Here is a 55676-nt window from a genome sequence, read left to right as displayed (position 1 = left end):
TATTTTTATTTCATTTCTCAGTGACTCACCATTGTGCATGAAGTCCTCTGCCATATGCCACAAGCTCAGGACAGCACCGCACCCCGTTCCAGGCCTGGAATCCTTCCTCTCCCAAGCTCCTGGGCTGAGCAGAGGTGGTCCCTCCTTGCTGCCCACCACCCTGCTGGGATGCTCTCATCCCTGCTCCCCATATGGCTCCCTGGTTCCCCACTGAGGGGCTGCTGGCAGCAGCTCCATGGGCAGCCAGAGCCTTCCCGTGCCACCTTCCTGCTGGCAGGGGCACCAGCCCAAGGGCTGGGCAGCAAAAGCAGGACCCTCAGCTAGGGCTGCTGAGAGAGAGGAGCAGTGGCTGGCTCTGGGACCTCGGGGGACACAAGGGATAAACTCAGCACCAAACCTGCCCCTCAGCCACTGCCCTCCAGCTGGGAGCACAGCTCAGACATCAGACGCTTCTGCTGCAAGGATTATGTGAAGGTATCGAATTCTCATCTGTGTTTTTAGATGTTTTCTGAATCCTGCCAAGTCTGAATTGTTCCCAGACCTCCCAAGTGCCCTGAATGAGGCAATTTTGGAGTTGATAATCCCATTTGATAATCCCTCGTGCTGCCTGTTTTTACAAATTTCCCAGTCTCTCCCCGGAACTCCAGATCCCAAGCAATGATTTTTTCCCTTCCCCAGCCCTCAAATGAGTTACATATACCCTGGTGGTCACCCAGCAGGAGGCAAAGTAACTGCTGTTTCCAAAGTTTAAAGTTTTGGACTCTTCAGCCTGAAAGAACTCTTCCTCTGGCTTTTCCAGTGATGGGTTTTGCACAACAGCACCGTTCCTCCTCTGCAGCTCAGCTCCTCCAAATTCAGATGTCATCCTGCCTCCCTTCTCCAGGAGCTGTTGGTCTCCTCCACATCTCCCACTGGTTCTCTGAGCCTGGAGAGATGCCAGCCCAGGGCTCTTGCTGAGGGCTGGTGCCTGGAGGGGAGCACAAAGGTGGGAGGTTTCCTGAAGGCTCCCAGTGTGGATAATTAAAATAAAACCCAAACACACAGAACTCTGCTGGGTGACTCAGTCCACGCGCTCCCACCCTACTCCTACTCGCCTTCTGACGCTCAGGGAGAAGTTCAGCATTTAGGGGTTTGTCATGCTCTGTGTTTTCTCTCTCCTTCTGCCCATCTGAGGCCACCTCCAGTCTGCAAACCTGCTGCAGATGCTTTCAGCTATCTGGGCTCACCTGACACCCTTCTGGAGAGAAGACTCACAGCAGCACAGTGACATTTTTAAGACAATTACTTTACCCAGTGGGTACAGGCTTCTTTTAAAAATTGAGAGATCACTTAATTACTGGTGCAGGGTTCAGAGCAGAGCTGAGATTTATTGTGAGCTATGGTCTGCATGGCTTTGATGGACTTCTGTGGAATAACTGTGCATTCTCTGCTCAGCCCTCCTCCCATCTGCCTGGTGAAGTAGCTCACAAATCCCCCAGGTTTGTGTCATCTGGTGCTGAGCAGCTGGGTGGTAGAGCTTCACCAGGAGCCTCCTCTTGGGTCTCCTGGAGAACCTGGGAAGATGACACACAGGGAGGTGTTGCCTGACTCCTCCAACCAGCAAGCAGACCAACCATTCCCTCAACCCCTTGGGACTGCTCTGGGAGAAAAGCCAGGGCACAGAGGAGGAGAAGAAAGAAATGCTCTGAGATACTCCAGTAGAACTTCAGCTCTATTAAACCAATGGCCATGTAGGCAGGCTCTGTGATGGACCTAACACTATATTTAAAGGAAAACTTTTCCAAAGGCAGAAAAGGGAGCCAGGACTCTAAATCATATTGGCTTTAATCAAGGAAGAGTTAAACAAATCTGTTTGAATTGATATAAAAGATCTGCTGTCCCCCCATGCCTTTGTCCCCAGAACTGCTGTGAAGCAAGCTCAGCACCACGACTCTGAATTAGTGGCAGAGGTGTCAGGTTCTAATTATTAATGGACCCGATGGCATCGCCATGGCACTAGATTGTGTTTCAAATGAAGATATGACATGTTAAGTTCAGCTGTGCCTTTAACTTTATTCAGGTGGAAAACAGAGCAAATGCCCATCAGCAAGTCCATCAGTAAGCCACACACCCCCAGCCTTCCCTTTTGGTTTGAAAGCTGAGCATTTTAATGCACGTGTACTCCAGAAAAGCCCCCAGCCCTGCCAGCTGAAATGCTTGGTTTCACTCAAGGTGGTCACTCCACCTGGCTCCTTTCCAACAGATGCAAAGTTGGGAACTTTTAGGAAGCCTGGGGAGGGGACAGAGGCGTGGGGATGTGGCAGCAGATTTGGGATGGTGGGCACATGTGATGGGGCAGCTCCTCACCATGCTCACCAGCCCAAGCACTGGAGGCAACACTAGGAACGCTTGTCCGAGTGAAGTTTTAAGTCACTTATGGGTCAGACCACTCTCAGGTCTTTAAGAAACCTGCCCTGGTAGGACAGGGCTTGCCGAGGGCTGTATGGCTCAGGGCCCTGAACTCTTCTTCCTCTTTCATTGAAACTCGAGCTGTGCTGTCTGTTCATGCTCCGTGCACCCTGCCTTGCAGCAGGTCTCCTGCTCCGAGATCTTTTCAAGCGTCTTTGGAAGTCTCTCCTCGGGGTCATCAACTTCTTCCACGTTGTCGGTCGGTGAAAGGACTCACGTCGCCCCCAGGTCCCCCTCTCTCCCATCGGAGGGGAGATCCGGCGAGCAAAGGCTCCCCCCGGCGGCAGCGGGAAGGGGAAGGGGGAGGAGGAGGGGAAGGGAAAGGGGAAGGGAAAAAGGAAAAAGGAGAAAGGAGAAAGGAAAACGGAGAAAGGAGAAAGGAAAACGGAGAAAAGAAAAAAAAAAACAGGAAAAAGGAAAAGGGAAAGGAAGCTTTCTAAGCAGCAGGGCTGGCAGCCTGCTTCTCCCTACAGGCACCGGTGTGGGATGGGACACCTGGGATTTGATGTTGGACACAGGAACAAGACCGGGAATGCGTTTTTAAATAACCTATGGGCTTTTGAAATCGCTTGGGAAACGATCTGGATTGGCAAGCCCAAAGAGAGTACATTACATATTACTGGTTCCTCTCCCTGGTTTGCAATAGATTACTGATTATTCTTACTTTTTCATGCATGATGCATGGGAACTGCTCAGAGAGGCACTGACAGACTGCCTCGCAGCCAGCCTGATGTCTGTACATGACAGATCATTTCATGGCCATCCAGCTACCAGAACACTGTCACTCATCCTTGAGCACAGTGACTGCCTGGTTACCCTGCATTTCATGGTAGGTTTTTTAGACTAATCCATTTAAAATATTACATAAAGAACATATATTTGCTTTCCCACTTACAGTATTTTTAAAATGTTAGCACATTTCCTGAGCAACTGGGGTTATGGAGCGTGTGCTGCCTGGTGTCTTCCAGGAGAGATGAAGCAGGTAACTCAAAGGGAAGAGTTCAGTCAATCGTTCCAGGGGCTGGAATGGATCACACTCTGACAGATCAGCCCTTCTGCCCCTGTGCAGTGTCCTGCCTGCCCTGCTGCACACACTAGTATGCAGCTGCAGTCCTAACACCCATCTGTGTACTGGAGGAGATGTCCCTCTTCTCTTGGAAGGTCGTGTACAGAAACCAACCCAAGAAGTGATTATATACTTTCCCAGCAGCTTCAGTCCCCAAGCAGTACGCTGGGACTCAGGAGGGAGATTCCTCTGGGATGGGGACACTTCTGTCCCAGCAGGACCACGCACTGGCTGTCCAGCACTTGGCTTTTGTTGCACCTTCCAAACTTTCTTATGTGGCTCCTGGTCAAAAAAAAAAAAAAAAAAAAAAAAAAAAAAAAAAAAAAAAAGGAAAAAATCTCAGGGTTGTGTCAAGAAGAGAAGATGGGGCAGAGCTGAGGTCCAGGGGTGATCCCCACCATGGCAGCAGCTCCAAACATCCCAGTGCTTTGCCGACAACCTGACAAATTTAGTTTAACTATTTTGATGTAATAATGTAATTAGGTAAAAGGGTTCAGCAACCGATTGCATTTCACTAATTTCAACCATCTGCTTCAACATTTGTTCTTATGTGTACCAGATTTCAGAGTGTCTTTCTCTAATAGTAATTAATGAAACTGTTAATAAGCTACATATATCATATTATGCTGCAATAATTTATCAAAGGATAATGTTATGAGACAAATTATATATAACAATTATAGAAAATGGCTTGCATAACTAAATGTTGCACACTGCTAACTAGTTTCTTTACTCTCCTCCTTTTCTTAATGAATTCTCTAATTAATTTAATGCATACTTTATGCATAATTTGAAATTTAAAAACATCGCTGGGTCAGGTTTTAACCATCCTCTTTTACATGCTGTCTGCTTCTACAAGACACATATTAGCAAAACATGACCTCTATGCAAATCACCCAGCCCTGCTGCTATTTCCATTCCCAGTCCTCCAGCCCACTCCCCCCTCCCGTGGGTACCCCGGCCACCCGTGCAGGCACCCTCCCACCCTCCGTGGCACAGCACACGGGTGTCACCACTGCCGTGGTGAATCTGGGTCACTGTTTATAACAAAAAATAAACACAACCGGCTACTCTAATCCTGTGTTACATAACCAGACGGGGTTTGGGGGGGAGCTGCTCTCGACGTGCAGGCAGCCATCTAAAAATAGAGCTTTGTCGACGTCTTACACCAAAAACCACCCCACCCCCACTAGGACGAGGTCAGCCTGAAACCCAGAAAACTTCCAAAATAGAAAGGTACACTGCAGTTTCTTGATCTTTGAATTCTCAAGCGTCCAACACACAACTGCCCAACACTCCCCAGCTTTCCAACCCTACAGCTCTGCGGTTTTCCTGTGGAACGGGGCCATAAACTTCCTCCAAAGCCCAAGTTTCCATCCTCATCTGGCTGCGTATTTGCTGTGTGTGGAGGCTTCAGGAAAGTCTCCTCATATGCCAGCATCCCAGATGAATTATCGGGGGATTCAAAGTTCTGTGTGTGCCAAGTTTTTACTGACTGACTTTCCACAGAAAGGGAAATAAGATATCCCACCACGGAGACACAGTTAGCAACCCTGAAGGCTCAGCTGGGACCTGCCAGCATGTTGTGGGACACATCTGTGTTTCTGTGGTGCACATACCCACTCCTTCACTGTGTTAACAACATTTATCTGGAAAATCATTTAATGGAGAGTTGTGGATTGCACTGAGGAGCAGGTCTGGTACTTGCTCTTCTCGTTTACATTATTTTCTGCTATTTTCTGCCCAAAGAGCCCTTGTATTCAGCCTGGCTAGATCAGCCACAGGGGTCAGATCTTGCCCTCAGTGGGCCATGGTGTTATCGTTGGCTCTGGACAGCCTCTTAAGCTCCAGAGAAACAAAACTTATCAAGCTAGACGGACTTCAGCAAGAGATCACTCCTTCGTGATATCTCTTTGGATTATATTCTTTTTACATTACTAAAACATGTGGGGACCTAGAGTGACTTATTGTAATGTTACCCCATCATCTGGGACACTTCTGGCTGGGAAAAGGGTTGGGTTTTCATCTTCAAGTCATCTTCCTTCTGTGCTTTTCCATCTGACACTTCAGATGATTTTAATGACGGAGTAGCCTTGATTAAATTAATTCCTCCCTACAAAAGCAGCTGTCTTGTGTCAAAGAATCTGTTCAACTATCTGGAACATTTATACTTGCCAAGGAGGAGAGCCAAGGCACAGAGTTAGAGGGAATGCCTGACCACCCCAAAACAGCAATGCCTTTCTCTGAACACATCTGGGGTCCCTCTGCCTGCCCTGCTGGGAAGGGTGCTGGAGCAGCCCCTCAGGTGCTCTCACTGCTGGGGCAGACAGTCGGGAATGGCTGGGGAAGAAACCAAACTAAAACCGGATAAAACAGAGCCCGTGTGGTGAATGAACCCACCATTCGCCGTTTCTCTGCAAGTTTTAGCTCCAAAGCAAGGATATTATTTCACTTAAGTTTAATCTTGACTCCAAGATGCCCTATCTCAAACAGCTGCTCATTTTTGCCCTTTTCACAGCCCTTTTGCACCCTATCCTTTGCTCCCTCTCACTGGCAGTCCTGAAGCGAGCACCGCGCACACATGCAAACCTCTCTGAAATCAGAGCCGCCTGCCACGTCTGCGGGGAGTTTCCTTTACAAAGAAAGCCTTGGAAAAACAACAGAACTGCCATTTATTTTAAAAAGACATGCTTTCAATCTCACAACATAACCATAGGCTGGGCTTTGAAATTACCATCCTTTTAAAAGAACAAATGCGAATGCAACTTCTTTCCACGCATCTCTTTTCCTTTTAAAAGCCCCCGGTGACCAGGTCTCTGCTGAAGGGCACTGGTGGGATGGCGGAGGGAACAGCTTCTGATGACCATTAACTGCGTTTGTCCCTCTCACAGCCTTCCACCCCTACACCGGGGGACACTCGGGGGGTCACTGCACCCACGTTAACCCACAGCCACAGCCAAACAGACCTGGCCAGGCACAGTGGGGCTGCACCGGGATGCCCGGGCCATATCCTGGTCCCTGCAGGTAGCCCTGGCTCTCACCTGCCAGATGCCCAGGACAGCCCGGACAGCCCGCAAATCCGCCACGTCCCAGCGGCCACCCAGCCCCGGAGCGGGGGTTAACCCGGGATGGCCCGGCTGCCGCCAGCCTGCGGTGCTTGCCGCTTGCCCATGGCCGTCCCGCCGTGTCTCCCGTGCCCCCACCGAAGTGTGGAGGTGAGGAGCATCCCCGCACCCCGCGGAGGCTTCGCCCAGCGGCATCCGCCGGGTACAGCACCCACCGGGGCACTGCTGGGGTTCCCTTAACCCGATCTCCCGGGCTTCCCCGACACCCGCATCTTCCGAACCAGCCCACGCAGGCACTCGGCACTCTCTTCGTGCACCCCTCCCAGCCCCTCCGCGGTGTTCCGGGGTCCATGCCGGCGGGGTGGCGGCCCGGCGAGCGGGAGGTGGTACCACCGCCCCAAGGGTTAAAGGCAGGGCGGGGCGGGGGTGCGGATCGGGCCGAGGCCTCCTCCGGTGTTGGGTTTCAGGGCGGGTGGGGCCAGAGCAGCCCCGGCCCGGCTGGGCCCGCCTGTTGCTGCTGCGGGCAGGTCGTGCGGCCGCCGGGGATGAGCGGGCTGCGGCGGCTGCTGGGCGGCAGCGGCCGGGCCCTGGCCTTCGTCTTCGCCGCCTCCGTCGTCTGGCTGCTCTTCGACATGGCCGCGCTCCGCCTCTCCCTCGGCGAGGCCGGCGGGCGGCTGCTGCGGGAGGCGGCGGAGGGCGGGCAGGAGCGGGCAGGGCTGCGGGCAGGGCTAAGGCGCGGACCCCAGCCCCCCGCCGGCAGCCCCCGGCCCGATCTCCCCGGGCTCCGCCGCGGCCGGCGCAGGGGGGCAGGGGGACGCCGGGAGCCCCCCCGGCCGCCGGGACCCCCGCCCTCCATCCCCGCGGGCTGGGGGAGGCGGGCAGGGCAGGGCGGGCAGTCCCCGGGGTGGCGGGGGGCCCCGACAATGGTCACCGCTGCGGGGGCTGCGGCAGCAGCGAGCGGAGCCCCGTCGAAGGTAGCGGGGGAGCTTGTGAGAAAGCCAGCGGGCAGCAGGAGGGCATCGCCGCCCCGGACCTTTCACCACCGGCCCCCCTCTCCAGCCCCGGCGGCTGCCGGGCTCTCCGGACCGGCACAGTGGGCCGGGGGCGGGGGGACGGGGCGGGGGGCACCCGGGTTCCCCACCGCCGAGGAAAGCCGACAGCTCACTGCTAGTCTGCCGCCCCGGCGAGCCCTGCCCGGGCAGGAGCGGACAGAGGGGGCAAAGAAAGAAACTTTCTCCCCAGATCACTTCGTCCCAATTAGCAAAGAGGGGACGAAGCCCGGCAGCACCCCGGCCCCACGGCCCGGGCCCGACTCTGCCAGGAACTTCCCGAAGAGCCCAGAAAAGAGCACAGAGCAGCAGCTCCCAGATGGAAAAGGCGACGATGCTGACCAGGTTGCCACCACGGGGGCTGTGGCACCGAGTGGGACACGAGGAGCATCTCCCGGGGGCACCGGCGAGGAGCAGGCGGGTGGCCACAGACTGGGAATGCACAAGGTCCTGTCGGTGGATGTGACACTTGTCCCGAGAGACCCCCAGGCTCCCGGCCAGTTTGGGCACCCTGTTTCAGTCCCTGATGATAAAAAAGAAGAAGCAAAAAGTAGATGGAAAGAAGGAAACTTTAACGTCTACCTCAGCGATTTGATCCCCGTCGACCGAGCCATAGCAGACACCAGGCCTGCCGGGTAAGATCTGCTTCCCCTGCCCAGCACCCTGCTCCGTGCCCCGGGGGTCGTGCTGGGAGGGCTGCTGAGGGCACCCCGGGGCATGCTAGCCCTGAGGCTGCTTTGTCTTCCCAGCTTCTTATGAAACACAAAACTGGGTAAAGTTTGCAGATTGTCTTAACCCGGTGAGCCCAGCTGCCCGTGTCCCTCAGCAGACGGGTGTCACGGCTGCCCCTCTGCTGCAGAGCAGTGACATTGGTGCCCGCTCTGCCAGGGCACTGGGGGGACCCGGACCCCTGGACACACGTGGGGAGGGGTGCAGAGCTTTGGTTTGGAAAAACTTTGTTCAGTTGTAGGTGCACACGTGGAAGGTGTAGCTGGTTCTGCCTGTGTCCCAGTGTTGCACAACCCAGAGCCCCCATGGAGGAGGGCACGGTGTGGTCAGCACCATGCTGATGGAGGGTACAGGGCTGCTTTCTGCTACGGAAGCCACCTATGCACAGAAAAGAGCCATGGTGGCCCAAAGCCAGCACCATGCAGCAAAGCCCTGGAGCTGTGGAGCAGAAACCACCCCCAGGAACACCCTCTGGGCTCTGGGGAGTGAGGTCCTGCCCGGGAACAGACGGCTTTGCCGTCACCAGCAATGCCTTGGCCAAACAGGGGTGTGTCCCTGGGGTGTGTGTGGGCCACCACGTCGGGGCACAGGGCCACTAGAACCTGCTCGGAGCACCCTGGTGCTGGGCTGATCCTGTGCAGGCTCTGCCCCCAGCCTGTTGGCACCACAGAAATCAGGCTGTCGGGTCCAGCCCATGCCAACAGCTGCTGGCAGCTGCTGGGGATCAAGTGGCACATTACCTTTTTGCTGGATCCTTCTGGTCTCTCCCAGCTCAGATCCCAGTTCCTCTCTTGATCCTTGCTGGAGTGCTGGACGAGACCACTGAAATCTGGCCAAGAGGAAGTATGTCCTGTCATATCCTTCAGTCTGTCTGTCACCTGCAGTGCTTGCTGTGCTCTGAGCTTTGCTCATTATGCTGGCTCCTTGCCTCCAGAGGAGTGCTTGCAGGAGCAGTCCCACCGAGGAGGAGATGCTTAAGCTCAGGTGAAGGCAGGAGGATCATCCCTGCATGCCTCTGGCCCCTCCCCAGGCTACTTCCCATTATAGCTTCTCTGGTACAATCAAGTTATTCAGGTTTAGGCAGGGACCCGGATTTCCTGGCCTGCCAAGAACAAAGTCACCTGCTGCATGGCACAGTGTGGGTGAGTGGGCACCTGTGCCAGCAGGGATGGGGAGGGATGGGGCTGCTCTGGAAGGAACAGAGAGAAGAACCTACTGTCAGGCTTCAGCTTAGTAATGAGAGAGAGAAAGAAAGTCCCAGGAATTCCTGAGCCCTCTGGGATAAGCTGGTTGTGGGGACAGGAGATCTGCCAGGTGTCCTGCAGGCCTGGAGATCCACTTGGAAATAGGAGGGCTGCGGGCACTCAGCAAAGTTGTGCTGAAATTGGAGGTGAAAACAGAGAAAAGCTGCTCACTGACCTTCCATTTGAATGCTAAAGGCACAGGCCTGACCTTGCCATTGCATTTTTGGCCATCACAGGAAAAAATTACAAACCAACAGACATGGGAGAAATTGTATCACTCCTCGTTTCAGGTGATGGTGCCACTGGCTGTTTGCAGCCACCCTGTGGGTGGGCTGGGGACGTGGCTGGATGGGATGGGGCCTCCCTGGGGAGGATGAGTGCTCAGGTGGTCAGGGAGCAGACCCAACAGTACCCTCATACATGGAATGTGGATGCCTGAATGTTCTCCTCCACAGTCCCCTGAGAGAGGTGCAGAAGTTGGACTGGGTGACTCTTCCTCTCCACCCGTGTGTCTGTCAGGTTGCTGTGCTGAGCACCCTTTTGTGGGGATGGCCATTTCCCTTCATTATGGACATAATTACAGTGTTTTTGTTTCTTCCCAGCAGGGCCATCTCACACAGCCTGGGATCCCTGCAGGTGCTCAGGGGATCACAGGATCCTTTCCCCACAAGAGCCCTGAGGCCAGTGGTGCAGAGCTGGCAGCAGCCTCCCTCCCTTTGCACTGTTGCCCTGTTTGTTCACAGAAAGGAGAAATCATCACCTGGGGACAGGGAGATAAAAAGAGGTCCTTGTTGGAAAGGAGTGTGTCCTGCCCCTAGAGCTGCCCAGGAGAGGGACCTCAGGGCAGTCTGGGGACCCCTCTGCTCCCTCTCCCAACACAGTCCCACTGCAGAGCTTTGCCCCAGGTCTCACATTCAGTATTTCCCCTCCCTGCACGTTTTCCCAGCAAATTCCCAGCCCGTGTTGCCATTGCAGGTGCTCTGAGCAGCAGGTCCACGACGAGCTCCCAACCACCACCATCATCATGTGCTTTGTGGATGAAGTCTGGTCCACCCTCCTGCGCTCCGTCCACAGCGTCCTGGGCAGATCTCCTCCCCACCTGATTGAAGAAGTCATTTTGGTGGATGACTTTAGCACCAAAGGTAGGTGCAGCTTCTCCTGCCTTTTATGAAACTAATATAGCTCAAGCCCAAAATGTGATTTGTTCTCTGTAATCCAATTCTGCGTGCAGCGGGTTGGGTGATACCAAACCTCTGCTCTCTAATGCTTTGGCTCTCTATGGACTTCAACCTTTAAAAGTTTAGGAATTATATAGTTTTCCAACTAGTTCTTCAGGAAAAGTTCTGTTTCAGATGAGCTTCACAGCTCAGGCCACGCATGCAAAGAGCCTGCGATGGAACAAGACACTAGGTGCAAAAAAAAAAAAAAAAAAAAAAAAAAAACCAAAAAAAAAAACAAAAAAAAAAAAAAAAAAGGAGAAGGACTGAGTTTGCTCATTTTAAAAATAAGCATTAAAACATGTTTATACACCCTGAAAAGCAGCTTTTTGAGTTTCCTCTTTACTTTCTCCCTGTGTCTCCCCTTTGGCACCTGCTGGTGGGCAGGGGCTGGGTTTGCATCAGGAGCCTCCTGAGTGTGGGTGGCTCAGGGAGAGCTCTGCTCAGCTTTGCTCCAGCCCCAGCAGCATCCTGCAAGTGTGTCCACAAGTGCTCCACCTTTGGAGCCTTTCAGAGCTTTTAACTGGCTCCTGGAATGCAACTGTAGTGTTCTCCTAGAGATAATCAGAGTATCAATGAAATTTGTAGAGCAAAAAAAAAAAATTTTAGTCGAAGGAGAACAACTTATAACCAGATTTTAATTGCAATTATAGTGTAATGATGAAAAAAACCCCAACATGTTGGAGTGAACAACACCTGATTTGGGTCATGAACTGCCCCATGTCAGGTTTCTGGGATTTAGCTTGTTGCCTGTCACCAAAAGCCCCACACTTGCTGCTCTCCACTTCCCACACCTCCTGCATGCAGAGGGTCCCTGCCCAGCACCAGGTATGGATCTTTCCTGTGTCCAGGAGGTTTGCATCAATTGCTGCCACCATCATTTGCAGGGGCAGATCCAGGACAGCCCCTGGAGAGACTCTGGGACCAAACCTCCACCCATCACAGAGTAGAGGAGACACAGCAGAGATTTTTTACATTCCTGTGCCTGCCCTTGGCAGGGAGATGGAACGAGATGATCTTTAAGGTCCCTTCCCACCCAAAGCAGCCTAGGGTTCTGTGAACATCATCCTTGACCTGCTGTCCCTCTCTTTCAATGAGAGGAGAGCAGGGCAGAGCAGGCTCAGCCCCAGTGCTGTGCAGCTGTGCCCAGATGTTCAAACACACAGGGTGCATCCTGGAGACACTGCCAGGGAAAATCTTCCTGCTGCTTTTCACCCCTGAAAGAAGGTGTGAAATGTGTAAGTCAGCCTCGCCCTCTCCCTCTCTGCAGAGTACCTGAAGGAGCCTCTGGACAGGTACATGTCCCAGTTCCCAAAGGTGAAGATCCTCCGTCTGCAGGAGCGGCACGGCCTGATCCGCGCCCGCCTGGCAGGAGCAGAGATGGCCAAAGGTAGGACAGAGCCATCCTGCTGCCCTGTCTGCACCCCCAGGTGACCAGCAGACCCTCTCCAGTTTTGTCCTCTGCCCCAGGTGCTGTCCTGACCTTCCTGGACTCACACGTGGAGTGCAACGTGGGCTGGCTGGAGCCGCTGCTGGAGAGGATCCTCCTGAGCCGCACCAAGGTCGCCTGCCCCGTCATCGAGGTCATCAGTGACAAGGACATGAGGTAAGGCAGCTCCTGCCCCCCAAACCCAACGTTTGCTTCAGCAAAAACTCTTCCTGGGGCCACATTGGTCGCAGGGTGCCAGGGGACCAGAGCCCCCGTGGGCCCTCGGCAGCGTTTCCCAAGCTGAGCACCGGAGCTGACATCAGCGATGCCCCTGAGTTTGTTACACACAACTTTCCCCTTTTTTGTGACTTTTAGTACATGAAGAGGATTCCTGATGAAATTTGTTAAAATCTTGGTTTAATTACATACAGATCCTCATCTTCACTCATTAAGGGTGACATTTCAATCAGGAATGTGACTCAGAATTAGTCATCCTCATCTTCTCTCTGTTTAGTTACATGACCGTGGACAACTTTCAGCGTGGGATTTTTACTTGGCCAATGAATTTTGGATGGAGGCAGATTCCACAGGAGGTCATCAAGAAAAATAAAATCAAGGAAACCGATATAATAAGGTAAAAAAAAAAAAAAAAAAAAAAAAAAAAAAAAAAAAGGCAAATATGAGAGCTTTGTAGACCAGCCTGTTCCTTGGTTAATAACTTAGCAACAACAACAAAAGCTCTTTTGAGGGCAGATGTTCCTTTGCCTGCAATGACAGCAAGGGACAGAGTGGTCACTTGCCCACCCAGTGACAGTGCCATGTCATTCTCTGCTCCCAGGTGCCCAGTCATGGCTGGTGGCCTCTTTTCCATTGACAAGAAGTATTTTTTTGAGCTGGGAACATATGACCCAGGACTGGATGTTTGGGGAGGTGAAAATATGGAGCTTTCATTCAAGGTACATTGCTCTCAGCAGCTGCCCCCCACACCAGTGTCCCTGACAGCCTTGGGGACAGTTCCTCCAGCACTTTGCTTACTCTGCTGCTTCTCTTCTGGCTTGCAGAAAGCCATCACCCCACGTTTGCCTGTGCTTGTGTCCAAGTGACCTCTGTTTCTCAGGTCTGGATGTGTGGAGGAGAGGTGGAGATCATCCCATGCTCCAGAGTCGGGCACATTTTCAGGAATGACAATCCCTACTCCTTCCCGAGAGATCGGGTGAGGACAGTGGAGAGGAACCTGGCCCGTGTTGCAGAGGTCTGGCTGGATGAGTACAAGGAGCTCTTCTATGGCCATGCCTACCACCTAGTCCTGAAGAACCTGGACGTGGGTGACCTGACTCAGCAAATCCAACTGCGGGAGAAGCTTCAGTGCAAGAACTTCAAGTGGTACCTGGAGAATGTCTACCCAGACCTGGAAGCACCCCTGGTGAAAGCCAGTGGGCTGGTATGTACCCCAGGGGCTGTAAGGATGCAGGCAGGGGTGTAGGGATGCAGGAGGGGTTGTAGAGATGCAGGAAGGGATGTAGGGATGCAGGCAGGGGCTGTAGGGATGCAGGAGGGGATGTCACGGTGCAGGCAGGGGCTGTAGGGATGCAGGAGGGGATGTAGTGGTGCAGGAGGGGGCTGTAGGGATGCAGGAAGGAATGTAGGGATGCAGAAGGGGCTGTAGGGATGCAGGAGGGGATGTCACGGTGTAGGAGGGGCTGTAGGGATGCAGGAGGGGATGTCACGATGCAGGCAGGGGCTGTCACGGTGCTGTGCCACCAGCAGAGCGCAGCAGCAATCTGCTTCTCCTCCGCGCAGGCTTCACCAACATCCTGGTAAATTAAACCCGGCTAAATCTTGGTTCCGAATCCAGCCCCAGCCTGAGCCTCAGCTGCGGGCTTTGGAGGCTCAGATATTCTGCCCAGGCAAGATACAAGACTGATTGCAATCCAGTTATAGCTGCTATAAGAGATGTAAGATAGCAGGTTTGTCAGAGCCATGGAAGGGGTGCCCAGGCTGAGGCTCTCCTGGCCCCACAGCCACTGTTTTGGGTTAGCCAGAGGGATGCAGTGAATGCAGGGAAACATTTCTTCAAGTTACGGTAAAAAAAAAAAAAAAAAAAAAAAAAAAAAAAAAAAAAAAAAAAAAAAAGGAATTGGCAGAATAATCTGGAGAGCATTAAAAGAAAAAACTGAAATTGCTTGGAAAATAGTTACTTTTTCAGCTCTTTAGTTTCAGTTGGGGTAATGAAGCCTCGTGTCAATTTCAGTGGGGCCATACAGAGAGCTCTTTGTTTCAACTGGACCAAAACCTCAGCTTTTCAGAGGTGTTTGTGAAACTTTTCAAGATGTTGCCTTGCATTTTCCTGATTCAGGCCACCTGAATCACTCATATCTTCATTCTCACCATTCAATGGGGCAGAAAATCTGGGTTTTAGCTAGCTCTGCAAATTCCAGCTGCACTGAACCACCATCCAGAGTTACTTGGGACCTGTTTTCTGAATAGCCTGCTTATTTTCCAGGATTAATTCATAAGTTCTTTAGAAATTCTGGAAGAAGGAGCAGGATCAGCTCTTGCAAGGCTGCAAGTTGTTATTGCTGGGAGCTGCTGGTTGGAGGATTGCAGAACAGGAATATTAGCTATGTCCAGAAAAAGAACCTCTCATCCAGCCTGGAATGGCTCTGGACAGAGCAAGTTTCAGGCTTTTCTCTGTAGGAAAACATTCCCATCAGACCACATGCACGTTTGCACACTCCTCCCAGGAATGAGGGACGTGGTCTCTGCTTTTTAATCTGTGTCCTGAGAGTCCAGCAGCTGCACCACCCTGTGCCAGCCCCCCCTGTCCCGGGAAGGTGTGTCTGAATTGGCTCTTCTGGTGCTGTTTTCTAGCTGGTGAACACAGCCACGTCCAGATGCATCACTGTGGAGAACAGCACCCTAGCTCTGGAGGCCTGTGATGACAGCAAGGAGGTGAGGAGACCCTAACAACAGGTTTAGTGTGTGGTGTAGAGCTCACAGAGCTCCCCACGGGGACACGAATCCCCCAGGAGCTCATGCCCACCAGGGGACGCAGCCAGATGATGCTGGGGGGCAGGAATCACCTCTGTTTGCAAAGCCTGTAGCCAAGCAGCCACCCCAGAACCAGCAAATCCAGCTGGAATCAGAAACTTTGATAAAGCCACGAGCCTGCACATGAAAATGGAAACATTTCAGTACCTGAAAGCCATCCTGGGCTCTGTCCTGCACTGCCTGATGATGGAAGTGTGTGGGGTCACAGCTCCCCTCATCTCCCCACAGCACCAGCAGTTCAACTACACCTGGCTGAGGCTGGTCCAGCACGGAGAGCTCTGCCTGGACCCCAATGGTCCCCACGGAGCCCCAGGCCTGAGCCACTGCCTGGGATGGGGACATGGACAGACCTGGCTGCACCGGTCCCTGGCTGCCCCCCAGACCCAGCTGGTGAGTGGGGGGATGCTGAGGGAGCCCAGGACCCCTGCTCAAGGTTGGGGTCCCTCCTTGGGGTTGGGGTCCCTGCTCGGGGTTGGGGTCCCTCCTTGGGGTTGGGGTCCCTGCTCAGGGTTCCTGCAGACTGGGGGGCAGCTGAGTCTGGCAGGGTGTGGGGTGTACCCCAGCCTGCTGGAATGGGCTCTGCCAAAGCCACCTTGTCACCTCTAATTCAGTGCTGGTCCCTCAGTGCTGCTGCCTTTCCCTGTAGGGATAGAACCACAGAACCATTTGGGCTGGAAAAGACCTTTAAGATCACCCAGTCCAACCATTAACTCAGCACTGCCAGGACCACCCCTGCCCCATGTCCCTCATCCCCACATCTCCAGGGTTCTGAAACCCCTCCAGGGATGATGGGGACTCCAGCCCTGCCCTGGGCAGCCTGGGACAGGCCCTGACAACCCTTTCCAGGGAGAAATTCTTCCCCAGCTCCAACCTAAACCTCCCCTGGCACAACCAGGCAGAGAGCAGACCCTGCTGTTATCTTGAACAGGTCCAGGTGAGGTGCATCCCCATGTCCTGGGGCTGGGGAGATGCTGGCCATGCCAAAGCATCTGCTCCTGCACAGCAATCACAAAACATCTCAGATTTACGTAGAAACCATCAATAGCACTTACACGGAGATTACTTGATATCGACTGGCAATCAGCTCACAGGGCCTTTTTAAAAGAAAGCATTTATGAACAGAAGAGGAACATCTGATTATGTTTATTACCTGCACTGCAGAGAGCAAAGAGTTGTGACTGTACCTCTGTCAGCCTTGTCCAAAATCATCTGAAATAGCATATTTTGTACTCAGGGAAGAAATGCTTATGATTTTAGAAAATATGAAGCAAATTATACACTCATCAGATCAACCAGCTCCCATTCCTTTTTTTAGTCTGAAATAATCAGACTTTGGAAGCTGGAGCACTGGAGCCCCAAGGCTCTCAAAGGGCAGGGTGTTTGGGGGGAAATGCAGGAAAACTGTCATCTGCTTGGGAGTGCAGGCAGCAACTTGAACTTCATTGCTGAATTACAGCACAGTAAATGTGCTCGGATAAACTCCGTAACACTAAATCCTGTGTAGTTGACCCTGCCTTCCCTTGTATTGCAAATACCCTCTGGAGGGATCCCCTGGGCATGGTGATCACCACAAGTCCTTGTAAGTCAGCAAAGAGATCTTACCTGCTAGGGAAACATGAAAAAACAACAAAAACAACAAAAAAAGGGCAGACCACATAGAGAATGGAGCTTTTTCACTGGCACAGCCTGTCTGTCTCCCCTGCAGAGCCACCACCTCATCTCCCAGCATCTCCAGCAGCCAGCGTGCTTGGAAGTGGATCCCTCACACAAAGCCCTGAGGGTAAATGCCTGCCACTCGGGGAATCCTTATCAAAAGTGGCAGTTTGGCAATTACTATGCAGACTGAGCAGAAACGCTGTGTTTTCATCTTGTGGATCCAGCGAGGGCATCTGTGTGACTTGTGGCAGCGATCACAGAACTGGAAGTTCATTTCCAAAGGGTAACTGAAATCCATCATTTAAACCACACATTGAGTGCTCAGAATACCAAGAGCAGCACAACTGGTGGAGCAGCACCTGGACCAGACCAGCCTGCTTCTCCCTCACTGGGGGAGACTTTGGCAAAAACTCAGCTGGTTTTCTGCATTATTAAATGGAAATATTTTCTGAATTTCCCCCCCCCCCCCATTTCCTACCGTGAGTGAACTTTCCCCAGTTGCCCCTGGACAGCAGCCCAAGCTGCAGACAGACTGCCAGGGCACTGCAGTCTGAAAACAGCAAATTGGGCTGCCGATTCTTCCAGAGAAAATGGCAGTTTATTGACCAAAGCATTAAAAAAAAATCCATTGGATGTGCCCGTGCTGGGTCTGGCCGCAGGAGGCTGCCCCCTGGGAGCCTCTGCCTCTGGCAGAGCAGTGTCAGAGCTCCGCTAGGAATTGATTGTTTATTGAAAAACCCTTCTTTGAGTAACGGGAGGCAAAGAGGAGTCAATAAGCTGCCCAGTGGGTGAGTTAAACTAGGGACTGTGAAAGAAGTGAGGAGCAGGCTTGCAGCTCCAGGCAGGGAAAAAAAGGGGGTGCAGAGCAGCACTGTGTGTTTGCACATGTGTGGTGCATGGGGGGCTGCAGGGTGCCCAGACCTGGCTTGGGACCAACATCCCAGGCTGCACAGGAGGGTCAGGCTCTGTGGGAATTTTATCTCCAAAAGCCACTGGCAGGTTTTGAAGGGACAGATTTGACAGGAGAATAAGTTCTGCTGTGACAGAGATCTGGGGTCTGTGACACCAGCCTGTCCCAGGCTGGGTTTCTTCCCCTGTTTCCATTAGGATGTTCCCGCTGCAGGGAGCTGCCAAGATGCTGACTGGCCCAGCAGATTTTCCCAGTTGGCTCCCATTCCAGCTGTCTTCCCGATTTTCTCCCCTCCTTCAGCACAGCTAGCCTGCAGTCACCATCAGGAAAGTGACACAGATGTTGTTTGTGCAGTCATCTTTGATCAGAGCATGGATTTCATCAAATCCTGCTTGCTGACATTCAGCCCCTGTCACGGAGCAGGCACCACATGGTCGCATGTCACGGTCACATCCCATTGCCAGGCTTGTCACTCGCAGGCTGCTCCCTGCCTGGGTAAATGCTCACTTCCACCTCGGTGTCCTTTGCTCAGGCACTGCCTCTCCTGGGGGCTCTGGCCCTGCTGTTGCACCATGGTGAGATGCCTCCAGACTGGACCACTCTACCAGAAACAAGAGCATTTTTTCCCCAGCACACTCTGCAGATGTGGGGGGCATGGGCCAGCCTGTCCCTGGTGCCACCCGCCGTGTGTCCCCTCCCCAGCTGGACACAGCTAGAGCCACCCGCTCCTGTCACCACCTCCACCAGTGGTAACTGGGTGTGCATCCCACCTCGGGGTGCTAGGGGGTCTGGCTCCTGCAGTGGCAGCAGCAGGGAACAGGCACAGCCTGACCAAGGAAGAGCAAATGTCCCCTGTGACGAGAGGGACACGGCGCAGGGTGCTCTGCTCCCACCAGGGAGGACCCTGAACTGAAGTGCCCACGGCTGGAGGCCCCGTTTGGTTTGGTTTAAAAAAAAAATGTTTTAAAAGAAGGGAATAAATGACAGTAGGTGAAGTTTCTTCCTCTGAGCCCCGTGTATTGACAGTTTCTGACCAACCCTGCTCCAAGGTTACTGGGAGCCTGGGGGAGATCCCACTCCCTGCTGGGACCCAAGCCCAGGGGCTGCACACCCAGCATCTCAGCCCTGCTGCCCCAAGGAACAGCTGAAAGTTAAATATACAACAAAGGGAGAAGAAAAGCCCATCTGGGCAGTGCAGAGCCCCGGGGCTGTGTCTCAGAGCAGCACTTTGGTACCCACAGCCATGTGGTGTCACCCCGGGGGGACCCGTGGCGCGGGGCAGCTGGCAGCAGGCAAACAAACCCACAGTATCAGTTCATACAAGCAAAGCTCTGAACTTCCACCAGCCAGGGAGCAAACAAACAATGTCTGAATGGCACAATGAGGGCTGTGTCCGGGCAGTACAATACAGAACTGACATTTATTATTTTCATGTTGCCAATAAATAATTGCCTTTATGTAGAACAAGAAAAGTCAAAGCGATGTTCGGTGCTGCTGGAGATGTAAAACTAATCCTGAAAAAAAAGCCCTTGTGGCAGACCCAGGCCACAGCAGCTGGAGTCAGAGCCTAGTTTCATCCTTACCTCCTCTCCCTTTGTCAGCTGCTCTCAACTTTCCCAGATGCTTTCTGGGATGACATTTGCAAAGCTTAGTCCCAACTCAAGACAAATCTGTCTGTAAAAAGAGTTAAAAGAAAAACTGCATCAACAACACTGTATTTACAACAAAGCCTTTTTAAAAAATGGAGAAAGGTGTTCAGAAAAACAAATTGTGCATGAGACTGACCTGCTTTGGGAAAAGAAAAAAAAAAAAAAAAAAAGACAGCTTTAAGATTTTGCACCTGAACTCATCTGCCAGGCTTGTGCCATGCCGGGTGCCTCCGCTGCCCTCCAGGCCTGACTGTGGCACTGGAGATGGCACCAGGACCTGGTGCCACATCCTGAGAGGGTCCTCAGTGCCCTCTCCTCATTGCTCATCCCTGCACAGCTGCCCACAAATGCCATACAAACAGCCCTGGCCTTTATTGCTCACACTGCTCCAGGCAGTGTCCCTGCCAGCTCATGACCAGCAGGGCTGACAGCATGGGGTCACCTGGTGCCAGCAGCCCCAGCCCCTTCAAGACATCCTGTTGTTTGAATATGGTCACAGAAGTTGGATAGAAAAATGCGAGGATAAACTGTAAGCCAAGTAGCATTATCTTTAGCAAACTGATTATTTATTCTCCTGTGCTATGGGTGCCTCTGCCCGCTGCCAAAGCAAAGGTGTTAAATTTCCACAGTGAATTATGAAATCATACAAAAACAGGGAAGAAAGCAGTGCCCCTGTGCTGTGTGAAGAGACACACAGAGTGTAGAGAGAGGGGACAAAAAAAGAAAAACAAAACCAGAGTGAAGGCTGGGCTGATGACACCCTTGTGCAGCTCAGTTCATAAGTGCATCATGGACTCGAACTCATCGATCCGCTGTTTGGTGTTTCCTTTCCTGATCCTCCTGTAGGAGATTGTGTTGTATCGGGAATAGCTGTGTCTGGAGATATCATTCTTTTTCCCCAGGCTGGGCAGCTCCCCGGGTTTCTCAGGCTGGGTGTCACAGCCTGGGCTGGTGGGGGAAGATGCCTCCTTGCTGCTGTCTTGCTGCTTTAGGTGGGATGCCTCGCTGTTCTCCTTCTTCATTTCGATCACCTGAACTTCATCCTCTTCGGTGTCCTCCTCCTCCTCATCATCATCATCCTCTGCCTCCTCCTGGGCATCACCTGTGCTGTCAGACGTGGGGGTCCCGGCTGCCCCTGGCTCTGGCTGCCCACTGCCCACAGCCCTGCCCAGCCCTGCAGCAACACAGAGGGATGGATGAGGATGGGGACAGCACCCATCCTGCCTGCCCTGCACCAGCTCCTGCCACCAGCCCCAGCCCTAGACACCAAGTGCTTTAGAAAGGCTCCCAACATCCCAAACTCATTCCTTAGGGACACCTGCCTGAGGGGCTCCAGGAAAGCAGGGGAGGGACTTTGGACAGGGGCATGGAGGGATGGGACAAGGAGGGGGAGTTTCCAGCTGGTGGGTCTTGATAAGCTTTTGGATCCCTCCAACCCAAACCCATTTTGGGACTCTCTGATTCAACTGCCTTGGTGGTTGTCACTGCCCATCCCTTTTGCACCCCCTTCCCTACAGAACCCTCCCACTGCCCTTGGGTACCAGGAGAGGGGACACTGGTGCCAGGGGCCCAGCCCAAGGAGAGGCACCATGCCTCCTGCACCCACAGCTCTGCTCCTGCCCTCCCCACCACAGCTGAGGAACACACCATGGCAGAGCCCTGCACAGCACCTGTCCCAGACACTTTCCCAGAGCTCCCTGCCTGTCTCCTGGGGCTCAAACCTGCTGACCCTGCCATGGGACCACAGGGTCTCATCTCCTTGGGGCTAGGATACAGCAGGACCTGGCAGAGCCCTCCTGGGACCTGTCCCTCCATCAGAGGTGGCCAACCAGGCTGAGATGGCCATCTCCTCTGTGTCCTGCTGCCTCCAATGATGCTTCAGTATCCAACAAATGGCCTATTCAACATTTTGCCTGTGGGGTCCTGAGTATTAATTAGAGTAAATTGGTTGGGCACTAAAAAGCTGCCTGCAATTTAGAGATAAAGTGCTTGTGGCTGGGGTGGGGGGGAGCAGGGGGCTGTGCGAGATCGTTTAATAGGTTTTATTGTGCACTCATAAAGCAACACAGCTGGAATATGGATGTCAGCTCTAAGTGGGAAAGCCTCCAGCATGATTCACCTCCTTGCAGCCTCTGCACCTGCTATGAAATATTATTTTGCCTATGACAAAGGTTCATTTTTTTTTCTCCTTTTACAGTTTCTGTTCATAAGGCATGGCCCATACATCTTTTAGAGCTACATTCACCAGCACCAGCTTTGCCAGTGCCACAATGGCTACTCTGAGTTGTTAATTTGCTCTTCTCCAAGGAGGGGTCTCATATTTATGGGGCAGCTGACATATAGAAAATGCCAACTTGCTGCTTCCTGGTGGTGTGTAAATGGCAGGAGGGGTCCAGCACCACAGCAGCAGGTTGCTGGGGAGAGGGGCAGAGCTGCCAGCTCTTCATCAGACTGGGAACATCATCCCCTTAACTGGGGGGAACATCACTAGCCTACAGCTCAGCCATCCCTTGTCCAAAACCAGCCAGGCAAAAGCCTGTGGGAGGGCAGTAACACAACAAGCAAAAGCCCACCCATGGAGAGACATAGCTCCCCCCTTCAGAAATAATAAAATACTCCTGCTTTAGGGAGGAGGAGCTGCATTTTACACACCTTAATTGAATATTTTTGTCTGTGTGTACATATATTCACCACATTTTAACTTGCCCATGGTAATGGGCACACACAAACCTCAGGAAGAAAAATACCAGTTGTGTTTGCTAAGAGGTGGCATCTCTGCTGCTGAGAAACGAGCCACTGCTCTCCAGAATATAAGGGTCTGACTGAATTTTATAAAATTAATAATAACCAGCCCTTGAGGGCTACTCATCACCATGCTCTGGGGAAACCTCACATCACACAGCATCATCCATTACCTCCCTCCGATTCCTGTCCGTCGGTCCCCGTGTCCTGGGCAGCAGCTGGCCCTGGCTGTAGTGTCCCATCGCTTCCCTCTGGCTTTTCTTTAGGAAATACAAAGCACAAGGAATGGGCAATCGAGCAGTTAGTGAGGGTAACCAGGTCGCAGCCTGGCGGCAGGTTTTTCAGAGCAGACTGAAAATTCTCGTTTCTTTACTCAGACACTTTCCATCGGCTCCTCTGTAACCATTAGTTCTAATCTGTCCCTAAACTCTGAATTACTCTGAGCTACTGTTAAAACTACCAGAGGCTGGAAACTCTGCCTAATGTCACAGTCCCTCCTGCTGTTCCCAAGGCCATACACAAAACAGAGCTCTGCTTCCCAAACACACACACAAAGGCAGCCTTGCACGTTACCTTCGCATTGCTTCTCGGCAACAAAATCCCCACATGTTACATCCTCTGCCAACGAATTTCTATTTTCCTCCTGATTTTCTTTCCCAGGTGGAGGCTCAGGGCTTGTTTCTGCATTCACATAAGGCACTGTCTCAACAGATTTTGTTATTTCATCGATGACACCGACGACCTGGTGCGGGCCCTTCTCCGGGGGGATGCTCCCGTTGCACTCGGGCATGGTGGATCCTGCTGGGACTTCTTCTGTCATGCTGTGTGCCCTGCCCACCAGCCAGGCTGTGCTCAGCAGGGCCTCGGTCCTGCACCCCGGGGTGGGGAGCGCCGCTCCTCACCCCCTGCCCCCAGATCCTGCTGCCCTGCTCGGTCACGGCGTCTCCCCTGCAGCCGAGCGGGTCCCTGGTGGCACCATCAGATGTGCCAAGGGCTTGCCTGCCGGCTCTGGCCACGGGGTGACCCAATCAGCACCTCGCTTGTTGCTGGGGCTCGGCCCGTTGCATAATTAAATTCACCATTTTAATTTACATAAACAAACAATCTGAGGCAAGGAAGCTTTTGTGCTGGCGTGGAGAGCGGGTCTTTCAGCATGTCAGCCCCGCGGTAACAAACAGTGATGTTGTCCCCTGGGCACAATGGCTCTTTGTGTCCCTGCCTGCTCACAGGGACACCGATTGTTCCTGCCCCTAATCCCCAGAGGGTGACCACCTTCCCCAGCACCCTGCCACCTAACCCGCTTAACATTCCCGGTGGGTTCGTGTGCCATGAACCTCCCCGTGCTGCCGGGCAGACAATGGGCACATTCTGCACTTGTCAGGGAACCAAGGGGCTGGGTGGGAGGGCCCACGCTCTGTGCTACACAGCTTCCACCCAGGCACACAGCGTCCATGTCCTGGTGAAGACAAGCATCTACACATCCCAGCATCCCAACATCCCAACATCCCAGCACTCCAACATCCAAACATCCCAGCAGCCCAGAAGGAAGGGAGCTGGAAGGGACCTCTGGAGCTTGTCTAGCCCAGCCAGCCCCCCTCTAAAGCAGCTAACCAAGAGCAGGTTGCTTGGTGAAAGGCATCTCCAGGGCTTGGCCCTCAGGGAGCAGAGCTGGAAGATGCAACCCAAAGCACAAGTCAGATCCACTGAGATGTGACAGGTGACAAGTTCCCTGAGGCCAAGCCTGCTGGCCCCTCATGGGACATCCCCAGCACAACCTCCTCCTGCAAGAGCAGCAGTAGAAACTCTCTTTAAAGGAGCATAAAAGAGGCCAGGGATACAATTAGCACTTCCATCAGTAATTACTAGCCAGACCTAGAGTGAACAGGATCAAGAGGGGAAGGTTTTACAGGAGGAAGCAGGAGGCTCACCCAAGCAGCCCAGCAGCATTTTCTGACCATAGCTGAACTCATCTAAACCCTGGAGCCCAAAGCCAGGTTTATGTAAGAATATAATCTCTTGCTGTGAATGGCTTTTTGTGCCCACAAAATACAACATTTTTGACATCTTTGGGCTTTAGGATTTGGAGATTCTCTTGTTGAATTCAGACAAAATTAGAATTTCTTAATTAGAAATAGACCCAAAGCCTTTCCACTGGTTTTGTTCACCTGTGAACTTGCATCATTAAAAGTAAAAACTTTTCATCGATGTTATGAAAATGAATTTGATTTAAAATTATTTATAAAATCAACCTTTTCCTGGAAAAGGATGGTGAAAGACAAACAGATCATGAGGCTGGAAAGCAAGCTGACACCACTCAGCTGTAGGTGCCCTCAGGAGGAGAGGCTGCTGCCCATCCCAGGCTGACGGCTGGCGAGAGCAAGGTCACCTCCTGCTCTTGCCAAGTTATCCCCCAGATAATCCAAAGGGACCCTTCAGGTGATTCCCTGTTTGACAGCTCCTGTCCCCAGGGTTTCTCTTGGTGTAGAGGTGAGGGGCAAACGCCCACCCAGGCTTCACATTAGCAACCCCCCAAACCAGGGGAGCCCTGCTGAGCTGTGCCTGCTCCCATGGGGACAGGGACGGGGGACAAGACCACCTCCCCGCCCGCCTGATTTCTTGGTTCCAAAATCACACTGAAACATGTTCAGACAATTCCTGGTGCCACCTATTGGTTGCATGACCAATTCCCGACAACTCACATTCTCCCAGGCTGGTGGAGCAGGGTTTGCACTGACCCAAGATGAGCCGCTTCCAGCGGGACCTCTGCAGTAGGAAACCCCCGTTAGAGCTGTCCTGAAACTGCACCTGGGATGCCAGAGACACTGGGGCACAGCAGGGATGTGGAAGTCGGTGAGGTGGATCATGAGAGCCACAGTGGTTCAGTCACTGCAGGAAGAGGGAGCGGTGGCCGTGGCAGGTCCTGTTTGCAGGGGTTTGCAGGAGCAGGATCCGTGCCAGAGGGATGGCAGTGAGAACACGCTACTGACAAGCCATGGGCACTTGTAGAACCATCCCAATTTGGACAGAGTTGTGTTTTCAAAAGCTGCTGCTTTCCTGCTGGCAAACCCTGGGCAAGGAGCCCGGAGGGATGGCTGGTGAGAGGAGAGCAGCTCCCGGGTGCTCGAAGGTATTTTCCTGCACAGGTTGTTCTCCCCAGGCTGGCCCTAGGGCCATCTGTCACCCCCGGGTCACCCCGGGAACTGAACCTGGGAGCCGCAGGGATGCTGCAGCGTCCCCGAGGGGATTTTCAAGCAGGCAGAATTCAGAGTTGGGCTGGGGAAAAAGGAAAGGTGGTTGAGAGTTCACCCACTTCAGGCAGCAGGGCACAGAGGGGCAAAACCACCTCTCAGGGCTGGGAAAACATTGCGTTTGCACCAACCTGGGGTGGTCTGGTTTCTGCCTCTGGAAGCTCTTAGGAAAAAGAGAAAGGCTGTTCTGGAAGGAGCTGAGGCTGGGGCTGCTGCCAGGAGCAGAGCATGCCCAGCACAGCCCCCAGCAGCCCCGGACACTGCCAGCCCTGTCCCCAGCGGTGCCACCAGCCCGGCACTGCCGATGGCAGCAGAGCCACCGCAGCCAGCTGGCTTTACTGGAGCTCTCGGGAGCACAGCCCAGCACAGCCACGGCTTTATGCAGACAGCAGTGCCAGGCAGGGGTGTGCAGCACCGAAAGACATCCTCAGCTGTATCCATGGCCTCGCCTGGCAGGGGCAGGCAGGGCAGGCTCAGCCACCCACAATAACGGCGTTTCATGATTTTCTCTTCAGTGCTCGGAGAGCTTTGTGCCCCCAGCTGCTGCACAGCAGAGCCTCTGAAGGAGCTGCACCAGAAAGGAAATGTGGGGTGAGAAAGCAGCAGAGAGGGGCTGAGGGGGAGAGGCAGCACCACAGCCACCCCTGGGGAGTGCACAGAGAAGTGGTGGGTGAAGGAACCACTGAGCACAGCAGAACAAAGCAACAAGAAAAGGTGACCCCCGGGCCATGAGGCAATCAAGCAAACCCTTCAGTGATCCTACAGGTCCAGAGCCCTTGGGCACCCCTCGCTGGGAGCCCCAGCCTGCTAACAACAGCATCCCCCAGAGCATCACCCACCCTCCTCCTGCCAGGGTCAGCCCCGGGCCACCCTCTGCAAGCAGAAAGGACACATTAGGAGAGCCCTCAGGTCTCCCCTGGGGCACGCTGGTCCCCACACCACAGCACCTGCCTGTAGCCCACATCCTGGTTTTGACACTGCTCTGAACGTCTGATGTCCTCTGGTAGCAACCAGAACATGCTCCCACCCCCACTGGAGGAGCATCGTTTATTTTGGGGTTGGTTTGTTTTGTTTTAAGGCCTGCCTTAAACTTGTCCAGGCTCAGCCAGCCTCTCCAAACTAAGAGCAAGCACCTGTCTCCCAAAGTATGTCAAATCAACTTTCTGTGCCACAAGGAATCGCTGCTTTGGATCACAAAACTGCATTAATTTCCACCAGAGACACAGTAGAGTCCATACAGTGTTTAAAATACATTTCCCCCTCTATAAAACACGGTAGAGGATGTGGGCTGTGGCCAAGGCACCCTGTCCAGCCCCACCTCTGCCACTGTCCTGACTGCAAAATCTGACTGAGTTTAAGGTCCCTTTCTGAGTGCTGGAGCTCTTTGTTCTCTTTGGAACGAGAAGACAATCCTCACCAGATCTGTGTCCACAGTCACTGCTGGGCACCCATGTATCTGCCCTTAGCTCCAGCTTGTCCAGATGAAAATAATTGAGTGTTGTGCTCAGCAGCATGGCCCACACATCATTCCCATGTGTAAATCCCTGGTGAGCTGCTCTTCTGACCACCCTTCAGCTCTCCTGGACACTTGCTGCAGTAACATCTACTCAATCCATTTAAGAGACATGACGGACACTGGCACAGATCCTACTGGCTCAGCAACAGTCATTAATTAGAAAAGTATTGGGAACAGGTTGTTTTTATTTGGGTTTTCATCTCTGAGGGAAGCTACTGAATCGAGTCTGAGGTTTCTGAGAAGAACAGGAAATCCTGCAGCAGCAGCAGCAGCACCTGAGTGGTAAACAACTGTCTGCCCCCATCTATGAGTCACATCAGGTATTTCAGTTACACTGAAAATTCTTCCTGTTGGATTTGAAAAACACAACTGGGTCACTTGGGATGAAGGGACAGCCTAATTCTGCATTGCCTGAGAAGAAATCAAAACTTTTTTTCCTTCACATTCAAGCCCATAAGTACCAAATCACTCAGCTACCAAGTTCATCTCACTGTCTGGAGAGGTGAACAGCCAATGACCCTCCAGACAAGGGGATCTTCTGCCACCCCTGGGGCCACAGAGGTCCCCAGCACAGACCTCTGAGGGGGTCCCCAGGTGTCACCTGCCATCACCAGCTTCCCCTGTGCTGGCTCAGCAGAGGGGGCAAGGGCTGGGGGGGTCCTCAGGAGGGTCCTTTCTGCTCCAGACCCCCTGGGATAAGGCCCATCTGGCAAGACATGGGATAATGGCTACCAGCAGAGATGCTCTCAGGAACATGGGTTAATGGTTGGACTGGAGGATCTTAAAGGTCCCATCTGAACAATCTGAACAATTCTGTGATTCCATGGCCGGATCACAGCTGATACACCAGGTTATTGCAGGCTTATATGGCGGCTGGCCAGAATGCAGAAGTGCTCTCAGTAGAAGCACTTGCTTTATTAAAGACCTTTGGAAGATATTGACTTTGGTAACAGGAAATAAATAGCTAAAAAGTCAGTTTGCATTCAATTAAAAATTGTTATTAGCAATGAAGTATGCTGGGGAAGTTCTGCAAATGTTCTTCACGTTTCAGAGTCAGTCATTTTTCACGTTAATGAGGAGGTCCACAGTGTGCTCTGATTAAAAATTAAAATAATTTAAAAACCCAGAGTATTTTAAATGCCATCAGTCCTGTTGTAAGGTTGTTTGAGGAGAGGAAAAGTGCAGTGCCACCACGTTTCACTCACCACGTGCTCTCGGAGAGCTGCTGCCTTCGGTACCAGAGGGCGGTGGCAGAGCCCGACAGCAAGGACACCTGCAATGTCACACCCGACTTTCCTCCTCTTCCAGTGCCTGCTGGAGGCCCGGGATGAATTTCAACAGATGCTTTCGCACGCTGGATCTCCTGCTTTTCCGCGGGAGGGTTCCAAAACTGCTGCTGCAGCTGCCGCCTTCCCAGAGCGAGGACGCGGACCCGCTGCTGATGCTGCGGTTCCTCCGCAGGCAGGAGCGCCCGGCGGCACCGTCCCCCTCCCCGGGGAAGACGCAGTCGTCCTCCAGGCTGATCTGGCAGCTCAGGCCCTCCACGGCCCAGTCCTCGAAGGCACCGCTCTGGTAGCAGCTGTCCTCGCTGCCCAGGGTGATGGAGCTGAGCCGGCTGCGGGAGCTGCTGCTGCTGGAGATGCGGGGCTGCACCCGCAGGGGACCCGGGGGGCTGCAGCCCTCCAGGAACCCGGGCTCCTCCAGCTCCAGCGCGTCCTGCATAGCTGTATCCTTCACCTCCCCTGGAAACAACAGCCCACGAGGAGTGTGTGTCACAGCTGAGGGATGGCGAGCGGGACACTCGTGCCCGGGTGGCACAGAGAGGGTCATGCCCAGCATCCCCCCGCAGGAGCAGCCCCTTCCCCTCCCTCTGTGAACCGGCCGCGGGCGCTCCCCACCCCTGCCTCCCCCCTCATGCAGACTCAAAGCTGGGCAAGTCATAAAAACCCCAACCAGACAAACCCCTCCCCTGATCAGCCCGAAATAAAAACGGGAAAAAAACCTTTGCCACCCCCACCCACTGCTGCCCAGGTAAAAGAGCCTGCGGGAGGGAGCCCACCAGCAGCCCGGTTCGTTAGTCTCGGGAGAAAAATCTTTCCCAGGGCCAGCCCTGTGCCTGCATTAACGGAGGGGGGGAGAAAGGAAATGAAAACGAGAGTAAAGAATTGGGTTTTGTGCTGGGGCAGCGCTGCGGTCCCTCCCGCACCTACCGTGCAGCAAGTGCCGCTCCCGCAGGAGCAGTGAGCGCAGCTCCCCCCGCCGCTGCTGCAGCCTGTGCTGGGGGCAGAGAGAGGGAAAGAGGGGGGTTCCGTCAGGCACGGGCTGTCACAGGAGCAGGGGACATCGGTGCAGACACCGGCATTCTCGGGAAGCACCGCAGGATGGGCGGATGGGCTCTCCTTACCGAGTCAGTTTCCCTGGAGTTTAGCAAAGGTCTGAGCCCACTCACCCACCGGGGGGGCTGCTGCAGGGACCACCAGAGCTGCCTCAGGGCTCGGCCCCCCCCACCCCGGCTGCTCCCACCCCCAAGGAGCCCTCCCCACCCACCCCTTCAGAGAGCAGGGAATGGGGAGCACTGGCACCAGGTTGATTGCAGCCAGGTTAATTTTAATGCACTTTTAAAGTGCCATACCCATGTGCAGAGGGTTTTGGCATGGAGCTGCCTTGAGGAAAAGCCCCTCACTGCAGGTGATGGGGTCCCAGCTGTGGTGAGCCCTGGCCCTTGCAGTGCCCATGCCCCTCCAACACCCCCTGCCCTGCTAGCAGCAGCTCCACAGCAGCCCCCCTGTGGGACAGAGGATTAACAAATTAACCATGTTACCTTCAGCAGCTGCAGTTTGGTCTCCAGCTCCATTTTCCGCAGGAACATTGCCCCGTTGATGGTCTCTAACCTGTGGAGAACCAGTCATGTTGGCACCCAAGGGTAGAGGTTGGCACCCCTGGGATCTGGGGGGCACAGCCACCACCACCACAAGACACTTCCTGGGTTTCCAGCGGGAGACTGTTCATCTAAAACCCATCTGAGGGGGTACTGCCTACCTTAAATAGTTGCCTGAAGACTTTATCAAGTTTACAATTTGCTTGTGACAAAAGCCATCAGTGTTGACCCCATTGATGCTGGTGAGGATATCACCTGGCAGAGACACATGAGCGAGGGGGGAATGAGCACCTGCAGCCTACACACCCCTTCCACCCACTCTGCAGTAAAACTCAGACAGAGAAAAGCAAAACGAGGGCACCCACAGCAGGGCCAGCCCTGAGGAGTTACCCATTTGAAGGCCAGAGAGATGGGCAGGACTTTCTTCTTGAACTTTGCAGACACAAGTGCAGACCTCCAGGCAGTAATCATTTTGGTGTGGAAATCTCAGAGTCTGTCAGTACCAAAGGGACAGTGTTAGTGGTTGGAAAGCCAGGCAAACAGTTCAAAAACTAACAGTCTTTTTACACACTTTTAACATGAGAAGGCTGTGGTGAGCAGGGTACATTGTCACACAAGTGAGGACTTTGTTCTTGGTTTGCACATGAAGTAATTCTGAGTACAAATCCCTCATGTGATCAGCAGTGCTGACATGGCTGCAGAAAGTGCAGAAGCAGGTGGTGCCACCTGACCAGACCCTGTGATGACAGGAAATGTCTTCTTGGGTATGTGCAAACATCAGCATTGAGACACCTCTTCCTACCAAAATTTAAGACTGAAGCTGAATTTCCTGTGGCAGCCACATCTGAGCCAGATACCAGAAGCAGTGAGAGGCCCCCAGGTTCCTCAGTCAGTGAGGAACACATCAGGATGGAGCCTGGATCAGGTCAGAGCTTATCTGGCCCAGTCACACCAGTGACATGACTCAGCCAGCAGCAGACCCACTGGAAAATCTGTCCCTAAACTAAGAGGGCCAAGTGAAACATAAGGGACATGCTGCTGCAGGTCACACGTTCTGATTTCTTGTTGGTTTGTTTGTTTTATCTATTTCACAGGGATAGGTCTCACCTACCAACCTGAAAGTCACAGCTTAAGCGACACAAGCTGGATCAGCAGGATGGGCTCTGTCACCCCTCATCCCCAGCATCCCCATCAAAGCCACTGGCAGAGGTGGACATCTCCAGGTGGCCACAAGAGCAACACTCCAGCCAGGAGGGTGGGCTTCCCTCTCAGCTACCTTCTTGTGCTCATGGACAACAGAAGGTGGCTGGGGTAGAAGATGACCCCGTGGTTTTGGAGGGGTCACCTGGCTTTTAGGTGAGAGGAGAGATGTGCTACCAGAGAACTTGCTCTGCAGACATCTGGGCATGTTGAGAGCTTCAGGCCACCCATCTCACCCCCAGGCTCTGCTCTGCAAGTGGGAAGTGGGAGAAACAGAAAAACCACAGGAGAAGCTCTGGAGTTCTGCCATCACTGCAGTTCTCATGAGCTCCCTGCAGATGGTAGACTTCAAGTTTCACATCATCTTGGTCTGGTTTGCCTAAATTCAACATGTAGTGATGAAATCTCAGCTTCTGAATAGTGGCTTTTCCTCAGTATCAGACAGATGCTGCCCTGCCACAGCCTGGACTTTCTAGTCAAGTGCTCTAACTGCATGTATGTTCAAGAGAGAAAAAATGCCAAGAACAATTGTTTTTAATCAGAATGTCACATATAATGAAAATATGCCTTGACAATTTGTATAAAAGCCCAGTAATTGACTCAATTATCCTCCCTTCTGAAAGCTCTCCACTGTTGATGAGCTGAACGCTTCCCTGCTCGTTAGTCACAGAGCCAACTCTGAAGCAGTTCAGCTTTCTCTAGTATGCTAATTTTACTGAAAATCCCGTTTTCCTATCACGCAGGGACAGAGGGGCAGCCCCTGCCAGACACCCTGTGTCACAGCACAGGGGACAGAGGGGTGACCGGGGGTCTGGGGGCAGAGCCCCCACTGCCACAGCTGCCTGTTCCTGGGGTTATTTGGTGTTTATAGCAAGGTCCTGAACAGACCTACTGACCCAGGAGTTACCTTTCTCACAAAAATCTGTAGAACAAATATCTCCCATTAGCAAGACTCTGCTCACAGCAAGATTCTGGCTTTCCTCTGATGATTTACTGACATCTACATCTAACAGAATTCCTTTCTGTGTCATTCAGACCCCAAAAAGTCACACTTCTTAACAGCTGATTATTAAAAAACTTGCCAATAGAATACACCTTCCTCAGAAACATGTATGTCTGTATATGTGAAAGGAGGCAGCAACATGCTAGTTCAAGGTATCCTATGGGGAGTTTTTTGATCTCTTTTCTTTTATATGAAAATATTCCCCTTTACAGTTCTCCCTCAAAATATTCACTTTTGGGGGGTAAAAAAAGTGCCACTGCTTCATATCTGGACTTGCATGAGATTTCTCCTACATTCAATGCTCTAACTTGAGAGAAGGCCGGTAATTCCCAGCTGTGACCTTCCCTATGGAAACAATCCTTGGAAGCACATCCTATTTCCATATCATTACCACAAGCTTTCTGAACTTCACAAGGAACAGATATCTTTCTTTGCTCTGTGCTGCCTTAACCTGGCATTGAGGACTTCAGAGACTGTGCCATACTTTATTTTAAAGTTCATTTAAACCTTACCTGGATTTCAAACCCAAATGCCTCTTTGTCTTCTTTTAATATGGCCACGAGGCGTCTGCAAGAAGAGACAGAGATGAATGCCCCAGGTGAATGCCAGGGCCTGTGCACGCTGTTTCTCACCACCTGAGCAGTGTCCTCATCCCTCTCCTCAGCGGTGGCACTTGCTCTGTCCTTGCTCCAGCTCAGTGTCCCAACGTCACCCACCCGTCCCAGGTGTTGGTGCCACCTTCAGCCTCACACCTTACCCCCCCAGGGCTGCTCCATGGGAAGATTCCCAGGAGACAGGCTTTATGCAGTAAGCATCAGTGATCATAGGAGAACCTCTTCATACCTCTGTGGCCTGGAGGAGTCACCCAAGGAGCTGGACCTGGCTACGGCAAGCTGCAACCACAAGTTGGAGAGGCAAAGGGTCAGGAGCACCACAGGGCTTTGGGGTGCACCAGGTGTGCTGTGCTGGGGCAGAGCCCAGCCAGTCCCCACAAAACACTCCACAGTGCGGATGGACACAGCTCAGGGCAGGTGCTTTCTGTCAGCAGGGCAGGACAAAGGACAGGACAGCCGGGATGCTGCCCTGCGGTGAGTGCAGGATCAACACCCGGGCAGCAAGAGAAGGGAAGAGCCTTCCAGCCCCCCAACCCCCCCAAGTTCCCAGCTCCAAGCCCCCCAGCCCCCATACCTGCCTGCGCCCGCGGGGCAGCGTCACCATCCCAGCCAGGACCTGGATCCTGGCACCATCCATGGGGACACCCGGCTGTCCCCCGGACCCGACGCGGTTCTGCTGGCCCGGGCACCGCAGAGCCCTGTCAGGGGAGGGTCCGGACAGGCGGGGCCGGGGCTGAGGCTGGGGACAGGAAGGGCCCCACGTGGGCTGCGGTTTTGGTACGCGGTACCCAGAGCTCTCCCGGCACAGCACCAGGGGCTTGGCCTGTGCTGTGCTCATGGGAGAGTTAAGAATTAGGCTTGGCATTTAAAGAAATCTCCTTAATTTTTTGCATTCCTGCACACAACAATCCCCGCTGAACAGCTCGGCAGCAGTTTGTCCTCAAAGCACCGCTTGCTTCAGCTGGATTCCAGCTTGCTCAGCATCCCCCGCCCTGCTCAGGTTCCCTCTTGGCAGGGAGGGGAAGAGCAGGGCGGGGGCCGGGCTGTGGCTGGGGCAGCACCACAGGAAAGAGAACAGTATTTCAGTAAGGGATTGTGAAAGCAGCAGGATGAGGTTTGTAAATGAGCATCATTTGAAAAAAGAAACCTGTTCTCTTAACTGGAAACAAGTCCTGTCTGGGGCTGCAGAGCACTACAGTTCACACCACGATCTCAGCAGAAACATGGGGTTTATAGAACTAGGAGCCTGGTGGGACGGGCAGTTTGACTGAAAGATAAATAAAATTTGACTCCCATCACAGTAAGTTTTTGTTTGCTATTTTTTCATGGCTAATTTTAATCATATTTCTAACACTAAGTTCATTTTCCTTCCCCTCTTGGCCCAGCCCAGCTGGGTGTCAGGGCCCCAGGGAGGAGCTGAGCTGCCTCTCCCTCACCCTCACCAGCCCAACCAGCTGGGGTCCCAGGGCCCTTAATGGGGCTCAGGGGGAGCAGTGACCCTGCTCACAGTTTGTGTCTCTCTCACCTTCTCCATTGTGCTTGCTCACATAACAAAAACAAAACAAACAAAAAACAAAAACAAGCAAACAAAAAACTTATTTAAAAAATAAGTTGTTGAAAAAGCGATGTACAGCAGGAAGAAATCCCCTCTTTCCTAAGAAGAGCAAGCTGCATCTCAGGTGGCCCCTGCTGCAGCTCACCGGGTAATGTGGGACAGCAGTGACTCAAAACCTCTTCTCCTTTTCCTGCTCACAGTCACCCTGCCAAGTGCCTTTGAAAACAAACAAAGTGCATTTCAGTTCCTCAGGCAACTCTTTTTTACGTGTCTGAAACCCAGTGACTCATCTCCAAACAAGCTGAGAGGAGAAACAAATTAAAACTGCCCCCCGACAACAGGACCTGGGTCCCAGCTGACTCCAGGGTGATGCTATGGCCCTGTCCCAGCTCTGCACCTCTGAAACCCCCTCCCCACCCACCCCAGACCTGCTGCTGTCTCTCTGACCAGACCCAGAGCTGCAGGGAGCCAAATGGGAGCACAAGTCAGACCCTGCTGCCCTGGCTGGCTGCTCACCCATGTCCCAGGAGATCACAAAGGATGCTCCTCCACACAGGAGCCCGGCAGCACTGCCAGGTGATGTTTATCTTGCACTTCAAACCTCTCTGGCACCCTGCTGGCAGGCCAGTAATGTGGCTGTGAACACACCAGCCCCTCACCCCTTGGATCTCCTCCAACATGCCCGTGGTGCCAGCACAGCCTGGGCACATACATGGTGCTGATTCCTCCATGCTGATAGTCCTCAGTTGATCCCCATCTCTGTCCTCCCCACTCCCAAATCTCCCAGCTGCTTCACAGGCATCCCATTTCTCAGCAGTATCTCCAGTCCTGGTGTCCCTTCACATCAGATGTCCCCGTGAGCTGGTCTGACCTGAGTAACTCCTCATGGAGCATGGTGATACAGACTCATTTTATGAGAGGGTATGAACCCTGCCTGAGGCTGTGCTGAAACCTGCCGTGTGGTTTCAAACAGTCTCTCTGTATTTTTTTGGTAGGGACTTGTATTATCACACCTTAACACTCAGACAGCCCACACCAGCTGCTTTAAGCATCTAGTCCTTGGTCCTCCCAACTTGTCCATTCAAGGGGCAGGTGGTGACCCATGCAATGACTCAGGATACAGCTTTGGGTGCTCAGATGAGCATCACCTCACACCTCCCAGCACAGCTGCTGATCTATCCCCTGTGCTCACCCTGGCATTAAGGATAGCAGTATGAAAAGTAAATTCTCTAATATTAAAAGGACTAGACCTTAAAAAACAGTGCCTTGCTCCCATCTCCAGAGGAAGGCCAGCCCTCAGACCACAAGGAACTGACCTGTGAATTCAGCTCAAGGCAGGATAGACACAGCCAGGCAACACCAGCTCTGGAGCTCAGCGAGGAATCTCAGCCTTACAAAGAGCTCAGCAAGGCTGAGGGTTTGAGCTCACCTGAGCCAACTCTGAAGTGCACACAAAGTGCTGGGAAGCTTTCCTGGGAGCAAAGCCCCCCACCTCCAAAGCAGGCCTCCTGCTAAGGGAGATGCCAGCAGGGTTTCTGCCACACTCACATCACCAGAGCAGAAGGAACGAGCAGGAAGTCACCCTCAGCAGGACACGACCCCATCCCTCCAGGGGCTCATGAGCAACTCTTCTCCTTTGCCACCAGGTTTGTAACCAGGGCTCCTGTGGACTGCTGTGGAGTTGGTTAACCTGAATTCAAGAAAACAAAGCATTATCCTCTGTGAGACCCAATCCCCCCCCAGCAGTTTCTCCTGGACACCTTCCCCCCCAGTGGAGCTTCACCAGCCTGCCAAGCTCCTGCCCCCAGGCTGGGACACAGCACCCCTGTGGGACAGGACCCACCTGGTGAGCTGCTCCTCCTGTCACTTGTGCTGGGAAGAGGGGTCTCCAGGAGCAGGAATGCCTCAGGATGCTGCTCCCTGGGAGATGGAGCCTGGCACAGCACTGGGCAGGGGATGGGGCTGGGGAACAGCTCCAGGGCCACTCCTTGCCTTCCAGCCACCAGCCCCTCTGCTGCCCAGCCAGCTGCCATGGCCTGAAGGGACAAAGCTTCAAGCCCTTTCCTCAGGAATTGCTCTCCAGCACGGGAGAGAAGCTGGCACTTCCCAGACAGGGCTGGGGCTCAGCCGGAGAGCTTTGGGTCCTGTCTGAAACCTCCCGCATCTCTAAGTTCCCTCAGACAGCCCTCAACCCTTTTCCCCTCTCAAAGTGAATATAAAGATCTAGTTTGCACTTCACAGGGATGCAGTGGGGCAGGGTGTGCTTAATTTATTAAAATCACCATGTCTTCCCAAAAGTATACCAGTATGTAAAATGTGCATACAAAATACAACATTTGAACCAATTATTTACATCCAGAGCAGCTGCAATATCATGCCATGACTTTAGCAACAGTTTTAAAAATAACTTCTGCAGTGTACACTGGATTAGGCATTTCACAATCTGAAGGCTGAATTTTAGCACTGCACTGCTACACTAAGTTCTAAAATACTACAGTACTTCCAGGAAAAATATCAATGCTTTAAAACAAAAAAAAAAATCAGACAACTTTGTACAGTGACAAAACACTACACATTCCTCTTTGGGGACTTAAAAATCACAGCAGATTAAGACACAAATATAGTAGCTACATTCAAAATACATTCAGTCTATTTATGCCAAAAATACATTCAGAGCCTTTGGTTACAACTTATTGCACACTTCTGAGATGTGGGAGAAATACAATGTACCTCATAAAGCTGATCTCCCCGTACATTCATAAATGGTACATCCTGTGGGACAGGAACACGGATGTTTTTCCCTAAAAGCTGGAGGCAGAGGGGGGAACAGCTTTCTGCAGGGGGAAGACTGAGCCGGGGGCAGGGCTGGGATCTGCCCTGGGACCGCGGCACCAAGACTGCTCACACCCCCCTGCTGCAGACCGACAGCATCCTCACACCCCTCACACCCAGGCAGAGCCTCCCTGACAAATACACCTCTTTTTGATTCTGTCTCTACAGAAAAGTCCCTCCCGTCCCCAAGGATGTGCTGGGGACACCCCTGAGCCCAGCAGTGCCTTGAGGGGGGGGGATCCAGGCAGCCAGGGGCAGCCAGGGGACTTTCCTCCCTTCCATCTTCAGACCCGTTGTAGGGGCAAGATGTATTTTCTAACAAATTCATCTATAATTCCTGAATCTATTACCGAAAACAGAGCTGACATGACAACAACAAAAATACTCTAGGATTCGTTATAGGGTTACATGAGGGAATGATCTTGGTTATGTGCAAATTACTTTAAAAGTAGCAAAGTGCGAAAGAAATTACAGCTTGAATTTCTCAAGGGGTATTTGGGGGAGCAGTTAAGGACACACAAAAAAAAAAAATTAGGTGCTAGAGAAAATGTTAGTTGACTTTCCCTTTCAGTTCATATTCCATGTAGTTTTACATTGTTATTAGAAGGCAGCTAAAAAAAAAATTAGTAACTCCCCTAAACTAGAAGCATCAATTAGGAGAGGCTAAATGTGGTGATTGGTCTTGAGTATCCTTGAGCTTGAAAATTTCTACGAGTTTAAGAACCTGTGCTTTAAATGAAGATTAGAAGGAACATTAGTAACCTCTCAAGAAACCTAAGCTCCCTAAACCCATCTCAGCATAACCTCTGTTCTGGAACTGGAACAGTACAAATCTACATTGAGGGGAAAGGCCACTAAAACAAGGGGACTGGGGTTTTTTTAAAGCTGAGTGCAGCTCACGAATGTCTTAAAGCCCAGCACAGCAACACCAGCCCCTTGGCTCAGTCATCTTTAACTCCAGTTTGCTAAAACACTTTTATCTCTCTGCAGCAAAAGGAGAACAACAAACAAACAACAAAAGACAACCCCAAAAACACCACCCCAAACCAAACGAACAAAAAAACCCCAAAAAACAAACACAACCAGACCAAACAACACAAAACCAGTGCAAAAATACTGATCTAAGTGTCCAGCTGAGGCAAGCAGACTGCAACACCTCATGGCAGGAGGCATGGGCAGGGCTGGAGCTGTGACCTGCAGAGCTCCCTCCTGGCACACCTCTCACCAGCACCAGGGCTGTCCTGCTGCCACCAAACTCACAGCCTAGAACTCCAGCACCATGCCAGACTGACCAGAGCAGGTCACCAAAGTGCCTCACACCAAAGAATATTGAATTGCGTTTGATTTCACAGCACGACTCTTGCCCAGCACAGTTCCTGACCAGGGGAGCTTCTGCCCCAACACCACGTTCCTCCACCCTGCAATCCAGTTCACAGAGACAGCTACCAGATAGACCCCAAGGGCACAGGTACTTCTAAGGGATAAAACGGTTAAAAAGTGCATTTAAAATGGAAGAAAAATTCCTGAAGAGCACCCTGATCACTCTCTCTCAGTGAAGAATGCCTCCATTTTAGGGGGAAAAAAAAAAAAAAAAAAAAAAAAAAAAAAAAAAAAAAAAAAGTGTTTTAGAAGTGGCACAAGAGAAGCTAATGGTGTCCTGTGTTCATCTTGCACTTTGTACAGCAACTGATCAAGTGCTCACTAATGAGTCTCAGTGCACTGAGACTGCTGCAAACATTTGCCCTTTGCAGGGTTCACCCTCCCTGCACAGTTTGAAGACTTTTGCACAAACAGGCCTAAACCTGCATACGCTTTAGAATTTCTTTTACTTCATTACTGTTGGTTTCAGACACCTCATTCTGCAAATTCACTGAGTTGACCTCAATGGACAAAACATTTCTTTTTCCCACTTAAAAAAACCTAATCTTTGATTTTTCCTTTTTAACACAGGGATTCTTTTCAAGTCATGTCCTACAAGAACAAGTGCTGGATATTACATTTGCAAACCTTTTGATACTCAAGCATCACACTTTGGGTCGTTCAGCTTCAACAGTCAGCCCCCAAACAGGTTAGGAGGACCCAGCTGTAGAGCTCCCTGGCGGAGGTTGTGCACATGACAGTTCAAGCTATACGATGACTGCATCTCAGAAAGCATAATGGAGAAAAATCCACCAGCAAGCTGGCAGAGATGTTCTCCAGCACTCAGCTAACAGACGATGCTCAGACTTGCATTATTGAGCACACGCAGGAGTGAGCAGGAGTTATGCAAACAGGGAAATTGCACTAGAGCCTATTTACAGGGCAATTAACATCCATAAAGATCCCATGGTGTCCTGAGTGTGTGTCAGGATGGAACATGGAGCACTGAGAATGCTCAGTAAAAGTTTAACCCAGCCTTCCCCACCGGAGCCCCAGTTCAAGAGGTTCCATCTCAAAGATTGATCCCAAGAGCTGGAATAGCTGACTTGCACAGAGCTGGCTGTCCTACAGCCCATTCTTACACAGTTTGCCAACTCTGGAGTCACCTCTGGGCTTCATTTCCATGGACTGCCTCTGTTTAGAAACATTTAAAGAACCATATGATTATCAAATGTATGATTTTGGCTCTGAAGAATACTGGAATAGTACAATCAAACATGTGGGCCGGGGGCGGGGGGCAGGATTCACTAAATCCCAGAGCCTCAATGAATTTTGGAAAAATCCCCCCACTTCTTATAGCTTGCAGTACCATGGAACTACAACCAGAAACGTTCAGATTGCTCAGCAGCTCTTACAGACACCCATGTGAAGCCTCTGCACAGGCTGGATGGGCATCAGGAGAGCAGGGGGGGCTGCAAGGAGAAAACAGACTTCCTGCCAGGCTTCAGCTGCTTTCCCAGAGTTAATTTTGTTATAGATTCCCCCTGAAACATCCAAAGGCACTAAAAAAAATGTTACCAGTGACAGATTGGCAAGATGTTGTTTAAAAATATATACTTTCTCAGTTTAGGTAGAATCTTTCCCATTCCATCCTTACGTGTCTATTGGCAATGCTATTATTTTCCTTCTAGCTGTTAAGAAGAAAAATTGTCCCTTGGCTGATGTGATCATTAACAAATGAACGGAGTAAAATAACTCCAAATCCTAACTATAATACTGTATGTGGAATCAAGACAATAAAAGTTCACAAAAACTGATGATTTTGTTCCCCATGTAAATGCTCAATAGAGTTTCCATCTTTTTTACTTGTTTAAGTGATGATAAATATGATAAATATAATATTTAAAAATGCATTTTGCTGACAGCCCCTTTTCAAATTCCTGTGTGGAAAAAAAAAAAAAAAAAAAAAAAAAAAAAGGATTACATTTGGTCTCTTTCTTGGTTTGAGAACAAACCACGAGGTTGCTCTTGCAAGCAGCCTCTAACCAGGAGCAGCCCTCGGGGGGCTGGGACAGGGGGCCGGATGGCACAGGGCACTGTCACACTGCCGGGGTGTCTGAAGCTCTCTCTGCACTTATCCTGGCGGCTGATTTGCTTCAGGAAGCCAAAGCAAGACCTTGACTCGGTGTACAGAGCACACACTGCGTGCTCAAGAGCTGCCCCTTCAGTGGCCGAACGCGGGGGGAGTTGCCGGTGCCGCGGGTCGGGCCGTTCCCCGCGGAGCAGCGGAGCAGCGTTACGTGAGGTAGAGCGAAAATGAAGATTGTGTCCCGTGTTGGGGGGTGAGCAGCAGGGCTGGCGGCTCTCAGGGTCAGGCCTTGCCGTGGGTCTGCAGGCAGAGCTGGGAGATGGTTTTCTTGACGCGCAGGGCGGTGAGGCGGGCGGCCCCGCTGCCGTGCCAGCACTCCCGCATCACCCGGCCCATGGCCCGCAGCGCCTGCGGGGGGCGACAGCGCATCAGAAACCCACCCGGGAACCGGCAGCACCCCAGAACCCGGCACGGCTTCCCTCTGCCGAGCTGGGAGCAGGAGGAGAGACAGACATCCCACACACAGCTCAAGGGAGGCTGAGCATCCGTCTCCCCTCCTCTCGCCACAAAGTTCTGTCTCGTTTAAATTTAATTTAATTTTAATTTTTATGAGCTTTGTAGTGAACCGGAAAACTGCGTTTACCTCACAGCTTTGCCACTGGTTTGGAATATTTGGCCTGAGCTTCTGCTCACAAACCACCCTTCTCATGTCTTCTATCGAGGGATCGGAAGGTACCACGTCGTAGTAAGGCAGCTGGTATTCCTCTGTGATTCCTAGGAAAGATTTATTGTGCAGAGAACACAAGATCCACAGTAGCTGCTCCAGAATCAGCTCTGTCGGTTGCTTGCTGGCAATAAGGAGGAACAGAGGGATGTTTGGGACCACCTTGAACAACTGCTCCACCACACATCTCCATGGCCACACACTGCTGAGGGAACTGAGCAGGCAGGGAGGGACACAGACCCTTTACTGGTCTGGGTTTGTTCATGATAAAGACAGCCTGGACTGCAGAACGAAAGGGCCAGGACCTCACCTCCAACTGAGCATCTCCGGGCGATCTCCCAGTACACCAGCCCCAGAGAGTAGATGTCTGCACGCTTGAAGGACTCAAAGATGCTGGTGTTCATCACGTCATCCAGGATCTCAGGAGCCATGTACCTTCAAAGCACAGAAGCCAGTTTCCCAGAGGCATTTTGTACAGGAGCTGTCAGCTGTGCTGGGTCTCAAGGGACACCAGGAATGGGCCCCCATCACCCACCTCCGTGTCCCCACCCTGGGGTTCTGGGGGATGTCAATGGTGTTCAGCACTGAGTCGTGCTTCACCGCCAGTCCCAGGTCAGCGATGGCACAGCTCTCATTCCTCTTCACCAGGATGTTCTTGGATTTCAGGTCTCGGTGGGCAATGGCAGGCTTGCCTGGTCACAGAGAGGGACAGAGCCAGCAGCTTTGATAACCATGGTATTGGTTTTAGCATAACAAGCAGGGAAACCACAGCAGTTTTATTCAGCTTTTAACTGAACCCTGTAAAAACTCACTGAAGCCTATTTTGCACCATGGAAAGCTCTGCTAAATGCCATCAAATTAGGGGGAAAAAACCACAACCCTGAGGTCATTTTTGTTCCAACATCTGCATTCCAGGAGTAAAACACAAAAAGGGAAACCCTAAGTTCATCCTTGTAGCAAACCCTTGGTTAGCACTCCCCTCAGCATCCTCAAAGGACAGGAAGGGGGCAGGGGTGGAAGCAGACGAGTGCTGTGCCCATCTGTTCCTGCTCACTAGCACTGCCTCCTGCAGGAGGACACTTGTGAAACACCTCACTGTACCACCTCACCCATCAACACCCCTGCAGAGACACCCCTGCAGCTCCTGACAGCCCCGGGAGGAGCAGTAGGAGGGGGACACTCACCTTGTGTGCCGACGATCTCCATGTGGAGGTGGGCCAGGCCACTGGCCACTGACAGTGCCAGCCTGACCATGCCCTGCACTGTCACCGTCCCTCTGTTCAGGTAGTCAAACAGGGAGCCCTGCTCGTGGTACTCAGAGACAAGCCAGAGCTGAGTCCACGTCCCATTATCTGCCCAGAGGAAGCAAGGCTGTTCAGATGTGTGCAAACAAACCCCCCCTTGTATCACAGGCAGCTCCCAACAGAGCTGGGCATGGCCACCAGGCTCCCAGGGGGTTCCAGGAGGAAGCCAAAGCCATTCTGGGACAGCCCTGGGGGGCTGGTGACAGCTGGCCACATACCCTTGTTGTCAGCAGCAATAAAGCCCAGGATGTTCTCGTGCCTCAGCATCACAGTCTGGTAAATCTCAGCCTCCCGGAACCAGGACCGTTCGTCTCTGGAGGAGAAGATTTTCACAGCTACATCCTCCCCACACCACTTTCCACGCCAGACTTCACCAAACCGGCCTTTCCCTACGATTTCCTGCAGGACAATGGTCCTGGCGATGGTCCTTTGCACGAGCAGAGGTAAACCTGGTTTACAAACAAGAGGCAGAACTTTGTGAAACAGCCCACCCGTCACCTGCAGAGCCCAGAGATGGCTGCTTTCCCCAGCTCACTCTCCCCATCCCATCCCTCTAAGCACAAGGATAGGTTTTCCAGCAAGGCCACCTCACCAACATGACACCTTTCTTTCCCCAAACTCTACCTCCCTAATCCCAAATAAAATTAAAAAAACCCAAAACAAAGCAAACAAATAAAACTGAAACAAAAACAAAAACCTCAACCCAACCCAAAAGCAAACAAAGCAACAACCCTACCAGAGCCGGAGCCGGAGGTCGTCATGTCGTAGATGAGATCCTTCAGGGTCTTCCCAGAGCTGACCAGGTTGCTCTCAGAGAGGGGCTCCTCCACGTTGGGGGGCTTGGCCCGGCGGTGGGCACAGTGCCCCCCCCGGCAGGTGCAGGCCACCAGCACGGCCACCAGTGAGAGGACACAGACTGGCACTGCCACTGTCACCAGCAGCACCACCGGCCCCAGGCTGGCTCTGCCAGGGGGCTCCGAGGCTTTGGAAAGACACCAGGGAGAGCAGAGAGGAGGGAAAAAGATAGTAAGTGAAGGGCTGTAGAGCAGATGGTGGGTTGGTAGAATGGTTTGGGTCTGAAGGGACCTTAAAGCCACCCCTGCCATGGGCAGGGACACCTCCCACCCACCCAAGTTGCTCCAAGCCCCCTCCAGCCTTGACCTGCTCCCTGGCAGCACAGCATCCTGCAGCCCTGCCCCTCCCTGGGCTGAGCATGGCCCTGGTGTCCCCAGCACCAGCCCCCACTGCAGGATGGGACCAGCACCAGAGCAAAACACACCAAATCTGAGGTGTACAAAGGAATTCAAGGTGACATCACCAAGTGTGGTGATGTCTGCAGCTGCTGTGAAACTCTCTGGGAAATAAGAAAATCCCTCCTGAGTACCTATAACCACACATTAGTTGAGTACATGAGACTGAGTACATCAAATCCACAGCATTAATCACAGTATTTTGCAATCCAGTTTCAAACGTACTGTTCAATGACTTCCTGATCTAGAATAGAGGCTGAAGACATGTTGCCATGTATGAAGCAAAAGCAGCACATCTGGCAGCATTCAGCACTTTCACAACGTGGTACAGCTATAGTCCAAGCTATGTAAACAAAAGAGTAATTTTAGGCAACAAAAAGGAAAGACTTTTTTTCCCCCAATGCAGAAGATATTTTAACACATGACATTTGCCTTGCTTTTGACATCTAATGGGCACCTTAAGACTTCTAAAAGCCCTAAGCTCTGCATGTTTGAATTCCTAAGCTACTCAGAGAAAAAAAATTATGCATTCGTTCCAATGTGGTAAGAAAGTACACTGCATCTGAAGGGAGGCTCTGGTCAGACATGCAGAATATTTTAAAGCCATTTCAAAAGTAAATAGTTTGGACTCGAGTCTAAAATTAAGCTTCTGCAGCTTCCACTAGGACCATATCACCCCTCTCCAGACCAGGTGCTTTGAGATAAAGAGACAATTTCTCCAGCAGAGATTCCCAGGCAGGTCCCTGCCAGGACATCCCAGCACCAGACTGGCCAGTCCAAGTCACCAGCTGGGGCAGAAAGAACCCCAGTTCAAATAACCTGGAAATTAAGTCAGGGTAACACAGAAGAACCCCAGCTACAGCAAACTAACCCTTCCTTTTAAACCTGGCCCTTAAACCTGGGATTTCTGAGTACAAGACCATTTCTGAGTACAAGCCATACTTTCAGGCCACACAAGACCAGAAGCGAAAGAAACAGCCACTCCTCTCACAGCAACGTCCCTTGGAAAGGTCTGGTTTGGGGTTTTCTTGCTGGGGCACAAACAAAGCTTTCCTGCAACATGAGGTGTGTGAAGAAGGGCTGTCAGAAAAGGCCAGCAAACAAACAGCATGGGCACTGCAGGGTTTTCAGCTAACATGAATTCCCCCAAATGTACAGAGCAAAGGGCTCAGGCTAAAGATTAAGTAATTTTCTCTGGTACTGAAGCATGGAAACAGAGGTTTTGCAAGCCCCAGGTCAAGCACTAGGACAAGACATGCTTCCAGCTGCTCCCCTACAAACAGCAGTTTTCTCACAAGATTCCAGAATCCCAGCTTGGGAGACAAAACAGAAAAAAAAAACATGATACTTTATTTCTCTGTTTCTAGAGCATAACCACTGTTAGTATCTCCCTGGTTTTGTCAATTGAGAGAAAAATCCTTAAATAATCCTTATTTCTGCCCTATGGAGCAGGTGAGGGGAGGTGTAGGGGCTCACCTCCCACCTGCCAGGTTCTACCTCGGCTGATGGGAATGGGACCTTCCCCTGGCAGCATCCGGCATCTGCCTGGACAAGCTGGAGATGACTGTCCCCAAGGCCACCACAGGGTCTGTCCTCCTGTCCCTTGTGTGACACAGCAAGTGCCTTCAGTAACAGCCTTTTAAATTCTGGTGTGTGCCATAAAATAGTAGGCTAAATGTAAGTTACAATTGTGAATTATGTATTCATTTGCAGCCTTCCTACCTGTAACAACTTTCACTGGCATAGGTCTGTAAAAAGGTATCATCTGATAAAGCTGCACATTCTCCAGCTTTTTCAAAAAAGCCTGGATTAAACACAGATCTTGAAAAGAAGAGTCAAATAATTAAACCTAAAAATAGTATAAATATTTGATTTTCTTAAAAAAAACCAACACTGATTCAACTTCATTACACGAGTCTGGCAGACTCCAGTACTGCACCAGCTGTGTTGTACACAGAGCTCCTGGAATTGCCAACCTTTTTCCCCTCTAATTGGGACCAGGAATCTCACACTCTCATCCCTGCTGGGCAGGAATCAATGACTCTGACTTAACACCAGGGATAAGCTGCTCAAGTGAGCTGCAGAACCCTAAGGTTCAAGGCAGACTAACAAGATTCCTGAAACTGCATCATCCAGAGCCATCACCCCCAGTGACTCCGAGTCACACAAGTGCTTTGGTTGGAAAAGACTTTTAAGATCATCAGGTTCAACAGCAAACCCAGCACTGCCAAGGCCACCACTAAACCATGTCCCTCAGCATCACATCTATGTGGCTGTTAAAGTGTCCTTCACCCCTCTCACACACACACCCCTCCTGGAGAAGACCCTTTGTGACCCATATCAACAGAGAGGACACCTCTGTCCCCCTGACCACCACACAGCCACAGCAAACTCCAGCTTCTGATGCACCAACATCACCTGCAGCAACTGCTGCTCAGTCCAGGTCACAGAGACAGGGCACTGGGTGACACAGACTGGCCAAGGACAGTGAGAAGAGTGGCTGCTGACATCTTGGGGTTTGACCCATCACTGCGAGGGAGTGTGAGGATGGGGGAGCAAACCTCACACCACACCAAGTCTGTCCCAACACCTGGGATTGTGTTTCCCAGGTGCAATTCACAGCCAGCACCTTTCCAACCTCCCTGGTCTGAGTTCTGACCCCAGCCACCTAAAGCAGCTCTTAAATTGTGTGCAGAGACCTTTGGGGCTGCCAAACTTCAGCCAGTGCGAGGCCCTCATTATTTCCTTTGAAGCACCAGGTAACAACCTCAGCTGTTGAGGTTTTTCCTGTCTGAAACAAGCTGGGAATAGAAAATAGCTACAGTTTTACAGGAGCCTTTAACCCCCCCATTCTCTGGCTCTCTTGGCCATGTCCTCAGCACAGCATTTCTGCATCCCCAAGCTGTCAGGAAGGCCTTTGAGCCCCGTTCTGCTCTGGGAGGGCACTCACCAACGGGCAGGTGGAGGGTGATGTTGTTGCAGAAGTCAGTGTAGCAGCACTCAGTCTTGGTGATGTTCTTGGAGCTGTGGCAGAAGACCTGAGCGTTCAGCTCGGGGAGGGAGACACAGGACTTGATGACCTCCTCCCTCCCGTTGGTCAGCATCACAGATGCCCAGCAGGCCCCCTCTGTCTGGCAGGTGAAGTTGCTGTGCTCACACAGCTGGCACACACACTTCAGACCTGGAAAAGGAGAGAAGGTTCCAGCTCTGGTGAGATGGCCCCCATGGCAAGTGTGCCAGATGGCTCAGCATGGGCACGCTCAGGAGCTCCTGAGCCAGAGCCCTCTCCTGTGCTGCTGAGGGGAGGAAACCAAAGCCCCCCACATCATCTCACTGAAACACCAGATGCCAACTATGATTTTTTTTGCCTGCCTTGTTCACTTCATCTGCTTCACAACAAACAATTTTTGCTTGCTTTATGCCAAGTTTAGGAGCCCATAGTAGCAGTGATACAATACCCAAGACATCTCAACCTTCAGCTGAAAGCTATTTCTACAGGAAACCCTTAAATGCATTTCATATCATTGTTTCTGTACAAAAGAAACCTCGTTTTACAGTACAGAGACTTCGAATCCTCAACTTGACTTGAACAGTTCTTATCCTACCACAAGATCCCTAAAATGCATTCTGTCCACCCTCCTGGGTCAGTTTGACCTCTACAAGACTGGGAAACACCCAAACAGAGTCCCTGGAGGAGCCCTGACAGATGTCAGCACAAACCCCATTTCTGTTCCTGTGATGCTCTTTGTTTTCCTTACATCCACGTCCATCCCCTCCCAAAGTAGCATCTTGGAGTGTTTGCCTTCAGCTCAGGCCCACAACCAAGTCCCCTGTCCCCATGTGCTGGTGTTTGTCCTGGCTGCAGGGTGTGCTCTGCCCTTCCCTGGGCATGGGGAGGGAGCACAACCACCCCCTGGAAACAGGGCTATGAGTTCCTTCCCTGCAGACACAACCAACCCAGTAGAGGTACCAGGAGCAGAGATCGTCACATCCCAACACACACGAGATGGAGCAGCAGAACATGCACATCACCACAGCACTGCAGAATGAAACTGGGAGTAATGGAGGAAGATTCCAGCCCCGTTTTTCCTGTTAGTTCTGGGTGCTTTGCTGGAGATAGACCTGCCCAACCCACTGCCCAAGAGCCAAGGTTCACAGAGCTGTGGAAGTCAGCCCTGATCCCCAAGGAGCTGTTTCTGTGAGAAGCCATTACACAAAGAACAAAAAGAAATAAAGTTTTGGTCAAAATTCTGAATACCACACAACATGGTTATTGAAAGGGACCACACCTGGCCACCTGATGGTAAGAAGAGGGCAGAAGGGACAGGAGTATGTTGAACTGCCAGGGAATCTTCATGCCCAGTGAAGACTAAAGAGTCCTGGAGACCAAGATGGCTCAATGAGCATTTCCTCTTCTCCTCTGGAAATCCAGAGCTGACTGAAGTCAGGTCCACACCAACACTACACTCAGTTTGGAAGGGGCAGAAGAGCACACAAAGAAAACCCTCTGCACACCCACAAACATTACATCCCAGAACACCTTTATATACATCCATCCTCCAGACCTGAGCTGTTGCCTTTTTTTAACCATGCCTTTTTATAAAGCTGCCAACCACTGCCCTGGCACCACTGCAGTGCTCAGGGGGGAGTCAGGGCTTCCACTGTGACTGGGACCAGAGAAGGGGAATAAGGTGACTGTAAAGGACTTAGAGGGAAAGGGATCAAAGAGGTAGGAAGCAAATGTGCCCCCAGAGTTTCAAAACTCACAAACATTACCCCTTTATTTACTCAAGGACAAGAACATTCCCCTTAAAGCATTGCATTCTCTGATTGAGAAATTAGGAGAAAGTGAAGAACTGAAACACTCTGGGGCCTCAGCAAGCTGTCCTGGTGTCCAGACTTGGTTACCAATGGTTACAGCTCCCCAAGCAGCTCCTGCTCCAGCAGGCAGGAACAATTCTGTCCTGATGCTCAGAGATGAGCAAGAGGAGAGGAGAGGGAGAGGAGAGGAGAGGAGAGGAGAGGAGAGGAGAGGGAGGAGAGGAGGGAGGAGAGGAGAGGAGAGGAGGAGAGGAGAGGAGAGGAGAGGAGAGGAGAGGAGAGGAGAGGAGAGGAGAGGAGAGGAGAGGAGAGGAGAGGAGAGGAGAGGAGAGGAGAGGAGAGGAGAGGAGAGGAGAGGAGAGGAGAGGAGAGGAGAGAGAGAGGAGAGGAGAGGAGAGGAGAGGAGAGGAGAGGAGAGGAGAGGAGAGGAGAGGAGGAGAGGAGAGGAGAGGAGAGGAGAGGAGAGGAGAGGAGAGGATGGGGGGCACAGCAGTGGGAGGTGAGCAGTCCCTCTGCCTCCAGAGAGGAGCACTTGGCACAACCTGGGTGAGGAACCAGAGAAACCAACAGGCAAGCTGGACCAAGTCACAAGCTCTCAGATACCCAAGGAAAGCAGTTTCTAGATACAGAGACCACAGGAACAGGTGCTCCCTGGTTTTAGCTTTTTAGGACAAAAGAAGTTATCAAGGACCCTTTTTCTTTTTCTTTCTTTACCTGGGACCATGTAGCAGTTTGTTGGATGAGACTCACTATGAATCAAGGTCAGAATGAGTTGCTCTTGGGAGCAGAAAATATCCTGCATGACAACTTACAGGAAAAGCAACATTTTTTTTATTTTTATTTTTGAGTGTGACCATAAGAACACTTCCAGCCCAGGCAAACACTGAGCAATTGCCTTACGTAGCAGCAGGAACTGAACCAGCACCCTATTCACAAGTCAAAGGTGCACAACAGATTTCTTTTTTATATACTTCCATCAGTTTTTTTCCCCAAGTGTCAGCTTCAAACGTGTGAATCACCAGATAACTATGGAACAGGAATTGTACATGTGAAAAACAGATGGAAGGAGATGAGTTCAGACACCAGTTGAATGGAAGCAGCTAACAATTAAAACAAGTAGGAAGACATGCTGCAATCTCTAAAGTTAAATGGAAAGAACTGAGCATATAATTGGCATAAACTGACTAATACTGTGGGATTAGAAGAACAAACTAAAAACTATAGGGGAAAAAACCACCACAGTTTTGCTGTCTCTTAAGAACCACACAGTGTTCTGCATTTCAACACCAACATCTTACTATGCAGATTAACAGGGCATTAATCTCCCATTAAGTCCTAATCCAGCACTACTCACAGAAGCAGTTTATTCTTGTGACTACAGGGCAGTAGAGCATTTCAAAATTAAATTGGAAAGCAAATATCTAAATGGCCCTACAGCAATTAATTGTCTGTAATCTTGATGGGAAGGAGGGCTGAATACCCAGAACATTTCCATCCTCAGTCACTCTGTAGAGACTTTCTCCATCGTGCATCCCTACAGTTTCATTTGATTCCCAGATGAGGAGGTCTGGGGCTCATGTGTGTCAGTAGTGCCACCACTTATGAAGAAGCATATCCAAAAAGCTGTTGGACAATTCTATCTTTAATTTTGGAGGCAGGTACTTAAAATCCCTGATTTAGAAAAGCTCAGCAACCCTAACAAAAAAACAGTAGGCAGAAATGGAGGAATTTTAATTAACTAACTGAGCAGAGAAAGGGCAACAGAACACCTTTAAATAGTTTTTCTTTTTTTAACAATCTGTCAAAGGAAATCTGCTGATTTCTCATTAGCTTCAAATAGGTGAGGTATTTTTTTGAAAGTCAGGCACTGTGAAATGTGAAAAACTGTGTGTGCAGGAGATCTGTGAAATGCAGTAAATATGTAAAGCTGAGGAAGAATCTGCTGGTCTCAACCCATGGGGCACCTTGGGAGGATCCAGTGTAGGGCTGAGAGTGCAAGGTCCATGGGGAGGCAGCTGACAGAGCAGGCACTGACAGCATTTCTGACCCCAGCCCTGGAATGGCTTCCATGAAAAAGAATCCCTAGCACTGAAAGCAGAATATGGTCACCCCCTGAAAACAGCCTGACATGGTATTTCACAGCCAGGAGATGCCACTGACCCTCCTTCCCATCTGCAGTTCCCCTCCAGTCAAGCACAGCCTTTCCCACCCCTGAAGAACAACGTTTGACTTTGAAGATGGAAATCTGACTGCGTTAGAATTACTGTATCAAGAAGGGCAAAGTATTTTATAGAACAACACTTGAAAACCCCAAATGTTCCCTTTTACTGAACTTGCTGGCTTTGTCCCATCAAGTGTCAGACTGAAACCATCCCTGTCCTGCTGGAGAAGAGAGGGCCATGTGAGTTCTGCAGACAGCTCTCACTACCTAGAGTCAGCTTTCTGGTAAGCATGGAAGCAGGAAAACATTGACTTTTTAATGCACCTTATTTATTTCTGACACCACTGAACTTAAGATGAAGCAAGCACAGTGAGATAAATTACTGACTGCACACTGGCAGGGGGACTGGCTGATGGCTGCAGGGCCCTTCCAGCTGAAATATTCTTTTCTGCAAGAAAACTTCAACTTGCAAAGACCACTTACCCTGGGAAGAAGCATTTCCTAGGCTGCCCCAGCAGTGGGATGTCCCTCAGAGAAGGCTGGCATGGGCAGCAGCTCAGGCAGTGGGAGAATTCTCACCCCTTGGTGACACCAGGATCACTGTGTCACCAAAAGTGGTCAGGACAGGACAGGACGTGTGCTGAAGTGACAAAACCTGCCAACCTCCACCAGAGAGACTTGCAGAGGCCCAGATTCACATGTCCAAAGCTGCTGTGGGAGTGGGGGCTACCCCCCGCCAAGAGGTACTCACAGTATCTAAAGTGAGGCATCTGAGTCAGGCTCCAATTAGGACTCTGCAGGAGAGACAGAGACAACCAGGATAATCCAGAGCCTGACAGCACTTGAAGCAAAGCCAGGAAATGGCATTTTTGAACTGGGGGGGAGTTATTAGCTCAGCAGCTCTTCCTAATCATCTGCTCGCAGCTCGACACTTTAATGTCTCTGTGCCATTAATTACCAGGTTATCAGAACCCTCACACCCAGGCAGGAGTTGAATTTCTAGCTGACAAAAATAAGCACGGGAGAAGAAACCCTCAGCCTCTCCCTCCCAGCACCTGGCAGGGAGAGGAGCATGGGGATGGACCAGAGTCCAGAGGGGCTTCAGCCTGATGATCCCTTTTCTAGGGGCTTTTGCTGACATTTCAGAGCCACAACCCAGAACTTAGCCCCGAGCAGACACTCCAACACAAACCCTGAGCACCCACAGGCAGGTCCTGGCAGAGGGACAGGATGCTCCATGGGGACAGCCACTGTGCTGCTGTCCTGCCAGCAGAGCTTGTCATGCCCTGGCCAGATGGAATCATCTGCAAGGGGCTGGGAGGATACCCAGAGCCTACTCCAAAACAGCAGAACTAAATTCCACTCACCCCCTGTACCATCTTGTGTCTGTGCAAATGATTGGGAGACACCCTGGTAGCTCATGGCCATCAAGTACTCACAGTTCTCATTCAGATTGTTTTGTTAAAGCTTTGTCATTATTAAAGCTTTTTACTAAAAGCCAAGAAAACAGAGGTTCAGTGACACACAGAAATGAGAAGGTGGCATCACACTGCTAATTTACTACATAGCTGGGAATGAAGTTGTTTAGGGAAATACAACTGCTGCTCTACTGCAGCACCTATTTCCAAGTACAAACTATTTCTGGTGCTCAACAACACAAAGGTTTCCAGCATCACCAGTTAATAAGGACTAAGCAAACCAAACCAGTAAGCTGGAACACATGCCCAGGGATGTGCAGCAGCTGGTTGGCAGCCATCACCCTGCATGTTATGTACCTCAGGCTGTTAATCCAAGATGAAATTCTATAGGAAATTTTTGTTGGAATCAAACAAATGCACTAACAATTTAGACCAAAGAGGCATTTTACGTGGCTTTTTACCACATACTTATCACCCAACACAAGGATATTTTATCATACAGACAGACAAGAAGACAAATCTGTTTGAATACAGTGCTACTCATGTAGCAAAACTCCAATTTCATGCTATTTGCACACATTTTCCTCACCCTCCACACCCCCACCCCCCCCAGACCAATGGCACTCCCAAAGCACAGTGAAGGTCCATTTCTGCCACCCCCCAGCTGCTCCCACGGGTGTTTCTGCAGTACCACAGGGATGGTTGGTGGGCTCTGGTTTGCTTTTTGGAGGATCACACTGTGCTGAAGCAGGAAACAAACTCTCACAAACTTGAGAGCTTTCAGACACCCTCTAAGGAATACAGAACAGGATTGATTGAGTGGTGAGTGCTGTGACAACCACCACAACTACAGTCACACATTTCCTTACTGCAATCAACACCCCAACTCTCATTTATCCCCAAACACCACAGAATGCTGAGCACTCTCCCTGAAATAACGATGTGAAGGGGAGGGAAGAGCATGCAAAGCATTTGATACAATTGATGTTGAAGAAAGGTGGTAGGAGCTGAGAGAAAGCGAATTTGAGAAGCCCATATGAGATAAACAGACTGGAAAAAGCAGGAAGATTCACCTTGTCAATAGCAAAATACTCTTCCTCTTATTGCTATAACTATTCCTGAACACTGGGGCACAATGGAAGTTCCTTGGGAGACCTCCATCACCCAGCACAGCAGCTTCAAACATGCATGAGAGAGACCAGAGGGTAAAAAGTTTAGCAGAGCAAGCTGAGTTATGAGCCTCAGTCAGACAGGTTCATGATGAGGCAAGAGGAGGTGCAGATCCAGCACAGCTCAACACTTGACACTCAACAGCAACCACTGCTCAAGACCTGAGGTCTGTATCTGGGTGCAGATAACTCCCTTGGTACCCCCTCTAAAGAAGTTTCTGGACCATGCACACACATTTCTTACCTGGGTCAGACTCCGGAAAGATAAGTGACAAGTAAGAAAAAACAACACTACTGCTCCTTCAGGGAGCAAACCAATGCAAGACTCTATACAAGCAATGCCCAAAGGCAATGAGATTTGTTAGCATATCAAATGGTCTCCAGAGAAAAGCGGTGCTGGCCACAGCATTGGTGATCCAATCCAAGGGTATCGGGAAAAAACAAGAGCAGCATGGGATTGCCCATTGCTATGGCAGTAGGAATTCCAAACTTAAATAATAAAAAGCCTAGACCAAGATAAGAGCTCAGATTACTCAGGTTTTACACCCCTTCAAGGTAACAAGGATCTACCTAATGTACAACATAACACACAAGTACATCAAACACCAAGAGCTGAGCTTTGTTACTTCACCTTTCCCAAAAGAAGGGATTACAGAAGTACTTTGATGGCTGAGTGGGCACAGTCCTTCCTCTCAGCTGGGGGCTGTGGCCACCTCTCTCTGCAGGAGTGTAATGAAAATCACACCAAGAAACTCTTCTGGTGAAACAGTGATAGAAACACAAATTGGAATAAAGCTAAACCAGAAAAACTTAAGTGTTCTGCTCCACACTTTACCTTGAAGACAGCTGCTGGTTTATAGAGTGTGACTTGAGAGCACAGGCTGAGTTTTTAAAGGAAAGCCTGAGGAGAATTCAGTCTTCATACCACCTGCAGCCTGAGAAAAGAACCTGTACTGGAAGAACCCAGGCACTGCTGTTTCACACCCAGAGCTCTCCAGAGGGTGCAAACCTGTAGTGGGACAGGATGGGATGGGGCAGGACAGCCAGCAGAGGCAGGGCTCACCTGCCGGGACTGACACTGCTCCGTCCCGGAGCTGCCTCTGAGCTCCGAAGGACCAGGACAGAACATCCTTGGACCGAGACCTCTGGGGACTCTCACTGAACCCAGCGGGCTGAGCACTTTGGAGAGAGTGCTCGGTACCCAGGGGGCGTGGGATGGCCCCAGCCCGGAGCTGGGTAGTTCCGTAAACCCTCGCTGACCCAATTCTGGCGCATACATGTTCAGCATAATTTAACGCATTAAGCTTCTTAACCTGCCCAGAAACTGCGCTGACCCACAGAGCGGGGCACGGCTGCCGGAGGGAGGGGGTGTCCGGACGAGGGAGGGGGTGACCCAGCGCTGGGCAGGGCAGACGAGGTGACACCCACCCAACCCACCCCAAATCCTCCCGCAGCCATCGCGCATCCCGGTTGCCGCCGGCGGCGCGCAGGGCGCTCCCGGTGCCGGTACCGATCTCGGTGCCGGTACTGCTCCCTGTACCGCCCGCCGTACCTGCGCAGAGCCCGCCGGCCGCCAGCACCGCCAGAGCCGCCCGCAGCGCGGAGCCGCCCGCCCGACCCATGGCCGCGGACCGGCGGCGGTGCCGGGTACCGTGTACCGGGTACCGAGTACCGGGTATCGGGGTCCCGCTCTGCTGCTGCTGCTGCTGCTGCTGCTGCTGCTGCTGCTGCTGCTGCTGCTGCTGTCCCAGTCCCGGTCCCGGTCCCGCCGCTCCCCCCGGCACCGCCCAGGCGGCCGCGCCGGCGGCAGCAGCTATAGCCGAGAGGGGAGGGGCTGCAGGCGGCTCCGCCCGCCTCACCTGCCCCCGGGATGGGACCGACGGGCGGCCCCGAGGGGAGGAAAAGCAGTGCCCCCCCCCTGAGCCCGCAGCATCCCCTCCAGTCCCCGCAGCATCCCACCCCAGAGCCCGCAGCATCCCCTCCAGAGCCCGCAGCATCCGTCCCCAGAGCCCGCAGCATCCCTTCCAGAGCCCGCAGCATTCCCTCCAGAGCCCGCAGCATCCCTCCCCAGAGCCCGCAGCATCCCCTCCAGAGCCCGCAGCATCCCCCGCTCCGCCGCCTCCCACTCTCTTCTGCCGCCGGGTCCCCGCTGCCGGAGCTCCCCCGAGCCGGGTATGACACCAGGGGGTTCGGCCCTGGGTTCTGGTGGTTCATCTTACCACTCCTTGGGGTTCTAGCTGCAGAGGTACAGAAAAATACCATCCCCCCCCCCAGTTGAAC

At 51.9% G+C, this 55676-nt stretch overlaps 4 protein-coding genes across 9 annotated transcripts; 1 reads left to right on the top strand and 3 right to left on the bottom strand.

The window, feature by feature from the left end:
• Positions 1-7762: 7762 nt before the first annotated feature.
• GALNT5 (polypeptide N-acetylgalactosaminyltransferase 5) lies at positions 7763-17407 on the top strand. Its single transcript, XM_008501269.2, has 10 exons — positions 7763-8263; positions 10577-10743; positions 12089-12208; positions 12289-12424; positions 12762-12881; positions 13086-13203; positions 13365-13688; positions 15119-15199; positions 15527-15688; positions 17004-17407. Exons 1-10 carry the CDS (start codon positions 8067-8069, stop codon positions 17142-17144), a joined length of 1566 nt encoding a protein of 521 aa, XP_008499491.2. The 5' UTR covers positions 7763-8066; the 3' UTR covers positions 17145-17407.
• A 2857-nt stretch (positions 17408-20264) lies between these two features.
• ERMN (ermin) lies at positions 20265-23075 on the bottom strand. Its single transcript, XM_030454587.1, has 3 exons — positions 22829-23075; positions 22429-22515; positions 20265-20687 (listed from the first exon to the last, which is right to left on the bottom strand). Exons 1-3 carry the CDS (start codon positions 23073-23075, stop codon positions 20290-20292), a joined length of 732 nt encoding a protein of 243 aa, XP_030310447.1. The 3' UTR covers positions 20265-20289.
• Positions 23076-27802: 4727 nt separating this feature from the next.
• Positions 27803-33443, bottom strand: CYTIP (cytohesin 1 interacting protein). 3 transcript variants are annotated; one of them, XR_003987761.1, is made up of 9 exons: positions 33289-33443; positions 32944-32993; positions 32613-32667; positions 30288-30390; positions 30059-30152; positions 29841-29910; positions 29230-29296; positions 28225-28761; positions 27803-28113 (listed from the first exon to the last, which is right to left on the bottom strand). XR_003987761.1 is itself a non-coding variant. In XM_030454379.1 (8 exons), exons 1-8 carry the CDS (start codon positions 33349-33351, stop codon positions 28301-28303), a joined length of 963 nt encoding a protein of 320 aa, XP_030310239.1. In that variant the 5' UTR covers positions 33352-33443; the 3' UTR covers positions 27803-28300. The 3 variants fall into 3 exon arrangements, 2 of the variants coding, with proteins under 2 accessions (XP_030310239.1, XP_030310240.1); XM_030454379.1 differs by having other exon boundaries at positions 27803-28761; XM_030454380.1 differs by lacking the exons at positions 32613-32667; positions 32944-32993; positions 33289-33443 and adding an exon at positions 30469-30614 and having other exon boundaries at positions 27803-28761.
• Positions 33444-40831: 7388 nt separating this feature from the next.
• On the bottom strand, positions 40832-55018 carry ACVR1C (activin A receptor type 1C). Of its 4 annotated transcripts, none has more exons than XM_030454278.1 (9): positions 54949-55018; positions 46778-47008; positions 43314-43559; positions 42796-43026; positions 42458-42625; positions 41809-41965; positions 41584-41708; positions 41193-41323; positions 40832-40957 (listed from the first exon to the last, which is right to left on the bottom strand). In XM_030454278.1, exons 1-9 carry the CDS (start codon positions 55016-55018, stop codon positions 40832-40834), a joined length of 1485 nt encoding a protein of 494 aa, XP_030310138.1. The 4 variants fall into 4 exon arrangements, with proteins under 4 accessions (XP_030310138.1, XP_030310137.1, XP_030310139.1 ...); XM_030454277.1 differs by having other exon boundaries at positions 46778-47032; positions 54964-55018; XM_030454279.1 differs by lacking the exon at positions 43314-43559 and having other exon boundaries at positions 46778-47032; positions 54964-55018.
• Between the last annotated feature and the right edge of the window lie 658 nt (positions 55019-55676).

This window comes from Calypte anna, chromosome 7 (genome assembly GCF_003957555.1).
Source record: "Calypte anna isolate BGI_N300 chromosome 7, bCalAnn1_v1.p, whole genome shotgun sequence".
NCBI lineage: Eukaryota > Metazoa > Chordata > Aves > Apodiformes > Trochilidae > Calypte > Calypte anna.
The sequence above is the reverse complement of the archived record's forward strand: the minus strand, read 5'-3'. Positions and strand labels throughout refer to the sequence as shown.

Bases quoted from the DNA above. Each gene is read 5' to 3' on its own strand.
- ACVR1C (XM_030454277.1), bottom strand. From the start codon at position 55,018: ATGGGTCGGGCGGGCGGCTCCGCGCTGCGGGCGGCTCTGGCGGTGCTG. The intron at 47,033-54,963 runs GCGGGCTCTGCG...ATCTCACCAGAG, and splicing joins TCTGGCGGTGCTGGCGGCCG to CTGGAACCTTCTCTCCTTTT. The intron at 41,966-42,457 runs GTGAGTGTCCCC...CTCTGTGACCAG, and splicing joins GGAGATCGTCGGCACACAAG to GCAAGCCTGCCATTGCCCAC.
- GALNT5 (XM_008501269.2), top strand. From the start codon at position 8,067: ATGCACAAGGTCCTGTCGGTGGATGTGACACTTGTCCCGAGAGACCCC. The intron at 12,209-12,288 runs GTAGGACAGAGC...CCTCTGCCCCAG, and splicing joins AGGAGCAGAGATGGCCAAAG to GTGCTGTCCTGACCTTCCTG. The intron at 12,425-12,761 runs GTAAGGCAGCTC...CTCTCTGTTTAG, and splicing joins ATCAGTGACAAGGACATGAG to TTACATGACCGTGGACAACT.
- CYTIP (XM_030454379.1), bottom strand. From the start codon at position 33,351: ATGGATGGTGCCAGGATCCAGGTCCTGGCTGGGATGGTGACGCTGCCC. The intron at 32,994-33,288 runs GTATGGGGGCTG...TTGTGGTTGCAG, and splicing joins TGCCCCGCGGGCGCAGGCAG to CTTGCCGTAGCCAGGTCCAG. The intron at 28,762-29,229 runs GTAGGTGCGGGA...TGTTGTTTCCAG, and splicing joins GGAGCGGCACTTGCTGCACG to GGGAGGTGAAGGATACAGCT.
- ERMN (XM_030454587.1), bottom strand. From the start codon at position 23,075: ATGACAGAAGAAGTCCCAGCAGGATCCACCATGCCCGAGTGCAACGGG. The intron at 22,516-22,828 runs GTAACGTGCAAG...TATTTCCTAAAG, and splicing joins TGCCGAGAAGCAATGCGAAG to AAAAGCCAGAGGGAAGCGAT. The intron at 20,688-22,428 runs GTAATGGATGAT...GTGTTGCTGCAG, and splicing joins CGGACAGGAATCGGAGGGAG to GGCTGGGCAGGGCTGTGGGC.